We start from the raw sequence: 72,089 nt of genomic DNA, 5'->3' as shown, positions 1-72,089 counted from the left end.
GTACTTCAATGTCTTACATAGAGCACAAAAATTTCTTTAGAAATTTGTATCTCACAGATTTTGTGTCCACATTTTGGGGTTTCGGTTTTTCAATGCTTCACAATGTCTTACATAGAGCACAAAAATTTCTTTAGAAATTTGTGTCTCATAGATTTTGTGGCCACATTTGGGGGTTTCGATTTTACAGTGCTTCAATGTCTTACACAGAGCACAAAAATTTCTTTAGAAATTTGTATCTCACATATTTTGTGGCCACATTTTGGGGTTTCGGTTTTTCAGTGCTTCAATGTCTTAAACGGAGCACAAAATTTCTTTAGAAATTTGTATCTCACAGATTTTGTGGTCACATTTGGGAGTTTCGATTTTTCAGTGCTTCAATGTCTTACACAGAGCAACAAAACAATTGTGGATGCCATTTTACCATGGTCATTTTACTTTTTATTGTTGCTTCTTATGGATGCCAATTTAACATAGTTTCTTATGGACGAGTGATGTCATTTTACTTATGCTTGCTTATACTTGTTTTTTATCTTTACAAATTAATCAAAAACAAAATTTGTGGCCACATTTTGGTGTTTCATTTTTTCAATGGTTGAATGTCTTACACAGAGCAACTAAACAATTGTAGATGTCATTTTACCATAGCCATTTGATTTTTTACTGGTGCTTCTTATGGATGTCAATTTAACATGGTTTCTTATGAATGAGTGATGTCATTTTACTGATGTTTTCTTATGGACGAGTGATGTCATTTTACTGATGCTTTCTTATGGACGAGTGATGTCCTTTTACTTATGCTTGCTTATGATATATACAAATTAATTGCAAACAAAATTTGTGGCCACATATTGGGGTTTCGGTTTTTCAATGGTTGAATGTCTTACACAGAGCAACTAAACAATTATGGATGTCCTTTTACCGTGGCCATTTTACTTTTTACTGGTGCTTCTTATGGATGCCAATTTAACATGGTTTCTTATGGATGAGTGATGACATTTACTGATACTTTCTTATGGACAAGTGATGTCATTTAACATGGGTCTGTGTAACACAATCAATCCGTCAATAATGAGTTTTTTATTTTTTTTGATTGGTTACTTTAGTATTTGATTATGATATACAAAAGAAATTCATTTCCATTGTTTCTTTTTTATGAAATTGGAATGCAGGTCTAGACCTTTGAAGTACATAGCATGTCATCAGTTTCCACAAGTGCTGGAGGATATCCATGGCGAACCTGCCCACAATGCAATTTACAATGCAAATTAAGTACATGAAGCTCCCGATCTAACCATCGAAGAATGTATTATTAGTATACAAATTGTACTTTTTTCAATAGTACAATGAATACTTGGCAGGGATGAATTACAATATAAACTTAAGACGTAGCGATATACACCAAAACAATCAGTCACAAGAATCGCAAGAGCGTACTATGGTCAAGCCAAAACCGATGGTCTTTCAACAACAAATTATTGATACTTTAAGGCGTATGCAACCGTTTTTAGTTTTCTTATGTGTAGCGAATGCGTTTATGTTTGTATTACTTTTATTGAAAAGTGTTTGATATGACTAAATAGTATGTAACAAATTTACTCCCATCAGATTTGAGTATGTAACCAGTTTCAATAATGACTGATATAAAGGTTATTTGCTTTTTGAGTAGTTTTTAATTGTTGTGTATGTTCTTTCAATTTATTTATGCTTGGCCATTGGTGCATGTTAGAAGCCAGTCAAGGTAAACCAAAACCCCTCCCCCCCCCCCCCCCCCCCCCCCCCCCCCTCCCTACCCTCTCTCTCTCTCTCTCTCTCTCTCTCTCTCTCTCCAATTAGAAACGCAATGGTCATTGTAATAGAAAGCTGGGATGTATATCATAACAAAAACATTTCTCCCATAAACCTTGATTGTTGTGAAATCCATATAGTTGCAAAGGGGATGCACATCATAACTAAAAAATTTCCCACGTTCTATAATTGCAGAAACCATTAAAGTCCTTTCTATTAACATTATAAAACAAGTGATGCAGTCGTAAAAATCATTGCGGTGACTGTTTAGCAGCAATTGGTAGCATATTTCAATGTGTGCAAGCACCATGCACCATTAGGCTCCATTCTGCTGTATTGAACAAACCCATGAACCATATAAATCAAAATATTGGAACATTTAGTAAGGAAAGATTTCTATTGCATTGGAAAGAAACATAAACCATGTGTGTCAAATTTGGAACGTGTAGTATACATAGTATATATGACTGGTCTCATATTGGACGCATGATGATAAAGATATGACTGTTTAGTGCTCAATAATCAGACTATGTTCTTTTTTTCTTTGTTTTGACCTTTTCAAAGGATTTCAAATATGTCAATTATTTCAAGTGCAAAAGTTCTTCTTTTGGTATTTCTGTTTCTAAATTGTTTGATAAATTCTCTTTCCTAACCACTTACTGGGGACATATTAAATCGACAGGAGCAAGACCATTGACCACAAATTTTCTGTCTTCGCATGGTATGTGATGGATGCAAGTCTGTACTCGCTAATATGTGAATTAAACCTCTGGAGAACAACACTGAACATATTCAATTTGCAAGAATTCAACCAAACCACACCATATCTTAATTAGATCGCATTGAGATCTACTGTGGGTGATAGGTACAGGCCATGGTTAATTACAAAGGACGTGTGTACAAGGTTACTATGAAAAGTCTTGGATAAAAAACGTACCTATGAGACCGCAAACTTAAACAGATTGTTCCAAGAGACCATACTTTTCAAAGAAATTCCACTGAAGACCTTATATGAATCACTCAAAAATCCACATTTTCCGTAGAAATCAATCAACCCATTCTCCAATGTTTGCTACTAATGAAGGGTGTTACGCTATGCGTAGAATAACGCATTTAGACAATCTTTGTTATTCGCATCCAACACAATCTGTTTGAATATAAATTGAAGAAACTAAGTCATCAATGGTGAGTTCCTCGCATCTGCATTCGAATATCTGGATTCTCTTCTCGAATTCGGCACCTTTTTTCTCCCCAAAAGCTTCTTTTTGAGCTAAATTAACTAGACCACCTGCAATTATAGACCGCCGGCTCCTTTCTTTTCAATTGTCTTGAACAGTTTCTTTGGAGGAGTGTCCAACCCATACCCTAATAAGAGAATAATCTGAAAAAGAAAATTAACTAAACATTATGCCTCAATGAAGTAAAAGTAACAGATTGAAACTAATATATATGCTGGCATGACAAGCATCATTGAATAAACAAATAACTGACCAATCCAAAAGGTTAGAATTAAGGACATGATGATAAACTTCTTCCTGTATTTCTCAACAAGCCAAGGCAATTGATGATAATCTGTTGCGTTCCAGATTGCTCCAATATTAGAAGTGACTGTTCTCAAAATCCTTTTGTGTACATGTTACATTCTTGATCCCTCCAGCTTGTTCTATGAATATGTAGTGCCCTTACGTATACCAAAACCTTTGGCCAATGCATAAGCCTTATAGTACTCAATTGCATCTTCCTCTGAAGAAACTCCATTCTCATACAGGGTACATTTTTTTTAGGAGTTTGGTTGAGGAGTCAGGTTCTCCATCTTGCGTTTATGTGAAATTTTTAGGAGGGGTTGCAAGATAAGGAACCTGCTCTATGAGCTCATTGGTGTCTCCCATTTCGCAAGTGGGAGCTAATACATAATCTGAAACGGTGTGATCCATCTAAGTTTGTCAAGTAACCCTACATAAAAAGCAAACTATATAAATATACATATTCAAACCTTTTTAGAGACATAGTAATATCTCAATATACAAAAGTGGGGGCTAAGCACTATACTTTTTCATAAAACTTACGAAGAGCCAAAGAATATAATCTAAGTTCAAAGAGAAAATAAGATAACAATGACCATAAAAAAGAAATATCTGAAGGGAAGTTGAACATAATTTTATAAATGTCCAAGCAACAGCTCGTCACTTGAGACGTGTTATTCATCAAGTGAAATAACAAATTTAGATTGGATTACATGATCAAAAAGTGATGATGCATCAAAGCAAAAAAATTATGTTCAATCATTGAAAACCAAGACCCCCCAAAAAACATAGAACATGAGCTACAATCATAAGTTCTTTGCTTTTTTACTATTGGAAACAATCGACGAACTCAATAATATTTTTATATTTGTTCAGCCCAGCATTTTTTGTTGGGGAGAGTCAGGTCATAAACATGGATCAACAACATCAGGTCTCATAAATTCTTACAAACCACATGATCATCATCATAGTAAGTAACACTCAAGTCATCATCCAACTGATTCATTTTGTAAAAAAATTTATTTTGACATGATTCATTTTATCAAGACATGATTCATACGTCAAACTTTAAATAAGCAAGACATGATTCATTTCGTAACAAAATTTGACATATTGATTCATTTTGACAAATCAGGTTTGTCAAGGCTCATACCATAAAAAGACCCCAAACAAAATCCTGATTCATTCTATAAAATAGTTTTTAGCTCATAAAATTTTATAGACCATAAGCAAGCTTCAATTATCCAAAAACCCCAAAACCGAAACCCCCAAATGTGGACACAAAATCCATGAGATATAAATTTCTAAAGAAATTTATGTGCTATGTGTAAGACATTGAAGCACTAAAAAACCAAAACCCCAAATGTGGCCACAAAATATGTGAGATACAAATTTCTAAAGAAATTTTTATGCTCTGTGTAAGACATTCAAGCATTGATTCATCTATAGGCAACCATGGTAAAATGGCATCTATACGTGACATCAGTAAAATGTAAAATGGCATCCATTATAAGCATCAGTAAAATGTAGAATGGCACATCAATAAAATGTAAAATGGCATTCATCATAAGCTTCATTAAAATGAAAACTGGCATCCATCAGTAAAATGTATAATGGCCATGGTAAAATGGTGAAGCATCTGCGAAATGGATAGTTGTTACCTGAAAATCACGTGAGGGGCTTGCTTATGCAGATCAAGGGGGCAGCGGGAGAGTGGAACAGGTGCAATGAGAGAGAGGGGTGTGAGGTTTATAGGGCAGCAGCATGAGAGAGGCACAGGGAAAATGGGATTTTGGGAGTTGCAGGGAAAATGGGAAAATGGGGGTGATGAGAGAGAGGGGCGCGAGGTTTACAGAGAGAAGGGAGAGAGAAGCGCCATGGATGGGAAAGTTGCAGAGGGAGGTGGCATAGAGAGAGAGAGACTTTGCAGGGAATAGAGAGAGAGAGAGAGAAAAAGAGAGAGTTCACAGGGATAGTTGCAGGGAAAATGAGATTTTTGAGAGTTTTGATGTGTACCGTAGATGCTTCGATGACTTATCCCAACCGTTGGCGTATTCCACCTATATACATGACATCGTGTATTGAATCTTTTCCCATGAATCTTTTCCCTATAAAGATACTACAAAACGCCAATAGGCAAAAATGAACAGTGATTTCGCCTACCCTCATCACTGTCCAAAGTTCATCGTACTGTTACGATTGTCTAGTAGTATTTTTTTTTATTTTTTTTCTACAAATCAGAATGACCTAAAATTTGAAGCGTGTGTTCATAAAAAATAGGTGAATCTACGAAAAATATCAAAAAAATATTTTACATGAAAACATTAACCAAAATATCCCCAAAATGTTTTCGAGATATTTTGGTCAAATTCTTTTGCAAATTATTTTTTTATATTTTTATTAGGTGCGTCTCACTAAGATGTACATATACTCTAAATTTCAGATCATTTAGATTTGTAGAAAACAAATGAAAAATGAAACACTACTTGACAATCGTGATCATACGATGAACTTTAGACAGTGATGAGGATAGGCAAAATCACTGTTCATTTTTTAATATTGGCGTTGGAAAGACTTTTCCATATATATATATATATATATATATATATATATATATATATATATATATATATATATATAGGGTAAAGATTTCATGCAACGGTTGCATAATAATACGATGCAACAACCTTCAAAAACTATGTTATGGCCATTCGTTTAATCCAAATTTTGAAATATACACTATTTTCATTATAATGAACAATCACAAAAAAAAAAAAAATTGAAAACACAACCTATAAAGTATTTTGTTAGCCCAATTAATATAGGCTGTTCATTTTGGTGAGATGCTTAGATCTAGGTCTTAGAAGGATTTTTTCATTTCCAATTTTTTTGGATGGTTTTATTATCATTAGATAAACAATGTTAAAAAAGAAAAAAATGATATTGAGTTTATAAAGGCCAAGATGTTGAGATTCACCAAATGAATGGTCTAGATTTGTTTTTGGAAGGGACTAATTTTGACCATATCTAGGGTTCAAATTGAACTTATTTTTTGGGGAGATTGATTATTGAGATGAAGAGAGTGTACGTGTAAATTTTGGGTCATACAAATACCACAAACATGATTTTTTAGAAGTGTCGTTGCATTATACTATGATACAACCGTTGCATTAGATCATTGCTCATATATATATATATATATATATATATATATATATATATATATATGTGGGTGCTAGGGTGACCCCAGGGGCTCATGGAACAGTGTAAGTCCAGCGGCTCAGATTTAACCGATCTGACGGTCAGGACTGTATATTGGTAATATAATTTTAATATTTTTATAAAAATCCAAATAACATGAAATTTAGACTATATATTCTTTTCATCAAGGCACACCTAATAAAAATATTAAAAAAAAATCACATAAAATAAATTGACCGAAATACACCTGAAACGTTTCAAGGGTATTTTGGTTAATTTAATTTATACAAATTATTTTTTTGATATTTTTATTAGATTTGAATATTCTTGAATAATAGACGCTCCAAATTTCAAGTAATATTTATAAAAAAAAAAGTTAAAATTCAACTATGAAATACAATTGTGATAATTGGATCTGTCTAGATTCAATATGGGCCATTGGGCTTATAATGTGTCATGAGCCCATAGGCCGAGAGGAGTTTTTTCCACATATATATATATATATATGTGGAAACCAATTATATTCAGTGGTGAATTGAACAAATTTTGTCAATTTAAATCTTGTCAAATCTCTAAAGTCTTTGTGACCTAAGGACCACCAAGCCAGAAGGGCAGTAAGATGTAGGGACTGTTTCCAGTTGACTCAAGGTAATACCAAGATTAAAATGGTAAATTTATTCAAAACATTATCAAATAGAGCTGCTTTTAGTTTTAATAATACTCTATGTGTTAATAATAGAGAGGAAGTTATAATAGATAATATAGAAAAACAGATCCAAAACTGGAATATTCTTAAGGTTCCTACAACTGATGTTTATAAAAAGGGAACTTTCGAATTTAAGAGTAGTTTTTCAATTAAAACTATTGAAGAAACTATCTCTGTAATGGAAAATCAAGATAGTTTCCAGCTTCTTTCATCTAGAATGATTAAAGAACATAAAAAGAAAGATTTTAACAATCTTCATATTTGTCTCGTCCAAATTGCCGTAAAACCTCTAACTAGAACTGGTTTAAATAATTCGGTTTTACGCTGCTTAAGAGACAACGTACATAGGAGATTTAACAACTTTCTTTTAGGGATCGTTGAATCTACTCTCTGCAACGGCCCTATATACTTTAATTTCTTTCCGAATTTCTCGGTAGCATTATCAAATCCAAATTTGTTAAAAGTATTAACACTTAACCTTAAAAGCCAAGGTTTTTATATGAATCCTGGATCTCAAAATCGAGCATCCGTTTTTAGGATCTGCTACAAAGTCATGAATACTTTGTGTCCAAATGCTAGGCAAATGGATACTAAAGTACAAATTATCTTCTTTCAAACTAATACGGATAAATCTAATCTTGCAATACCTAAGTCTGTATCTTGAAAACAGGTAAAATTCCCTGAACGATGGTCTCTCCAGTCTGAAACCCAGATAACAGCTCCTGAAAATAGAGAACCGGAGCAAATTATCGAATATCCCAATGGAGAAATAGAAAGATAGTTTCCATCTTCTAGAAGAACTAGGCTAAATATTTCAAATATAGATCCTAGAATTCCGCCTAGAACTTCAACCTCTTCTATTCCGCAAACTGATTACGAAAAGGGTCATAATGATAGAATTGTTCTTGAAGGACTTAGAAAAAATCCAAACCAAGTCCAACACCCATTCTATAAAGTTGATACTCCTAGTTCTTCCCAAACTAAACCCGAAGAACCAACCCTTTCTGAACTTGATTTTGAAGTTCTTACACTTCAAAAATCAGATGAGTTTACTATAGATAAAGAATGGATTAAAAAGGAATTCCTCTCAAATGAGAACAAACAAATAAGAGATTGGTTTTTTTAAGAATTCAAAGAAGAATTAAGAAATGTTCTCTATATAAAGTTTAATGAGTTCATGATACAAAATAAAACAAATGTAAAGTTCTTTAAATGGCTTAAATATATTCTTAAAAAAGAAAGAATCAAATATCCAGAATTTGATATAAATACAGTTCAAAGTGCCTTTCGAACTTATCATACAGTCAAAGGTGAAACGATTAAAGGTATTCATCCTCCTGAAAAAAGCTTACAATTAAAAGGGGAAAACATAAAGTAAAAGCTTCACCTTTCAAGCTTGGGCCAAAAGAATCTGATAATCATATGGCCAAACTTGAGGCAATACCTCATATAATAGAATAGAATAATTATACAAATCTCTTCCTACAAACTATAGGAAAGCAAACAAATAGACTGGAAATTGTTCTAAATAAAATAAAGCCTCAACAACAAGAGAAAAAGGAAGAAAAGAATAAAGGAGCAGTCTTATTTAAACTACCACCAAGTATAGCGGCAGGAAAATTTAGCCTGTAAAGAATTAAGAAAAACGAGGACAATAAAGAATTGGTGAATGAACTGGTAAAAAGACATGAAAAACTAAACATAGATGGTAAGGGGAAAACGATTGAGAAGTTCAATTTCTCCAGAAATATTATGGTTTTTCAAATCAAAAAAATTCTAAGTTAGATAAAGCTTTTAAGCCATAAGGCTTAGATATTAATCGAATTGATTATGGAAGAAAAACCAGACCTGTAGCTCTTATCAGGATGTATTACCCTAGACCTACTCTTGTAGATCTCCAGATTGGAGAAGACGTGATTGCAAGTTCGATATCCTATTCAAGAAGATCTATAGTAAATTAGAATCTAGATGGTATGTCTGAAAACCAAATCCTTGATCTTATGAAACATATGACCATGTATGTCAGCACTTGTAAAGCAAGTGGAAATAAAGATCATGAGATCGCCAAGGTGTAGTTCTACAGGATGACTTAGAGGCTGGTGGGATTTTCATATGGATGAATAAGCCAAAGGTCAAATTTTGAATGCCACTAAGCAATGGGTAGTTAAAACTGAATTGGACCAGGACAGGTGCAAGAAACCATTGTAGACGAAGGAGACATAGTCAATACTTTAATCTACACTATTATACTTCACTTTATAGGGAGTACGACTCTTTTATCTGCTAAGTCTGAGGACTTACTGTCAAATTTACGTTGTCCAACCCTCTCATATTTTAAATGGTACAAAGATGTGTTTTACTCCAAATTACTTTCTATAGAGGATAGTAAGGCAGACCATTGGAAGGAAAAATTTATTGTTGGACTTCCCCATCTGTTTGTCGAAAAGGTAAAGATACGGCTAAAAAATAAACATGGAGGAATGATTCATTGCTCTCTTTATACCCTTGGAGAACTCTCAGCAGAAATCTGTGCTGAAGGTCTTGAATTATGCACAGACCTAAAACTGAGAAGACAATTAGAAAAGCAAAGAATGACTGGGAAAAAGGAATTAGGAGATTTTTGTAAACAATTCTTCGAAACCTACCCATAAACAAAAATATAAAGACTTACATAAAACAAAGTCTAAATATTCAAAAGGAAAGAAAAATATTTTTCCTAAAATTTTTTTACAAGATCACTCTTTCAAACAAAGGAGAAAAAGAAAAATACCAGTTTGTTATAACTGTGGGAAGGTAGGTCATTATAAAAATAAATACAGAGCAAAAAAGGAAATTAATGCTCTTGAAATTGACCTTGAAAGTAAAAAATAGATATTTAATATTCTGTTAATAAAAGGAGATGACTTTGAAGAATCTTCTAACTCTAATAGTGAAATGCTCATTGGAGAAATAAATGATGAAGAAATAATTTTTACAAGTTCAAACTCTGATGATGTGCCTGATGACAACTGTCATTGTAATTTCTTAGAGACCACTATGAATATGAATGGTTTAAACTTAAACACCCTAACGAAAGAAGAAAATCTAATTATAGAATTAATTGACAAAATAAGTGACCCATAGGCTAAAAATAAAGTCTTAATACAATACATTAATATGGCCAAAGAATGCTCTAGCTCTTCTACCCCTAAAACTTCCTTCATACCGACTAAGGAAGATTATAGTTTTACTGATATTTTGAAAAGAGTTCAAAATAAAACTCAAATTCAAAGGAAACCTTCGATTTCTGAGTTAAAAAATGAGATAAATAAAGTTCGCAGTAAACTCATAACTCTGAAAACAAGAGTTCAAATCTTAAAAATGGCAAACCTTACTTTTAAAGAAAATGGGAATGAAAATATTGAAGAAGAACTTAATAATTTAATGCACGATTATAATCATAATCTGCTACCACCTGATGTTGAAGATACTTCTCCAAAAATACAAGATGACCCTGAAACTTCAACCAAATGTAACATGTTAGAAAACATACAAGACTGTAAATATGTTAACCTCTTAGACAAGGTTATAACTCAAAGATGGTTTACTATTGTAAAAATAGTTGTTTAAAAAGAATATACTTTCCAAACCACAGCTCTTATTGATTCATGAGTAGATTTAAATTGTATAAATGAATGACTAGTCTCAACAAAATATTTTAAAAAAACCACACAAGTTTTAAACACTGCTAACGATAGCAAGATGTTAATAAATTATAAATTGTCAAATGCAGCGGTTTATAAAAATGGTGCATGCTTTAAATTTCCCTTTATAATGGCTAAAGGATTAAGCCAACCAGTTATACTTGGAACTCCCTTCTTAAATATACTTTATCCTATCAAAACTGATAACACTGGAATAAAAGCAGACATTGAAGGCCATGAAGTAAAATTTGACTTTATTGATAAACCTAAAGTCCATGAAATAAGTAATATTAAAAATAAAATATCTACAAAAGAAAAATTTCTCTTCCATCTAAAAGAAGAGGTCAGACATAAAATCATTGATGAAAAACTTGTATCACCTAAACTACAAAATAAAATCAACAATTTTTAAATAATGCTTGAAAAAGAAATATGTTCTGATAGTCCTAACGCCTTTAGGAATAGGAAGCAACATATTATCGAACTTCCTTATGAACCAGGATTTAACGAACAAAAAATTCCTACAAAAGCAAGACCCATCCAAATGAATAGCACACTCTTAGAAATCTACAAAACTGAGATACATGAATTGCTTGATAAAAAACTTATTAGGAAAAGTTTCTCACCATGGAGTTGTGCAGTTTTTATATAGAAAAAGCATAAGAGATTGAAAGACGAGCCCCCCCTCTGGTGATAATTACAAACCTTTAAATAAAACTCTGAGATGGATTCAATATCCTATCCCAAACAAAAAAGATCTTCTAGATAGATTGGTTAATGCTTGTACATTCTCAAAATTTGATTTAAAATCAGGATATTGGTAAATTTAGTTAATAGAGAAAGATAGGTATAATAAAACTGCTTTCAATGTTCCTTTTGGGCATTATGAATAGAATGTTATGCCTTTTGGTTTAAAAAATACCCCTTATGAATTTCAAAACATCATGAACGATATTTTCAATCCCTCTACCAAATTTATCATTGTTTTTATTGATGATGTTCTTGTTTATTCTGAAACTATTGACCAACATTGGAAACATTTAAATACTTTCTTTAAAGCCGTAAAAACTACTGAATTGGTTGTTTCAGCTAAAAAGATAAACCTTTTTAAAACCAAAATAAGGTTCCTAGAACTAATATTTTCCAAGGAAGAATTATCCCAATTGATAGGGTAATCGAGTTTGCATCAAAATTCCTGGATATCATCAAAGATAAAACTGAACTACAAAGGTTCCTCGGTTGTCCAAATTATATTTCTAATTTCTATAAAAATCTGGCTTTAGATGCAAAACCTTTATTTCAGAGATTAAAAAAGAATCCTCTTGATTGGACTAATGAACATACAATCACTGTTAAAAAATTAAAATTGAAAGCTAAAGAAATACATTGTTTAGCACTATCTAACCCTACAGCTTTTAAAATTGTTGAAACTGATGCCTCTGAGCTAGGGTTAGGAGGGATACTCAAACAAAAATTCCAAAAGGATGAGCAATTGGTACGTTTTATTTTTAAAGCTTGGAACCCTGCTCAACCTGTTAAAAAAAAAAATCTTAGCCATAATCTATTGTGTCACAAAATTCCAAAGTGATTTACTCAACAAAAAATTTCCTATTCGAACTGATTGCAAATCAGCCAAAGATATTCTCAAAAAAGATATAAAAAAGCTAGTCGCAAAACAAATATTTGCCCGTTGGCAAGGCATTCTTTCCGCATTTGATTTTGATATTGAACATATTAATGGAAAACATAACTATCTTTCTGACTTTTTGACTCGAGAATTTTTACAGGGAGGGAAGGAGAAGTCAACATTAGCCAATGGATATAGTTATTAGCCAAGGCAAAGCTTTGGCCCAATATAACACCCCGGGAAATACCTTGGCCCCACATAGTTCTAGCTCGAGAAAAAGCCCCATCTTCATCTACTCAGACAGCTTTAATAAGAAATCAGGCTCAGGAGATTGATATATATCTCCAACAATCCCCTTTGAGCACAAAAAATCAAAATACAGATAGAACTTCGTTTCTTGAGACAACTTATATACCGCTGATTATTATTGAAAATGACCACAGAGAAAAAGACCCTGTTGAAATAGCAGCCATATATTTACACAATCATCTGCATCCTAATATGGGAGATAGATGCAAAGAATGGTATGAGACCATACTTATGGAAACTAGGTCGATGTTGATAGTACACCATTATAGAAATAACGACTTGAAAATAACGTATTTCAAGTTCCAAATTCATAAAATCATCTCTTATAGAGATTGGGGTCTAAATCCTTTAAAACCAAGGATGATAAATACTAAAGGATTTAAAAATAAATCCTACTATTATTTTGAATACATCAAGGCATGGGATGAGGTTTTTGCCTACCAAAATACTAAGACCACACATAGCTAGTACGTACAGTTTAAAAGAACTGAATCAATAGAGTTTCCCAACTGGTTTAAAAGTTGGTTCCTGTTATGGGGATCATGCAGCCAGATACTTCCTCAGAATTTACAAATTTTACAAAGAAAATTCTCTGATTATAATAGAAATAGTCTAAAAAGATACTATCATTTATATTTTATGGCCTTATATCAGGTCCCTTGGATATTAAAATGGACATATCAACTCTCTGAGGATGATATGGATCGTTGGGATTATATCCCAGAATTACGACGACAGGTATCAATAAAATGGTGAGACAGTTACAAGAATGACTCTCTGAACCCTGATAAGATTTATATGAAAATAGTACCATCCTTCTCACCAAGATCTGAAATAGGTTTTTCTGAATATATTGTTACAATGCAACAAAAACCCTGCATTATCAAAGCTGAGCTTAGAAAGAAGCTACTATTGGCCCTACAAGAAGAAAAAGTAAAAATTCCTACTCCATCAAAAGACAAAGAAATAGAAAACTATAGTCCGTTGAATGGCGACGATTGTACGGGGATCACCTTTTCCCCACTAAACTAAAAAGAAGAATAAAGGATGGTACGACTCCACAACCCACTCAAGACACGTGTTCCCAAAAACAAACAATCTACAGTAAATAGCTGCCACCAACAAATCAATCACTGTATCCACAGTAAAAAAAAAGATGCCACCGACAAATCAATCACTGTATCCACAGTAACAGAAGATGCCATCAACGAAAGAATCTTATCCTACTTTTGGTGCAGATTTGAAATAAATCTTTTGAAATCCAACCTCCTATGTTATAAAAGGAGGCAAGACCCAAAGGAAAAATCACCTTCGGATCAATCTTCGAAGCTTTAGCTTAAGTTTCTACTTTTGTTTAAGTGTGAGCATTGAGTGCTTTTGATTGCTTGAGTCCTCTGTCCAAGTCTTCTGAAGAAGAGGAACCACTCTGATAGTATATTATCTCTTCGGATCTGTCTATGTAAGTGCCTATCTTTGTTTGTAAGTCTTTGTTTGCAAGTGTCGTAAGTACTTTGTAAGTGTCGTAAGTACCTATATTTGTTTGAAAATATACGTCTTGATTATTATTTCTATCTACTTAAACTTGCTCGTTTTATTGACTTATGCTTTTTCATTAGCCTTCAATGCCTTCTCTTTAGTCCCTTCCGCTATATATATATATATATATATATATATATATATATATATATATATATATATATATATATATATATGAGAAAAGTTCATATAAAGCCAAGCTCTAAACAATCAAATTGGAGCCTACCACAAAATATTTCACTAAAAGAGGTGTTTTTGATGCCCAAGAATCATTAAATTGATCATCTTGAACTCAAGATTTATGGACATGAGAAAAAAATAGATTTCAAGTTTTGAAAATAGTGTATTTTGTAACGTATTTTTGGAACATCAATTTTCAAGATTTCATATTTTTTTAGATCTGTCGATATACACTATTTTTGAAGCTTTAAACTTTATAAATAAAGATGAAAATACAGCTATCGCAAAGATTTCCAATATTGAAAGTTGAAAACACATTTCTCGATACAATTTGAAGGTAGGCTCTAATTTAATTGTTTAGAGCCTAGGCTCAACACAAACCACACCCTATATATATGGGATAATCTAAACTTCACGACCCTTCAAATTACAAAGGTTAAAGACAGAGTTGTAAAAGGTGGATTTACTAATTTTATAGCCTATTTTTTTTAAAAAGTTAGTTTTTGTCTTCATCATTAAGTAAGGGCAATTTTGTAAATATTATTATAGGACAAGGGGTACTTTTGTCATCTCTATAAAGGGTAAAGTTGGACTTTTTACTAAAAGACCAGGGCACTCTACAAAAAAAATTCCGTAACGCTAATTTTCAAAATGCCATTGTTGTATAAAAATTTCAAATTTTTCCTTGCTTAATAGTTAAAGTTATCTATTAAAATAATTTTTAAACAAAAAGTAATCATCTTTTTTATATACATACCTATCACAACCCTTTCTAACCTTTGTATTTTGAAGGGTTGTTAACTCTAGACAAACCTTATATATATATATATATATATATATATATATATATATATATATATATATATATATATATATATATATATATATATATATATATATATATATATATATATATATATATATATATATATATATATATATATATATATATATATATATATATATATATATATATATATATATATATATATATATATATATATATATATATATAAGACTTCCCATCGCTTATAGACGAAAATGAATAGTGATTTCGCCTACTCTTATCACCGTCCAAAGTTCATCGCATGATCATGATTGTCTAGTAGTGTTTCATTTTTTATTTTTTTCTACAAATCGAAATGATCTGAAATTTGAACGTGTGTACATATTAGTGAGACAAACCTAATAAAAATATAAAAAAATAATTCGCAAAAACAAATTGATCAAAATAGCCCCGAAATCTTTTTGGGGTATTTTGGTTACGTTTTTCATGTAAAATATTTCTTTGATATTTTTCGTAGATTCGCCTATTTTTTTATTAACATATGCTCCAAATTTCAGGTCATTCCAATTTGTAGAAAAAAAAAATGAAATAATACTGGACAATCATGTGTGATGAACTTTGAACGGTAATGAGGGCACGCTAAATCACTGTTCATTTTCGCCTATAGGCGTTTTGTAGTATCTTCTTATATATATATATATATATATATATATATATATATATATATATATATATATATATATATATATATTATTAAATATACTAAATGCAACAAAGAATCCAACTCTTTTAAGTATAAAACTACCCCCTTAACTTGCATTGAATAAACCTTCATTTATATTTGGTATTGTCAGCCTTAAATGGTAAGATTTTAACTGGCACACTTAATGATAAGCCATTTGGAGTATGGTAGAATGGTAGAGGAACCTCTGGCACACTTAATGAAAAGTAGATAATAATAAAAGAGAGTAATGTTTGGAGTGGTAGTAGGGATACTTGGGTATAGCCCTAGATCTACCTAGGCGAATGAAGGTAGATAATACCTACATATTTGTTTTTCTCATACTCATATTTTTGCCTAGATATTATCCTAGTATAATGATTTTCGCCTTCATATAATATCTATATTTTTCGCCTAGATATAGATCTAGGTACTATATGAGGCGATAATCTCTATGTAAGGCGAACGGAACCTTGGTACTATATGAGGCGAAAAAACTCCTAATCTCATATGTAAGGCGAATGTAAGATAATATGTAGGCGAACGGTAGTATACTATATGTATAATACCTAGTGAATGAAGGTAGATAATACCTTAATTACGCTCACCTAGGTAGATCTAGGGGTATGTAGGTAGAGAAAACCTCTACTAGTAGATCTACCAGTTTTGGAGGCAAAAACATTTGCCTACCTTAGTTACTGGTGAGGTTTATAGTAGTGATACTTGGGTATACTTGTCTTTTAGTGTACTTGTTAAGACCCCTGACAAGTATACCAAAAGTTGCATACCATAATGTTTGGAGTATGGTAGAGATCTTTCTGACTTTTAGTGGAGGAATGTGCCAGAAGTTCCTCTACTAGTAAATAATGGCGGTCGAATGGTTCCTTTAGAATGGTTCCTTTACTAGTAATACTTTAAGGGTAATAATAAGGAGGAAATTATTATAGATAATATAGAAAAAAAATTACAAAACTGGAATATTTCGAAGGTTCCTACTTATGATATATACCAAAAAAGAACTTTTGAATTTAAGAGTAGTTTTGCAATAAAAACCATTGAAGACACTCTTTCTGTTGTGGAAAACCAATATAGCTTCCAACTCTTATCTGCGAGAATGAATAAATATCATATTAAAAGGGGTTTTAACTATATCCATATTGGTCTTATCCAAAGAGTTGTAAAACTGTTAACCAGAACTGGTTTAAATAATTCGGTTTTACTTTGTTTTAAAGATAGTAGACATAGAAGATTCAATGACTCTCTTCTAGGAATCGTTGAATCAAGTATCTACAATGGACCTATATACTTTAACTGTTTTCCATATTTCTCTGTGTCCTTATTTGATCCAAACTTATTGGAAGTTTTGACTCTTAACCTTAAAACCCAAGGTTTTGATATGGATCCTGGATCCCAGAATTTGGCCTTTGTTTATAGAATTTGCTATAAAGTTATGAATACTCTTTGTCCTAATGCAAGAGAAATGGATAAAAAAAGACAAACAATATTTTTCCAAACTAACATGGAAAAATCCAATTTGGTTATACCAAAATCCATATCTTGGAAACAAGTAAATTTACCTGAAAATTGGTCTCTGCAATCTAAGACCCGTTTACCAACTCCTTAAAATACTGAGCCAGAACAAATTGTTGAATATCCTAATGGAGAGATAGAAATCCAATTTCCATCATTCAGAAGAACAAGGATAAGTATTTCAAATACTGTCTTTTCGAATATGGTTTCGAGAATTCCTTCTAGAATTCCTCCTAGAAGTTTGACTTCTTTTATACCTCAATCTAATTATGAAAGGGCTCATAATGATAGAATTATTCTTAAAAGTTTAAGGAAAACTAAAAACCAGGTTCAACACCTAGTCCATACCGTAAATACTCCCAGCTCTCCCTGATATATACCAGTACACTTCATTTTGTGGGAAGTACAGCCCTTTTATCTGTTAGATTTGAGGATCTACTTTCAAACTTACCTTGCCCAACTCTCTCACATTTTAAATGGTATAAAGATGTACTTTACTCTAGACAGCTATCTAGGGAGGATAATAAAGCCGATCATTGAAAAGAGAAATTAATTGCTAGACTTCCTAATCTTTTTGCTGAAAGGTTAAGAAAAGATTAAAAAATAAACATGGAGGAATTATTCCTTATTCCTTATATACCCTTGGAGAACTCTCAGCAGAAATCTATGCTGAAGGTCTTGCATTATGCACAGACATGAAATTGAAGAGAAAATTAGAAAAGCAAATAATGATAGGGAAAAAGGAATTATGAGACTTTTGTGAGCAATTTGGGTTTAATACTTTACCAATTTCCAAGCCTACTCACAAACAAAAGTATAGAGACTCTAGGAAATCTAAGTCTAATTATAAGAGAGAAAGGAAAAATATTTTTCCTAAAATATTCTTACATGATCATTCTTTTAAACAAAAGGGGAAAAGAAAAATACTAGTTTGTTACAACTGTGGGAAAGTAGGACATTATAAAAATAAATGTAGAGTAAAAAAGAAGATAAATGCTCTTGAAATAGATATTGAGATCAGAAAGCAATTATTTGATATTTTATTAATTAAAAGGGATGAGTCTGATGAATCTTGTAACTCTTATGAAGATTTACTCATCGAAGAAATAACTGATGGAGATTTAATTTTTTCCAGCTCAGACTTTGAAACAGATTCTGAAGAAAAGAATAATATAGATTGCCATTGTGATTTCTTAAAAACACTCACAAAAGAAGAAAATCTTATCATTGATTTAATGGATAAAATAAGTGATCTCGAGGCTAAAGAAGAAGCCTTGATGCATTATATCAATACGACCAAAGAACCCTTTAGTTCTTCTAAACCTTCTCCTATCCCTACTAGAGAAAATTATAGTTTTACAGATATCCTAAAAAAGGTTCAAAATAAAACTCAAGTCAACAAAATATCTACAATTTCTGATCTAAAAAATGAAATAAATGAAGTTCGAAATGAACTTATAACTCTAAAAACCAAAGTACAAATTCTAGAAATAGCAGCCACTAAAGAAGTAAGTGGTAATGAGAATGCTGAAGAAGAATTTAATGATCTAATACATGATTATAATCACAATCTTTTACCACCCGAAATTGAGGATACACTCCCAAAAGTGACAAATGACCCTCAAACATCAAATAATTGTAATATGCTTAGAAAGTTACATGATTATAAATATGTTAACTTTCTGGATAAAGTAATAACTCAAAAATGGTTTACCATTGTTAAAATAGTGCTACAAAAAGAATACACTTTTCAGACCACTGCTCTTATAGATTTACGAGCAGATCTAAATTGCATAAATGCAGGTTTAGTTCCAACTTAATATTTTAGCAAAACAACACAGGTGTTAAATACTGCTGATGGTAGTAAAATGATAATAAATTACAAACTGTCTGATGCTGCAACAATGGTGCATGTTTTAAATTTTCTTTTATAATGGTCAAAGGTTTAAGCCAACATGTTATTCTTGGAACTCCTTTCTTAAACATGCTTTACCCTATCAAAATTGATAATACTAGGATAAAAGCTGATATTGATGGATATGAAGTAAAATTTGACTTCATTGACAAACCTAAAGTCCATGAAATAAATAACATTAAAACAAAATCTCTACTAAAGAGAAATTCCACTTCTATATAAATGAAGAAGTAAAACATAAGATTATTAATGAAAAATTAACTTTACCTCAAATACAAGGTAAAATCAATAATTTCAAAAGGATGTTGGAAAGGGAAGTTTGTACTGACATTCATGATGCCTTTTGGAATAGAAAGCAACATATTGTAGAACTTCCTTATGAACTTGGCTTTAATGAACAAAAAATTCCTACTAAAGCCAGACCTATACAAATAAACTGTAGGCTCCTGGAGATTTGTAAAACTGAGATCTTTTAGACAGACTTGTCAACGACTGTATTTTCTCAAAATTTGATTTGAAATCAGGGTATTGACAAATCCAACTAATAGAGAAAGATAGGTATAAAACAACATTTAATGTCCCTTTCGAACATTATGAATGGAATGTAATGCCTTCTGGATTAAATAATGCACCTTCAGAATTTCAGAATATTATGAATGATATTTTCAGTCTTTATACCAGATTTATTATTGTTTACATTGACGATGTCCTTGTTTATTCTGAAAATATTGATCAGCATTGGAAACATCTGAATATCTTTTATAAAGCCATAAAGAGTACATGTTTAATTGTTTCAGCCAAGAAAATAAACCTTTTTCAAACTAAAATAAGGTTTCTTGGACACAATATTTTTCAAGACAGAATAATCCTTATTGACAGGGAAATCAAATTTGTTTCCAAATTTCCTGATATCATTAAAGATAAACAAGAATTACAAAGATTTCTAAGATGTCTGAATTACATCTCAAATTTTTATAAAGATTTGGCTCTGGATGCTAAACCTTTATTCCAAAGATTAAAAAAGAACTCTCTAGATTGGACACATGAACACACCATGGCAGTTAAAAAATTAAAACTTAAAGGTAAAGAAATACCCTATTTAGCCCTTTTTGATCCTACATCTTTCAAAATAATTGAGACAAATGCCTCTGAACTTGGGTTAGGAAGAATTCTTAAATAAAAAATCCAAGATTATGAGCAACTTATACGCTTTACATTTAAAGCTTGGAACCAAGCTCAACAGAAATATTCTACTGTTAAAAAATAAGTTTTAGCAATAATCCATTGTGTGACAAAATTCCAAAGTGATTTGCTTAATAAAATTTTTTTTATCTGAACTGATTGCAAATCTGCCAAAGATATTTTAGAAAAAGATGTAAAAAATCTAATCGCAAAACAAATTTCTGCCAGATGGCAAGGAATTCTATCTTCTTTTGATTTCGATGTTAAACATATTCAAGGAAAAGATTACATCTTCCTGACTTCTTGACTCGAGAATTTTTACAGGGAGAGAAGGAGAAGCCAACATCAACCAATGGACATAGTCCCTAGCCCAAGAAAATACCTGGCCCCTAGTTCCAGCTCAGGAAAATACTTAGCTTCAAATAGTTCCAGCACAGGAAAATACCTGGCTTCAAATAGTCCCAGCTCAGGAAAAACCATGGCTTCCTCATACACTCCAAATACTTTAATAAGAAAGCAAGCTCAGGAGATTGAAATATCTCCCCAACAATCCCCTTTAAGCACCGATAATCCAAACCAAAATAGAACTTCATTTCTCGAAACAACATATATAGCGATGATCATAATAGAAAATGAGCATAGGGAAAAAGCAGCTTTATACTTATGCTACCATCTACATCCAAATATAGGAGATAGATGTAGAGAATGGTATGAAACAATATTAATGGAAACTGGATCGGTGTCAATAGTACGCCATTATAGAAACAATGACTCGAAAATAACATCTTCAAAATTTCAGATACATAAAATGATTTCTTATAGAGACTGGGGTCTCAACCCTTTAAAGCCAAGGGTATTGAATACCAAAGGATTTAAATTCAAATCCTATCATTATTTCGAATATATTAAGGCATGGGATGAAGTATTTGCCTACCAGAATACTAAACATACACACAGCTGGTACGAACAGTTTAAAATAACTGAAACAACAGAATTCCCAAATTAGTTTAAAATTTGGTTCCTACTATGGGGATTATTAAGCCAAATACTACCTAAGGAATTGCAAGTGTCACAGAAAAAAATTTCTGATTATAATAAGAATAGTCTAAAAAGATGCTATCACATTTATTTTATAGCCTTATATAAGGTCCCATGGATTTTAAAATGGTCCTACCAAATTTCTAAAGATAATCTAGATCGGTGGGATTATATTCCAAAACTATAATGGCATATTTCAATTAAATGATGGGATGCCTACAAAAATGATTCTCTAAAGCTAGAGAAAATTTAAGCCATTCCAACTTTTGCACCACAATCTAACATAGGATTCTCTAAATACATTTCACTAATGCAACAAAAGAATCCAACTCTTTCAAAAGTTGAGATTAGAAAAAAACTACTCTTTGCCCTTGAAGAATATGAAGTTATAACACCCACTTTATCAAAAAATGATATAGAAGACTGTGACCCTCCAAACGAAGACGACTGTGCGGGAATATTTTTTCCAATAAATTGAAGACAAGATCAGGGACGATACGACTCCAGATTATTCAGGACACGTGTCCACATAAAAGCTCTATAGTAAAAACCATTATTGTCAACAAAACACTGTAGAAGAATCTTTTACTTTTCTTTCTTTTAACTTTATGTAAAACGCATCTTTTACTTTTACTTTATCGGTGTGAATCTTATCTTGACCTTGTTAGTGCCGATTTAAAACCATTTGAAGTCCGCCCTTCCTCTTCTATAAAAGGGAGCCCAGAGCAAAGGAGAAGACACCTTCAGATAGAAAAGTTGCAGAGCTTAATGCACTAGTCTTCTTAAGAGTCGTAGGTTGTGTGCTTTGTAAGAGTGTGTTGTGTGTTGTGTGCTTTGTAAGAGTGTGTTGTGTGTTGTGTGCTTTGTAAAAACGTGCTTCTATGTACATCTTCTGGTTATCTACTATCACGACTATTATCCATGTAAGTGCCTTACCCTGGCTCTCTGTTTCTATATATGAATTATATATTTTTTGTCTATTACTCTCTTTTATTATTATCTACCATCTTTGTATCCTCTTCCGCTACTTTTGGTATCAGAGCCATTTATATTCAGTGGTGAACTGAACCTATTTGCACATTTAAATTTGGTCAAAATCCTTACAAGTCGTTGTGATCCAAAGACCACCGTGAGCCAGGAAGGCCGAAAGGTGCAAGGACTATGTCCAGTTGACTCAGGGAAAACCTCAAGATTAAAATGGCAAATCTATTTAGAACATTGTCGAATAGAACCGCCTCTACTAGTAATACTTTAAGTGTAAATCATAGGGAGGAAATTATTACAGATAATATAGAAAAAAAATTATAAAACTAGAATATTCCGAAGGTCCCTACTAATGATATATAAAAAAAAGGAACATTTGAATTTAAGACTAGTTTTTCAATAAAATCATTGAAGAAACTCTTTCTGTTATGGAAAATCAAGGTAGCTTCCAACTCTTATCTACGAGAATGATTAAAGATCATATTAAAAGGGATTTTAACTATCTTCATATTGGTCTTGTCCAAATAGCTGTAAAACCGTTAACCAGAACTAATTTAAATAATTCAGTTTTACTTTGTTTAAGAGATAGTAGACATAGAAGGTTCAATGACTCTCTTCTAGGAATCGTTGAATCAAGTGTCTGCAAGGGACCTATATACTTTAACTGTATTCCAAATTTCTCTATGTCCTTATCTGATCCAAACTTATTGACAGTTTTAACTCTTAACCTTAAAACCTCAGGTTTTGATATGGATCCTGGATCCCAGAATTTAGCCTTTATTTATAGAATTTGCTATAAAATTATGAATACTCTTTGTCTTAATGCAAGACAAATGAATAAAAAAGGACAAATAATATTTTTCCTGACAACCAATATTTTTTCAAACTAACATGGAAAAATCCAATTTGGTTATACCAAAATCCATATCTTAGAAACAGGTAAATTTACCTGAAAATTGGTCTATGCAATCTGAGACTCGTTTACCAACTCCTGAAAATACTGAGCCAGAACAAATTGTTGGGTATCCTAATGGAGAGATAGAAATCCAATTTCCATCCTCTGGAAGAACAAGGATAAGTATTTCAAATACTATCTTTTTTAATATGGTTCCGAGAATTCCTTCTAGAATTCCTCCTATAAGTTCAACTTCTTCTATACCTCAATTTAATTATGAAAGGACTCATAATGATAGGGATTTTTCTCTTGTAATATAACTTTAGCGGCAAAATACATTGATAGGGATTCGCAAAAACTACATTGATCAAAATATCTCAAAATTGATTTAGATGTATTTTGGTCAATTTATTTCTATGAATTATTTTTTAATATTTTATTAAGTGTGTCTTAATGAGAACAGTGGATACTCCAAATTTCATATAATTTGGTGTAATATAGAAAATATTGAAAGTCAAATACGAGATACAGTTGTAACCGTCAAATCAGTCCAGATTCATTCTGGACCGATCTTGTCGGCTTATGGGTTGATGGAATAGTGTGAGCTCAATGGGCCAGATTGAATCTGGATTGATCTAATAGTCAGGACCTCATTTTAATATAATTTTTATTTTTATTTTTAAAATCCAAATCACATAAAATTTGAGGCATCCACTTTTCTCATCAAGGCACACCTAATAAAATAAAAAATAATTTTCAAAACATAAATTGATCAAAATACCCTTTAAAAGTTTTAAAGGTATTTTTGTCAATTTATTTTTTATAAATTATTTTTTGATATTTTTATTAAATTCTCCTTTTTTAAGAAAATAAACACTCTAAATTTTAAGTGATTTGGATTTGTAGAAAAAAACTAAAATTTAAATATGAAACACAGACATGACCATTGGATCAGCCTAGATTCAATCTAGGCCATTGGGTAACAATGTAGCTGTTAGCTAGTAAACTAGCATTAGATTATTTTTCTGTCTCTCTCTCTCTTTATATATATAGGACCCGGTGTCTATGCGACCAAGCCCGCATATGTAGAAATGTGGGTATCTTAACAAATCTATTTTTGAGATGTATTTTAGGACTTAATTTTTAAGGACATGTAACCTCTAACATGGAGATCATGAATATGAAAAATAAATAAATTTTAAACTAGAAATAACATATCTAGTAAGAAAACATTTGGACCATTAGTTTCCATTATTTTTAGATGTATCACCTACTTGGAACCATCTTTAAGATGGATGTTTTACACTTTATGGACTGCATATGTAGAAATACGATCCAGCCCACATGAAACATATATATATATATATATATATATATATATATATATATATATATATATATATATATATATATATATATATATATATATATATATATATATATATAGATATATAGGGATAATTTACACTTCACAACCCTTCAAATTACAAAGGTTCAAGATAGAGAGAGTTGTGAATAGTGGATTTATTAATTTTACAGTCTATTTTTTAAAAACAGTCACTTTTGTGGGGTAATTTTGTAAATATTACTACCAGACACATGGTATTTTTGTCATCTCCGTAAGGGGTAAAAATTTTAACGAAAGGACAAGGGCACTCTACAAATAAATTCCATGCCACTAACTTTCAAAATGCCATTGTATTTTTGTAAAAATTAAAATTTTTCCTTACTTAATGGTAAATTTACCTATTTAAATAATTATTTAATAAAAAAGTAATCATTTTTTTGATAAATAACTTGAACCTTTTGTATTTTGAGGAGTTGTTAACTCTAGACAAACCCACACACACACAAAACACACACACACACACACACACACACACACACACACACACACACATATATATATATATATATATATATATATATATATATATATATATATATATATATATATATATATATATATATATATATATATATATATATATATATATATACATACATATATATATATATACATACATATATATATATATACATACATATATATATATATATATGGAAATATCTTGGGTGAGCCCACTAGCTCATAGAATAGTATAAGCCCAACGGCTCAGATTGAATCTGGGCCGATCTGACGAACACAGATGTTTGGTAGTGTCTGAATTTTAATTTGCTTTTACAAATCAAAATCACTTGAAATTTTAGACGTGTATTTTTCTCGTCAAGCCGCACCTAAAAAAACTATAAAAAAATAATTCGTGAAAAATAAAATTGACCAAAATACTCCTGAATCTTTTCAAAGGTATTTTGGTTAATTTATTTCACATAAAATATTTTTTTGATATTTTTTGAAGATTCATCTATTTTTGATATACTCACAGTCCAAATTTCAAGTGATTCGGCATTATAAAAAAACTTTTAAAATTCAAATACTACCAGACATCCATGATCGTCAAATTGGCCCATGTTCAATCTGGGCCGTTGGGCTCATTTTTTCCTGTAAGCTAGTGGGCTCACCCTAGCATCTTCCGTTTATATATATATATATATATATATATATATATATATATATATATATATATATATATATATATATATATATATATATATATATATATATATATATATGAAAAAGCTTCCAAACACCTATAGGTGAATAAGAACAGTGATTTCGACTACCCCGTGTCCACCGTCCATTTAATTTAAAAGAAATGAAAGGTCGTGATGGCCTCAAAAAGCTTCAAACCTCACATATTTTCAATGAGTAGCCTCCCTCCCTCGCGAAGCTCTGCGAACTCAGTGAACATCCTCTCCTTTGCTCTGCAAAAGGTCGCATCACTCTCGCTTGCCCTCTCTTCTGCTCTACAAAGTTCATATCTCTCTCGCACGCTTTCTCCTCTTTGCACTCTCCTCTCGGTCGCCCTCTTTTATCTCAGCGAAGCTTATGGCAGCAACATATGCCCACCCATACCAGCAAAGTTCTTCGGCATCAATCTGGTGAGTAACCTCTAGATTGTATCCTCATTTGTATGATTTTTTTTGCTTAAATGACGCCACAATATTTGAATAAACCCCAACTCCAAATCAAGAATAAAACACATCTTTTTTAAAAAACCAACTCAAAATTTTTTAGTAGATCCCAAATTGAAAAGTATCAATGAAACCCCACATTGTTTTCCTAATAAGTCACCAAAAACAAGAGAGGAAATCACAATCACATAATTGGAAGAGAAAACTACATATGGGAGAGGAAATTTTTGGTTTGGTTAAAAATAAATTGGGCGATTTCAGATTATCACAATTTAAATCGAACCCTTATCATGAATATACACCATTTTTTTTTTTTGATGTCTAAAATAATGCCAAAGTTTGTTATTAGATCTCAAAATGGAATTTGTGAATGAAGCATTCTGTTTCACAATGCTAGATGCAAAATCAGTGAGTAGAAAAAAAATGTAATGAATAAATCAACATAGGAAATACTTAAAAAGGTACATGTGGGAGAGAGAAATTGTTTTAGGGCATTGTGCGTTCATTTGAATGAGATCATTGTATTCAAGGTTTTGGATTTTGAGAATACAAATAGTAATTTAGTGAGCCTTTTGGTTTTATACCTTATTGTATCTTTTCTCATTTTTGAGAATACGAACAATGGTTCTCATTTTTTTTGTTTTTTGTTTTTTTGGGAGTATTCGCATTTGATCTTATTTGCCCAATTGATTGTGTCATTTACCTCTGCTACTAAATTACCTGCTAATTATCATATTTTGTGACATAGGTTTGCTTCTAGACTCTCACATGGTTAATTGAGATTAAAAGGTTACTTGAATCTTAAACAATCCTACTAGGACATTAGGTTTATTGGACATGATTCATATGTTGTTTGATTATATTTCAGCATGCTACTGTTGAGCAAGAGAGCTTGTTCACGATGTTGAATTGTAAGAGAGCAAGGAAATTTTTTTTTTGGTAAATCATCCATCCATCATGGAGTTGTTGTTAATTAAGCTAAATTTTCTAGGCTAATGTTGTTATTACTATCATCAGTACTATTTTGCTCCTCGTCCAATGGAATTCGGTTTTTATTTTCCTTTAGATTTTTACCTTTTTTTATTTTAGGGGAATAAAATTGTTCATTTTTAGACTTTTTGTTGAAAATCTTCGCCTTTGAACTTGTAATCATGAGTTTAATGTACATTAGAAGGCAATTTTTTGTGGGTATTCCTTATATATATATATATATATATATATATATATTTAAAGTATGATTCTTCTGTCATATTTATATGTTCTCCTACTTGCTTCTCATTGTTGACCATATAAACCAAACAGGTATACTATGTGTGTGTTATGGACGCCTCAACATCAACATGTCCTTCCTCTCCTGTCGACATTACTAGTTCAAAAAATGGGCACAAGTGTGGTGCTCAGGCTATGGTAGATGAAGCTTGCCAAGATTCTCCGATTGATGAGGATATAGTTGCAATACATGGAGAAGGAGATCCTATACTTATAGATGTAGAGGCTGCCATAGCAAGAGGTGTAAGTATTGGACCCATAGTAGGAATGGCATTTATCTACGAAGATGAAGCTTATGATTATTATAGTAAGTACTCAAAATTGGTAGGGTTTGGTATAAGAAAGGGAAGAACCATTTGGAAACATGGTGAAAAAATTGGTTAGATTATAGAATGTTATTGGCAAGGTTTTCATAGTCAAATGTATGGTGGGAGTGAAAATGCTCGGCCCCACACAAAATGTAGATATCAGGCAAAAATCCGCATTAAGAAGAATGAGAAGTAGAGATGGGTTATTGTGAAGTTCGTAAAAAAACATAATCATAATCTCACAACGCCCAGCAAGACTAGATTCATTTGCTCTCATTGAAAAATACCAAACACAGTGAAAAAGGTGATTGACACATTGGAGTCTTCTATGGCTATGTCTAGTGTTATGATGGATAACCTTATCGCAGAGGCCGATGGGGTAGAAAATATCCCTTTTATTGAGAAATACGTTGATAATCATATAACTAGAAAAAGAAAACAACTAAAAGGGAAAGAGGGTACCTTTGTTATGAGTTGGTTGCATGAGAAGAAGGAATTGGACCCTTCCTTCTTTTATAGATTTCGACTTGATGAACTCGGGAGGCTGATTAGTGTTATATGGGTTGATTCAAAGTCTATATTATCATACCATTTTTTTAGTGACGTGATAACCTTTGGCACCACGTACCAAACGAATGAATTCCTTATGCCATTTGGGCCAATCCTTGGAGTTAATCATCATACTAATACAATTTTCCTCGGATGTGCTCTCATCTTCAATGAGACTACAGAAAGCTTTATTTGGTTATTTGAGAATTGGCTAGAGGCAATGGGAGGCCGCCGATCAGGTACAATTATCACTGATTAGGCTTTAGCTATAACAGCTGCAATTAAGATAGTTTTCCCTAATATTAATCATCACTATTGCAAGTGGCATATCATGGGAAAGTTTAAAACACATCTAAGCCATGTTGAGCGTGCACTCCCATTATTCTTAGAGGTATTTAAGAAGTGTATTGCAGCCCACACATTTGAGCAGTATGAGGCTGATTGGTTAACAATGATTCAAAAATATAATCTTCAAGAGGAAAGTTGGCTCAAGTCGTTATATGGTTGTCGCACTCAATGGGTTGATGCATACATAGCTGATCGTTTCACGACCAGCATGAAAACCACACAACGAAGTGAAGGGTTCAATCATCATTTAAAGACATATGTCACTTCTGGAACAGGTTGGACAAAATTCATGAATGCTATTGAAAAGTTGCAAAATAAGAAGCTCATCACAGAAAAAGAGAAAGACAGTAAAGATCTTACATCCACACCTGTTTTAAAGATTGCATTCTTATAGAGGAGCATGCAGCAAAGATATACACTCAGAAAGTTTTTGGAAAGTTCCAAGAAGAGGTGGCAAGGTCCTCTAATTGCCTTAGCAAATTAATAAAAGGCAATGATGAATTTACTAAATATAAGGTGGAAGATATTCGTGGTGTACCTATCCCTCATATGGTTACATTCATTGAATTAGGGATGAAATGTATATGCACATGTCAGTTCTTTGAGCGTGTTGGAATCTCTTGTTCACATATGCTTAAAGTATTCAACATGGAATCCCTTGTTCACGTATGCTTAAAGTCAAATTTGAAAAAAAATCAGTTCTTAGTCCAAATTGCAAGATTTGGCATAGTTACAAAGCAAATCCATATTATGAGTGACAAGCTTGCCAAGTAGAAATGCAACAATTTCACAAGCTAGAAATAAGTAAACATACCTCAATGCAGTGACTGCATTCACAGGTAAAGTTCTGAGGCTTTGGTTGGCAGCCTTCAAGACCATTGTGAATGCAATAGTCACAGGCAAGCTTCATATGAATACCTTTAGTACAGGGTGTCCACAATTTGAACAATGAGAAACTCTTTTCTTGGTTGGGCTAACAGCTGAATTAGACTCCCCTAAGTCTTCCAATAGCTTGGCATCGTATAAATGATGTGATAATGTCAATAACATCCATCAGTGATAGTTTTTTAATACAATTGCTGCCAGGTACTTCAAATCATTTTGATCAAGAGCACATTCCTTCATTTGCTAAGAGGAATGATACAAGAAAATATATAAAAAGGGAAAAAGGTGTCATATGATTACATAGCGGCTTTTTATTTTATATTTTTTCAATCATTGATCCTGGCAAATGATTAAAAATCCCTTAAATAAAAAAAAGTAAACCCGATCCCTGGAATTCCTTGCATATCATGGTCATTCCCAACTAGCAATGCTATGGCTATTATTTCTTTCCTCTTCATTCCCAACTAGCATTGCTATACCCTATGTAGATCAGTGCCATACAACTCAACATTGATATTTGAGTTTGTTTCACTGAAATAGATCAGTGTTGCTACAATTGTTTTTGCCATAGAGATGTAATTTTCACATGTCTACCTAACCTGCATATGCTTGGGGTGAATCCCAGTGCCTAGTGATCTGAATCTATTAGTGTCACATACAAAGATGCTGATAAAAATCACGCATTCAATAGCAATAAGAGAGAAAGAAGATTACAAAGATGCAGATTCAAAGCCAAGCTTATGTCAAAAAGGACAAGGGAAATAAACAATGCCTTTTGTGTTCTTAGTCTACATATGTGGGTGCACACACATGCACAAAATGTTTTACGTCCCAATTACATTGAATAGGAGGACGGTTTCTAGCTCAAGAGAGATACATCTTCGATACACACCAGAATAATGAAATGCACTTTAATGATTGATTTACATAAATTGAATGCTCATACTAAACTCACGCGGATATTATACTGCCTAAGAACTTGATAGCTGAAGCCTAAATGAATATCTATCGCATAGACTTAATCCAAAATGTCGATGTCATTCATGGGAGAGAAAAAGGAGAGCAAGGTAGAAGATAGCTTTCCATTAGCATTGGTTTGGGGAGCAAACACCAACCAAATACTAGTTTATGCAACAAAATTTTGATTGGAGCACCTCCATAAAGGTTAAACACTACTAAGAACAGTAGGACTTTTGATCAAGCTTCTTAACTGCGAAAGGAAAAAGAAAAAATTATTGCTAGACTAGACAGACAATAAGGTGAGCTCTATTCATTTGCTACAGTTGAAACTTGAATTATTTAATGGGACATTAGAAAATAGAGTATAGTTAATCAATCAAAAATAATGAAGGTCAGATGACAACCTTGACCAATTTTCCATACAAACATGAAAATAAACTCTGCACGATAAACGTTTAATTGAAGGTCCCAAACAACTTCAATGGTATAATGTACTAGATGTAACTTCATCGTCATGTTTCGAAAATGAACTCAAATTATTGATTATCAAAAAGGAATCCAAGGAAAAAAAAAAGAAAAACTTACTCCATTTTATTTCTATGAACTCAATGTTTAGATTTTAGAGAATGAGATTATTTTCAGGAAACAATTCTAAGTGTAAAATCTAAGATAGTGACAGCTAAAAAGAATAAGTCATTCTTACTCCATTTCAAATGAATGCACAATGCCCTAAAAAATTTTCTCTCTCCCATATGTATCCTTTTAAGCATTTCCTATGTTGATTTATTGAGTAAAATGTTTTTTCTACTCACTGATTTTCCATCTAGCACTGTGAAACAAATAGCTTCATTTACAAATTCTATTTTGAGATCTAATAACAAACTTTGGCATTATTTTAGTGATTTATTAGGAAAAAAATGTGGGGTTTCATTGATACTCTTCAATTGGAATCTACTAAAAAAAATTGAGTTGGTTTTTTAAAAAAGATGGGTTTTAAACTTGATTTGGGGTTGGAGTTTATTCAAAGATTGTGGCTTCATTCGAACAAAAAAAATCATACAAATGAGGATACAATCTAGAGGTCACTCACCCGATTGATGCCGAAGAACTTTGCTGGTGTGGGTGGCGTATGTTGCTGCCATAAGCTTCACTGAGATAAGAGAGGGCGACCGAGAGGAGACTGCAAAGAGGAGAAAGCGTGCGAGAGAGATGCGAGCTTTGCAGAGCAGAAGAGAGGGCGTGACAGAGAGGCGACCTTTTTGCATAGCAGAAGAGAGGATGTTCACTGAGTTCACAGAGCTTCGCATGGGAGGGAGGGTACTCATTGAAACTATGTGAGGTTTGAAGCTTTTTGAGGCCATCACGGCCTTTCATTTCTTTAAAATTAAATGGACGGTGGAATGGGAGCCGTCAGATCTTCATCATGTGATTCAGAATGCACATCACTATTTTAATTTTACATTTTTTTTATATAAATCTGATTGATATAAAATTTTGGGTGCATATACCTAACACTATTGTACACCATATAAAAATATAAAAAAAATATTTTCAATAATTTAAAATGATCAAAATACCCCCTTCATTTGTCAAGGGTATTTCGATCATTTTATATTCTAAGAAATATTTTTTATATATTTATTTTTTCTGCTCCCTATGATTTAGTACACATGTCCAAAACTTCATTATGATCCAATTTATAGAAAAATAATTAAAATTAAAACAGTGATATACATTTTGAACCTTATGATGAAGATCTGACAATTTCCATTCCACCTATAGCACTATTCATTATAGCTAGTCAGCTATTGTTAGCTTTTTTCATATATATATATATAGGATTGTATAGAATTAGACCATTTACCTTTGGTACAGGGATGTCATAATTACATACAACTATCCAATTTCAATCTAATAGCTTTGATGTGCCATAAAGTTCGAGATAATTTCTTTCGAACTTTGAGCTTGGTCAATGAAATAAATGTAACCACCCAACTTCACATCCAATGGTCAAAATTAATTGTGACCACCTTGTACCAAAGGTAAATGGTCTCATTTATATATATATATATATATATATATATATATATATATATATGGAAAAGTTCATATAGAGCCGAGGCTCTAAACAATCAAATTTAAGCATACCTAAAAAATTTCACTAGACGAAGTTGTTTTGATGCCCAAATATCTTCAAATTGATCATCTCGACATCAAGATGCATGGACATGAGAAAAAAAATGGATTTCAAGTTTTGGAAATAGTGCATTTTAGAATGCATTTTTTGACCATCAATTTTCAAGTTTTCATAGATCTGTCGATCTACACTATTTTTTAAGCTTTAAAATTTATAAGTAAAAATAAAAATAAAAATATATTTTAAGGCTATCACAAAGATTTCCAGAGTTGAAACTACATTTCTGGACACTATTTGAAGATAGGCTCTAATTTAATTGTTTAGAGCCTAGGCTCTATACAAAATGAAGCCTATATATATATATATATATATGGAAAATACTGAGATTAGCCCACTAGCTCATATGAACATATGAGCCCAATCACCCAGATTGAATCTGGGCCGATCTAACGGTCACAACCTCATTTCGTATTTAATTTTAATTTTTTTTATAAATATAGAAATTTTATACATGTATTCTTCTCATCATGACGCACCTAATAAAAATATTTTAAATACAATTCACAAAAAATAAATTGATTAAAATACCCCCGAAACATTTCAGGGGTATTTTGGTCAATTTATTTCTAGAAAATTATTTTTTTGATATTTTGATTAGATTATCTTATTTTTTAAGAAGACAAGTCTAAAATTTCAAATTATTTAGATTTGTAGAAAAAAATAAAATTCAAATACAAAATGAGGTCATGACCGTCAAATCGGTCTCCAGATTCAATCTAGCTGTTGGGTTCATATGAACACATATGTTCATATGAGCTAGTGGGCTAATCTCAGCATTTTCAAAGGTATTTTGGTCAATTTATTTCTTACAAATTATTTTTTTGATAGTTTTATTAGATTATCTTATTTTTTAAGAATACACACCTGAAATTTCAAACTATTTGGATTTGTAGAAAAAAAATTAAAATTCAAATACAAAATGAGGTCGTGACCATTAGATCGGTCCATATTTATTCTGGGCCGTTGAGCTCATATGAACATATATGTTCATATGAGCTAATGGGCTAATCTCAACATTTTCCTATATATATAGGCAGGGGGAAGACATCAGGTCAATCCACTAACAGATGAAATAGTATAAGGCCAACGGCCCAAATTAAATCTCGATTGATCTAATGATGACAAATATATTTCGTATTTGAATTTTAATATATTTTTCTACAAATCTAAATCACTTGAAATTTGTAGTTTTAACTCTTTTCATTAAGGCACACCTAATAAAAATAATTAAAAAATATTTTTTAAAAATAATTTGATCAAAATACCCATGAAAGTTGGAGTATTTTGTTCAATTTAGTTTTTTGAAAATTATTTTTTAATATTTTTATTAGATTCACCTATTTTTCAATAGTAGATGCTCAAAATTTCAAATGAACTGGATTTGTAACAAAAAAAATTAAAATTTAAATATGAATATAATTGTGACCATTGGATCGGCCCAAATTCAATATGGGACGTTGGGCGACTAGTGGGCTGAACTCTAACTCTCTCATATATAATATATTCATAATTGAGTTCTCTATGTACTATAAAATAATAATGTCTCAACAATCAACAGAGACAGTCCAATTTTTGAAATCGGGATCTAAGTGACAAAAAAACTCAAAATTCAAATCTTTTTTTTTTAAAAATTATCATCATATAATTCTTAAGTGGTTCCCAAAATTTCAAACAAAAGGATCCTCCCAAGTAGGTATTTCTACTAAAGTACTAGATGAATAGTACGCTCACCGAGGAGTTCACTAGTAATGCTCTGAATTGGATAATCTGAAGGAAAAAATTTATATGAGGTTGCATTCTGCATAATTAAAGGTGCACCTTAAAAACCCATCATAAAAGGTTGTTTGATGTTGGAAAAGGTTCTAATTGATCATATTGAGATCGAAAAGAAAAAAAGATTTCGAATCCTAAAAATAGTGAATCTTGTAATACATTTTTTTAGACCATCCATTTTCAAGATTTTCAAATGTTTATAGATCTACTTGATTTGAATCATTTTTAGAGTTTAAAATTTTGTAATTAGAGATGAAAATAGATTATCAAGCCATCTTAAAAAAAAATTTACATCAAAACTATATTCACAATAAAATTGGGAAAATTGGGAGGTGCGCTTAATTTGATTGTTTAAGTCTTAATATCTTAACCAATGGTTTAAAAAGCGGATCGGTGACCCTGATCGGGCACCTCAAAAACTGATCCGAATCGACGATCCAGATCGAGAATCGGGTGAATCGATCAGAATAAAGCTTCAAAAAAATCCAAAAAAATTATTAAAAATCATTATAAATATTGTTTTTTAGGAATTCAATAAGAAATGAAAGTACTCCATTAAGAATTTTCATGTTTTTACATGAATATGCGAATATTGATATGTTCTTTCCCTGCATGAACTACTATTCAGCATTTAATTTACATCACGCAAAACCAATGGTTTAAAAATCGAATCGGTGACCCAGATCGAGCACCTCAAAAACAGATCCGGATCACCGATCCGGATCGAGAATCTGGTGAATCGGTCAGAATAAAGCTTCAAAAAAATCCAAAAAAATTATTAAAATTCATTATAAATATTTTTTTTTAGGAATTCAATAAGAAATGATGGTACTTCATTAAGAACTTTCATGTTTTTGCATGAATATGCGAATATTGATATGTTCTTTCCCTGCATGAACTATTATTCAGCATTTAATTTACATCACACAAAAGGATAAACATAGAATTATCATGGATTAAGTATATCAACATACATGGACTACAATAAAGCATACAATTAGTAACATACGATCTAAAAATAAAATGACAGACGACGTTATTGTTCTTCTTGGTCACGCTGGTGCCATTGATTGAATTCGTTTGACAATTCATTGATTCGATCTAAAAACGAATCATCGATATTAGCAGGCGTCTGACTATACCCAAATCCCTGAGTGTTAGTGTTTTGTTGTGTTCCCAATCCAAAATCCCCGAAGCTTGTCCATCCTTCATGCTCACCTACACTGTCGTGCTCATCCCTACACTGTTGCTGTTGGGACTCGATATGTGAATAATATGGCTGGGATAGGGTGGCCTCAGAATCATCGTCTCTCTCATTTTCTCTTAGACCCTCTTCCCACGCTCCCTCACTTGGTGCAATATCACCGTCATCTTCGACAAATTGTGGATACGTTGGCTGGCTGCTTCCTCTTTCATGCTGCTCATCACCTTCTTCAAGATCTTCCTCACCGATATCCTCAAGGAACGCTCTCTTGTGCAATACTGGCTCCTCCTCTTCTACTACCCATTGGTCTGCTGTGTCTGTGAAAAATATTGTGTCTAAGTCTCTCGGCCCATAGTCTTCAAGCTTCCTTCTTATTTGTCGCTCTCGGAGGTTTAAGTTGTAATGAACGTAGACTAGTTTATGAAGCTTCTCCGAAGCGAGTCGATTCCTCCTAATAGTGAGCAACCATTGGAACGTATTTCAGTTGTGCTCAGCCAGTAGCAGAACATGTCTGGGAGAACACCTTGATTGCTATCTTCTTTAGGTGAGATGCATCAGTACCATATATCTCCCACCATTCAACTGGATTAAAATTCAAGAAACATTGTAAGGGCAAGAACAATTCATAAGATTAAATATATAAATGAATAAAATATTAGCAAGGGGATAACCTGGATCCATCATAGTTTGAGAATTCTTGGCAAGTCTAGTTCCGAAGGATCCTATAGCATCCCTATACATAGCAAGCTAAAACAAATATATTACGTTTTAGTGCATTATTCCTCACAAATATAACAACTCAATGAAGTTCTTACCCAAACATTAAATAATACCTCTTGTATTACTACTACTTGGTTTCGATGGCTTCTCTCCAACCTTGCAATAATGTATCGGATATTCAGCATCCACCATTCTTAACACCGTGACCAAAGGGGCAGTGACCTCTACAACACTGGAACATCGATACCAGAACTGTCTATATGAGACTATGTTGTCCACTTTTATACCGGTACTGGACTTCGAGAGGCGATCATTTAACCACTCTTCACAGGTAAACAATCTCTTTAATGCACATTCAGATTCTCGAATGGAGTCCACAGCTAAGTAATCGGTCGCAAAGCGGGTTATGGCAGGCCTGATTATCTCTTTTTCTTAGAGTGTTCTCTAAACAGAAATAAAATTTTAGAGTGGTTGTATATAAATCTCAACACCAACCTTGCTTCCTTTAGAGTCCTTCACAATTTTGATCTCACCGATCTCCTCTAACATAAGATCGATGCTGTGTGCAGCACACGAGGGTCCATACTAGATGCTTCCTCTTATCCATCAACTTGCTGCCCGCAGAAACACATGCACGCGCATTGTCCGTAATAAACTAGACTATATGCTTATCTCCCACCTCCTCCACTATCTGATCATATAGTCGTACGTAGAAGTTTGCATCCTTCTTCGTCCCTGATATTTCTTTGCTAGACAAAAAAGCTGTACCTTTTGGGGAATAGGCCAAGAAGTTTAAAAACTCCTTTTTGCTAACTTTATTCAACCAACCATCACTTATGAGAGTAATGCCTATCCTTGGCCAACTTTGTTTATATTCTTCAATCCACTTTATAACTTCATCCACCTCTTCATCTAATATTGGTCCACTGAGCTCATATGCCGTCGAAGGTTTTACCCCGGGCCCGACTCTCTGGATTGCACTGACCATAGGTGGAAACTATGGGATATTAGCTGCATCAAAGGGAATCCCTTTATCTTAGAACCATTACCAACATATCTCCTCAACATGTTTCTTGTACCATACCTTTTAGGGTCATCTGTTGTGACTTAGGCTTTGAGAGAAATGGGTCTTTACGACCATTACCTGCAATACTGACACTCCTAGGTAACCTAGAAATAATTCCTTCAACATCTGATTCTCCTTGATACATATTGCCACCAACCCCTCCATACATATTTGAGCTGGGCCTGCCATACATGCTCGAGCTAGGCCCGCCATGCATGTTTGAGCTAGGACCACAATGCATGTCTGAGCTAGACCCACCGGGTATTCTAAACCCACGTTCCCTCTAATATTGTTCATGTAAACTCAATCTTGTGGCCATGTCCAACTCATTATTATATTATTCTTCTAAGTCATTATTATATTGCTCTTATGTATTCCTGCTTGATGGTGTATATAAACTAGCTATCTCCTCATTCATCCTATGTTTGGCAATTTTTTACCTTTGTTAGCATTAAGAATTGCCGCCATCTGTTTTTTTACATTACTAGGGATACTAGTGCATGCAGAAACATCTCCCTTAACCCCTGCCAAGTGTTGCTTGAACCTATGTACCCCACTACTTATCACTCTTTGACAGCAATTACAAATAATTTTGTCTTTTTTGTTGGGATCAAGTCTGACCCCATGTTGCCATGCAGGGTCTTCTGCAGATCTTGACATGATTCAACTGTTTTAAGATGTAAAAAGTATAAAATTAACCTGACAGTTCAACAAGAAAAATAATCACCATGTGTAGTGATAATATGTTGGGGTAGTTCATGTAATCATATTTGTTGTTACTTGTTATTGCAAAATACCTCTATTGACAATAATATTTTCGTACATATCAATTACAAACATTCAGGATAATATAATACAAAATAAAGCTCCAAACATGACTACAACTCAAATATCAAGAACATATATTTTTTGCATTAAAAAATTAATAATAAAAACAATTCTTCACAGAGCCAGCTAACATCAATCATTCCAACTAAAAAATGCATTAACAACAGATAAAAAAAGTACAGTTTGGCATTAAAAATATAATAACATGCATTTTTTTACATAAATAATCTATCAACATACAATTTTTTCAATAAAAACTTTAACAATAAAAATTTAAAATACGGTTTAATACCTCATGATAATTAAAACCTTGTCACAATTTTCACATCTTTTTGGAAAAACATCATTTTTCAAAAAATTCGATCATGAAAAAAAAAAAGTACAGCAAACTCAAACAATAAAAATTAAAAATTGGGTTTAATACATCATGATAATCAAAACCTTATCACGATTTTCACATCTTTTCGAAAAATCATCATTTTTCATAAAATTCGATCATGGAAAAAAAAAAAAAAAAAAAAAAGTATGGCAAACTCAAACAATAAAAATAAAAAATTGGGTTTAATACATCATGATAATCAAAACCTTATCACGATTTTCACATCTTTTCGGAAAATCATCATTTTTCAAAAAATTCGATCATTGATAAAAAGAAATTAAAAAAAAAAAGTATAGCAAATTGTCTAAAAATTCGATCAAGGATTACAAAAAAAAATTCGATCATGGATTAAAAAAAAAAATCACAAATTTTCAAAAAATTCAATCATGGATTACAAAAAATTCAATCATGGATTACAAAAAATTCGATCATGGATTACAAAAAATTCGATCATGGATTACATAAAATTCGATCATGGATTACAAAAAACAAAAAAAACAAAAAATTCGATCGTGGATTACAAAAAAAGAAAAAAACAATTCGATCATGGATTACAAAAAATTCGATCATGGATTACAAAAAACTCTATCATGGGTTACAAAAAAAACAAAAAACAAAAAATTCGATCATGGATTACAAAAAAAAAAAATAAACATTTCAATCATGGATTACACAAAAAAAAAAAACAAACATTTCAATCATGGATTACAAAAAATTCAATCATGGATTACAAAAAATTCTATCATGGGTTACACAAAAAAAAAAACAAAAAAATTCGATCATAAATTATAAAAAAAAAAAAAAAGCATTTCGATCATGGATTATAAAAAATTCGATCGTGGATTACAAAAAATTCTATCATGCGTTACAAAAAAAAAAAAAATTCGATCATGGATTACAAAAAAAAAAAAAAAAAAAAGAAAAAAAAAAAAGCATTCGATTATGGATTACAAAAAAATAGATCAAGTATTACAAAAAATTCGATCATGGATTACAAAAAAAAAAAAAAAAAACAAATTCCGTTCTTCACAGGGCCATCTTACATAAGCCATTTTAACTAAAAAACCCACCTCTAAGCGAATAAATTACATCCAATTTAGTATATTTTCTGATAAACAACAATATAAGGAATCAATACCCGAAATTTTGAACACATTATCATCAATAAATCAAATCAAATCGATTTAATTGAGCAAAAAAAAAAACGCAGTTCTCTTCTTCACAAACAGTCATTGAATCTAAAAAATGAAGCTCAAATTGAATAAATCAGATCAAATTGAATACATCTAATTATAATCAACACTATAACGATTAAAAATGCTAGAAATCTAACACATTATTTATAATATATCATGAACAAAAAATCAAAAGGAGGAAAAAAAAAAAAAAAACAGCAGAAATTTGTTTCCACAGACATCTCTGTGTTCATCTAAAAATTCATGCTGTAATTGACCAAATTACATAAAATTGAATATGTTAAATCATAATAGATACAATAAAGATTAAAAACCCTACAAATTGAACTCATTATCTTCAAAATATGCAGTGAAATTAATCATATGCCGGAAAAAAAGAAAAACCCAAACTTCTTACCTGGTTTTGTGAACCGGATCCTTTAATCTCCAAATAACTCTGTTTTTCTCAACGATTATCACAAATTCATAACAGAAGGTTTTGATGAACAACTTTACGATCAAAATGCCTACAAATTTTGACAGATTCATGCCCTATTTAGCATGAAACACAAAGAAAGGCGGAAACTCTAAAAATGCAGGTTTCGTGATCCAAAAACACAAAATTTCTCAACCATTTAATCCGTGTAAAAGCTGAATAAAGTTGTTTAAAGCCTACAAATTAGATCACATGCCAAAAAAAAACAAGAAAAATGATCAAAAAATGATAAATTTCGAAGAATCCCGTGAAGAACACTGTGCAGCCCGTATTCTTCACGGGACTCGCCGATTCCGTACAGTGAATCGGCGAGTCACTGTGTAAAATCGTCTTGTTCTCTCTAGAACCGGACGATTCCCGATTTTTTTAGCAGTTCGAACCGTCATGGTCGATTCTCGAATCAAACCGAACGAGTCCGATTCGACTCGACGTTTTTTTAAACACTTATCTTAACTAACGATTTTGTACGGCTATTTGACAACTCTAAAAGGCGATCTCCGCTTTTCTAAAGGGCGTACCCATTCTTACACACGCAATGTCATCCCCATGGAACAAGTGCAAAACCCTATTTTCTGAAGGGGGTACTCATTCCTACACATGCAATGCAATCCCCATGGAACAAGTGCATTTTAAACCCAAGGAAGTTGTCTCGGGACTCGTTCCTACACCTGCAATGCAATCCCCATGAAAGAAGCACAAAACCGAAGGAAGTTGTTTCGGGAAGATAAAGTGAAGGACAGAGTTTTGCATAGCTTGTAGCCTTGGTTTTAAGTCACGAAGGAGGGGGAGGGTATTTCTAGGGTTGATATTATCATTGAATTTGAAAAACATTTTTGGGCAGTCTTCAATTTCTGTGAGAATAGAGAACAAGAGCTAGATGGATGGAATCCACCACTGTTGGGTAGTGTTAAATTAAACTTGAATGGGAGCTCAATAAGCAATCATGGCCCGGCAAGTATCTGGGGTGTGGGGAACGATCGCTGTGGGACAATTACGTTCTGCTATTATGGGCCATGTGGTAATGTCACAGCATGGTGGATATTTGTGCTCGAACTGAAATTGGTGAAGGAGAAATATATAAGTAGTTTCATGGAAGGTGATTCCTTGAATGTTATAAATTATAAATTGGTATAACATGAGGAAACCTCCATGGTCAACAAGAGGTAAATGGCTAGATGTCTTGGATACTACTAATGGTATGGAAGTTGCGTTTCAGCATGACCGGTTGGCTAAAGAGTTATCTTCTAGTGAATTTGTAATTTCTGATTCCTTACCTATGTAATTTGCATGTCTTTGAGATTCATTAATAAAAACCAGTACCCATCTCAAAACTATCATCCTTAGCTAGTTGGAATCATGAGAATTTAACCCAAGGGGCTAGGAGAACCCCATAAAGATTTTTTGAGTGCCATCACGATCTCAAAGTCGTTAAAGCTGCAGAGTTGAGTCGATTCTCAACGTTGGTGAAAGCTACAGAGTTGAGTCGATACGTGAGCGCATAACTGATTCTGTGATGGAAAAATTAAAAGAAATAAACCAAGAACTTCGGATAGAGTTAATCTAATGTGGGAAGCAAATTTATATTAGAACTCCATGAAAGAAATGCCCCAAAGTTCAGTACAATTTGCCCATATTTGTCTCTCTACCCACGAAACATGTTAGACTATCAAACAACAAACCTTCATGTGTTAGCCACGGCCTATAAAGTGCCTCAACTGACATATTCAAATACAAACCCTGGATTGTATCTTCAAAGAACTTACATGTTGGAACTCCTTAGGAAAACAAAGCAACGGGGGAGAATGACCTACCAATGATACAATTCTCTCTCAACAAAAAAAAATGCAAACAGGGTGGCAAATTAAAGAAAAAGTAAAATACAATGCAAAATCAGTGACCTGGTTATTTTCCGAAAGGCGACATGGCAGTCATAGGCAGCTGGTTCCCCTGCTCATGTAATGGAAATGCACCTGCCCCATTATTAGGAGCCATTGCCCCGTACCCTTGAGGTGGGGGCACTTGCACTTGACCTGGCATCCCAAACACTTGATTTGAAACTTGACCAGGCAACCCAAACAATTGATTAGACAGAAGTTGAACCTGACCAGGCAATGGAGCCACTTGATTGGGCAACATTTGAACTTGACCAGGCAAAGAAGCCACCTGATTAGACATCAATTGCACCTGAGAGGGCAAAGACGCCACTTGATTTGGTATCACTTGCACTTGAGGGGGCAAGGATCCCACTTGATTGGGCAACACTTGATCAGGCAAAGTAGCCAATACACCTGCATTACAGCCTTCCCAACCCCCCACAGGGCGAGGACCCATGATACCATGAGCAACAACTGGCGAGAAGGGGCCTGCAGAGATCTGAGAAGGGGTAGGGGCAAGCATTGGGTGTGGCTGCTGCCCAAGAATTGAAGGTTGGTTTTGCAGCATCACAGAATCTGGGGTTGTGTAATCCCGACTACGATCATTGTTTACCTGAAAGTAAATTGTCTCCTTTACAAGCAACGAGAAAAAGTAGAAAAAGAAAGGCCAGTTTTTGTTTTCATTTCCAAGCAACGAGAAAAAGTAGAGAAAGAAAAGGCCAGTTTTTGTCTTCATTTCCAGAAGGAGGTTACCTTGACATTGAGGTCCGTGTGCCGAGAATAGGCCAGATGAAGCTTGCAAAAACCTCCCTCGTATATGCAGTGGCCTTCTAGATTTTCTTTTGCAGCGACAGCAGTCTGGACATCTGCAATGAAATTTAAGACCAACAAAGAATCAACACAGAAATTTTCAAAGCCTAATCGTAAAAGCAATAAAACCTGGAATCTTCTTGTTCATATGCTATAAAGCTATGAGGGAGGGAGAGAGGGAGGGAGGGGGGGAGGGAGGGAGGGAGGGAGATCTTTCAAAACAAGAAACATGGATCTATGATTGTACTGAACAGTGTCACCAAATGCAGACGCATAACAGATTATGTAGTGGCATAATGCATTATGTGGCCTAGAGCACATCGTTACACCCGCATACGCGGGATTTGGTGATGTGTCAGCATATGCAGCGCATCACCTACATATGTGTGCGCATTGCATAGGGCACGATGAACCCAAATATGCAGTTCACTGCTCGTGGCAGCACATCACCTGCATATGCAGATGCATTGCATAGCGCAGGATGCACCCAAATATGCAGTTCACTGCTCGTCGGAGGAAAATGCCCACAAGGAGGAACATTTTGTGTTATTTTACCCCATGAAAAGGAGGGAAAAGGGTATTGCTTGTGGGGCCCCCAAAATACCCTTGAAATCATTTTTTAGATGGTTTTGAGTAATTAAAAACAAGAAAGTTTGACATCGAGATTTTTTTCATTGAAGCCAAAATTTTCAAAAACAAAAAAAAAAGGGCAAAAAAAATCTGGGGGATGCTTAGACAATCACTAGAGAGATTGTTTTTGAGGTTTTTGGACGAGGATTCACCAAGTAATTGAGGGTTTCAAGGGCCATGTAGAAATTCAATTTTTTTAAAAAAAAAAACACTTTTGGTAAGTGTCCATTTCCTAGTAACTTTCTTTCAAGTAACAAGAAAATGATATGGAAATATTAGAAATTCAACAAACTAAGGAATGTTAGAGCCTGCTCTCAATCAACCAATGAGATTATAAAAGAGATTAGGGCAAGTGTAAAGATAGCCAAAGAAAATAGAAGAAAACAAAGCAAAAGAAACAAAAAGAATTGTTCGATGAAAATCAAACATTTGCTGAAGAAGAGCTTTTGAAGTTGGAAGTAGGTGTACGGTTTATAAGGGATTGGTGCTAATGTTGGGTAAAATAAATCTCTCACTAAGGTGCTAATAGATATGTTTTGCAACCCAACCCCAAGGTAGTCGTAGATGCTAGGGAAGGAAATAAAAAAAACAACCATGCTTGAAAATCATCATCATCAAAGTATTTTCCCAACTAATGGGGTCAGCTACACAAATCCCGATCCGTTATTCTGCTCTATTAAGGTTATACATTCAATGAGGCCATAAGCCCTCATATTTTCTCACTGCTTCCAACCATGCCCTTTTGAGCCTACCCCTTGCCTTTTTTTAGCCTTCAAATTTGAACTAACTCACATCTCCTAAAAAGTGTTGTACTGGGTCTGTGCTGCACATGGGCAACCCACCTAAGTCTATTTTCTCTCATCTTATCGCCTATTGGTTTCACACCTAAATTTTGCCTAATGAATTCATTTTGAATTCAATCCCTTCTTGTCTTGCCACTCATCCATCTCAAAACTATCATCTCAGCTATACTCATTCTGTGGTAATGTTGTTTCTTGACTGCCCAGCATTCCGCCCTATAAAGCAAAGTTGGTCTCACAGTTGTCCAATAGAACTTACCCTTTAGATTCATTGTTATGCGGCAATCACATAAACTTCAGTTGGGCATCTCCACTTCACCCACCCAGCTCTAATTCTATGTGTAATATCTTCCTCAATCTCTCCCACTTTTCTAGATTATCGACCCAAGATATCGAAAATGCACTCTTTTTGGTATCTCTTGGCCGTCAATCTTAACTACTTCCTTCTCTATACTCTTATTATTACCAAACTTGCATTCCATATACTTTATCTTAGTCCGGCTAATTTTAAAACCTTTAGATTCTAAAATATACCTCCAAAGTTCTAACTTTGCGTTGACACCATTTCAGGTCTAATCGATCAAAACTATGTCGTTTGCGAACAACATACACTACAGTATCTCATCTTGTAGGTGCCCAATTAGGTTTTCTATAATTAAAACAAAGAGGTATGGGCTCAATGCTGACCCATGACCATGCTTGAAAATCAATACAAGAGAATAGAGAAGAATAACGTTTATAATACATTGCTAAGTGGACTTTCCAAGCTCGTACTCCTTTCAATAAGTGTGCCCCCAATAGCTTCAAGTTAAAGATCGAGGCAAATGGGCAATTTTGGCCAAGGCTCAAACTCCATTCGTTTCATGAGCTTAGAAGGCCCTTTCGAAGGATGCAATGAAAGATGTGAAAAAAAAGTTAAGCTCTCAAAGAGAGAGATGGAGAAGAATAGGATGACCATCATGTCACATGGATTATCTTATGGAACATCTCAAACGTTTATTAATTTTTTGGTCAATGGTCCCTTAGGGACTTATCTTAGGAAGTCTATTGATGCATCAAACAACTCATATTATGCAACTGATGAGATTTTAAAGGTCATTAGGTAAGAGCATGTTGTACAAATTAATGACGATCGTACCGCTTATTCAGCATCTGGGCATCTCTTGACTTTAAAGAGAAGGCATGTACTTAGGACTCCTAGCACAGCTCATTGTCTTTGATCTAATGCTTGAGGACATAGTGTAGACATCCAAGGTTAAATAGCATTTACAAAAACCTAAGTCTATCATTGGTTTCATCCCTAGACCTAAGCATGATGAGGGAGCTTACAAAGAAGAGAGAGAGTAAGAGAGCAAGAGCCACTAAATCTGCCTTGACATTTCTCACTCTACAAAGCATATGCATGAAAGGCGTCCTAAGGAACATGTTCACTTCAAAAAAGTGGACTAGAAGTGGTCAAGGCATCAAGATAAGAAAAAATCGTAGCAAATTGTGCTTAAGCATCTTTTGTGGCCAAACCTACTATTTGTCCTATGTTTCTCACCCTTTTGTTGAAGCACTTATATCGGATGATGGTGATCCAAAGCCTGCCATCGGATACATGAGGTGATGATTGCGGCATAAGAATAGATCAAAATGGTATTCAACAATGATGAAGCCCACATACAAGCCTATACTTGAGATTTTGCGATAGGAAATGACATATCCAACTTTACCAGCCCCTACATGCAGCTGTTTACTCCTTTAATCCATCTCTTCGCTATAAGAACCTATCCATTGAATCAAATGGAAAGGAGAAGAGGAGGGTTTAGATGTACTTGGAAGGTTGGACCTTGACCTGGCTATACAAGATGAGATCCAACATAATTAGCCGCTCATGCGGAACAGTGTTATTAGACAACAAGGTAACCAAAACCATGCGAACTTTGAACTTGAAGTTTGAATTTTTACTCAGAAAGTGTTAACTGTAGTGTTTCTTCTTTACTTTGTTCTACTTGTATAGTTGTAATAAACAAATATCCACAGCTGAGTGATGGAAATATGGGAACAAGATACCAAATATTCAACATCTCGCCATTCGAGTGTTGAGCCTCACATCGATTTCATCTGGTTGCAGCACAATTGGAGCTCATTTGAGCATGTAACTCTTTATTTGCTTGATTTTGACTTTCTAGAATCTAGATTGCAGACAAATAGAAATCTATCAGGCATTGGTTAGGTTAATTAATGTTTTTTATCCTTTGTTTGTTTCCTTGCTTACTATCACAACTCCACACCAAGAAAAAAGGAATAGGCTAGAGCAGAAAAAGTTGAATAGTTTCGCCTTTGTGGAAGTATGAGCACCTTAAGGAGAAGTACTTGAAAAGCATGGATGTCGACCCAATTGTATTGGATGAAGCCGATGCCGAGGGCACAAGTGTGTGGACAATAAATCTACAATTACAATGGGTGCTCAAGGTTGAGGACCTTACTTGGTTGGATGTCTAGAAAGCTGTAGGGCGGCTGGAGAAGTAAGCCCTAACACTAGGAAGAAGTATATGTGGAATAAGCAAATGATAGTGATGATGCCTCTAAAACCTCAACTTCAGCTGTGGGGAATGCGAATGCACATGCACATAAGGGATCAGCATATGACTTGTCTGATTGAGAGTTGAGAATTGAGAAACTTGAGACATTTGAGTGCAGTGCATTGATTAAATTTTCATCTTATGTCATAAACTTTTGGTCTTTGGAGCTTGGATATAATGTAATATGTACATATGACTCTGAAGTACTTTTGATCTTGGATGTTATGTCAAGACCATTTGGCATTTTGGGTTTTAATTTCATTTATTTAATTTAATAAATGAAATAGGATGGATTATTTTAGTTTAAATGATAATTGTATCAGACTGTTGGAGAATAGAAACAACAAACTCCGTTGCTCTTTATCAGGCTAGGTATCCAGGGATTATATATAAGTACTAAAATAAAATGCTTGATTTCACATAAATCACACATTTACATTTTCCCAAGCATTTTTACCTTTTTATAGATTTTGAAAAGTTTTAAATTTATTGACCACATCAGAGATGAAGCACCCTCATCAAGACCGAATCAAGTGTCCAACCTACAAATTTACCATGATCGGAATAGCCCTACCCATGGTTCTGAAACTCACAAAAAGGAGAAAAATTCGCAGATAATCACGATTCCAATTGAAGATATAGGCCCACAGAAGATCCAAGACATTCCTGTGATGTATGTCACCACAAAGGTAGAGGGCCGAGTCAATCCTATATTCCAAATAAGTGCAAAAGAAGACCTGCAAGATGTCCAAGCCATCAATGAGCCCAACCAAGATTCCAGGGCGAGGTATCCCCAAGACCATAGAAATGGGAAATGCCTTAGGTTCGAGACAACAAATCAAGAAGAAACTCCAAATTTTGAAGAAGTAAACGATCAAGTAGATGTGAAGTATGTCAGAAGAAATTGATAGGAGAAAACCAAGAGATAGAATATTCAAGTTCAAAAGAAAACTTAAACCCTCAATCTTTGGAGATCCTAAGAGGCCTACCTAGGCCACCCTCATCAGATTTCCTGGATGATCCAACTATTTGGGACGAAGAGCTGAGCCTAGAGCAGTCAATCACACCATCTTCTAAGGCGGATAATATTGAAAATGTAGAAGGCCCAAATTTGACCCAAATTTGATCATTCTTGAAAATCCAACATCTACTCAAGAGTTAAGAGAAATTGAACCCCTTCGAAATTCTAAGGGGACAAGGAAATTAAGGTTTTTGAAAATTTCCTTTGTATACAAGCGTTAGGACAAATACATTTTAGCCCGAAACTCTGTATTTGTTTCATAATCCTACCTATCTTCAAAATCTTCTAAAATGTTTCAAAAAACGAAGGAATTACACGGAGGCTTGGACATGATGTTTCCGCCGCCACCATATCCTGGATGTCATGCCTGCAAAACCCTTATGAAAATCAAACCAACCAATATATTCTCAAAATCAAGCTCGAACCTGTGAATCCCAAGAATTAGAATCAAAGGCGAACAAGAAGTTCAACTAGCCAGGAATTCATCACACCGGCATTTCTTTTAAATCATAATCTCATTCGATTGGAAGAACCAAAACCCAAGAAAAGGTCTAAAGTTGAATATGACCACATTGACGTCCCAAGTAATATTAGGATGACTATAGCAAGGAATGTCACCGGCTCAAAGATAACACAGTTTTGGTTGACTGTCACTTCACATCCTGATTGACAGAGACCTATCAACACTACTGTTTGATAGTGCAGTTTCGGTTTGACGTCTTATGGATCAAAAGCATTCAGAAGCATACTGCATCCCCAAAGAATACTAGTCATTCAAAAGAATTACTCAAAAAAATTTCCTTTCTATCGTGTCCCAGGTGTCTACTTCTTTGTCATTCACCCGGTACCCCCAAGTGAATGCCAAAGAGGGACAACTGTAGACATTCCCCTCGAAATTCTGGCTACGAGTTCAAAAAACATTGGTTCTAAGTCCAAAGGACCATACAAACCCTAGTAGACCATAGGTGACCTAAAACCCAATAGAACTATCCCAAAACTTATCACCGGACCCTCACTTCACCTTAGACACCCACAAGCCTTGTGAAACCAGAAAACTGAGCCGAGCACCAATTGGACATCCAAAAACCTAAAACCAAAAGTCTTAGCCTTGTAAACCCCTCATAAGTATATCAAATTTGGCCAAATTTGGTTTCAAATTATAAAGGATGTTGCAAGTTTTTCAACGTTCCAAGAATCGCCTAAATCCGACTTACAGTTAGAAAGTTAAAGCCCGGGGGAATTTTTTGGAAGAAAGGACAATTTACTACTCCCTACCCGGGTTGGACATGTCACAGCACGGGACACGCCGAGTGGTCTGACAAGCCAATCCACTTTTTAAGCCAGTTTTGACCTATTTTAGTTCGATTTTTTACCAGAAAAATCTGAATAAATTAAGAAAAATACCGAAACCTATTTCTAATTGAACTAGGAGATTACAACGACTAATTTCAACCCTAGCCCTAGTTCAAACCCATAAATACCCCCTCTCAAAAACCATGAAAAAATCTTAGAAAATAGGAGAAAATCTTGAAATCAGGAAAAATAACCCAAAAACTACCCAAAAATAGGAAAAAAACCTTAGAAAATTTGGAAAAATCCCGAAATTCGGATTTTACACTAGCAAATCCTCAAAACCTTAGACAACTAAGGAAATACTCCTCCAAACCCAAGAAAAGCTTATGTAAACTCTACCTAAAATTCCCGAGCTTTTTTTTAGCCATAGGAACCCTAGATCTAAGTGAAAGAACCTTAGATCTACCAACAAGCAAAAGCATCCAAAAAAGAGATGGTGGTACAAATCAGAAGAGCGATCTGATCCAAGCCCGAAACTTCGAGTTCCGAGTTCTCTGATGGTAAGTATTTCTTTTTCTTTTTAATTTAGTTTATTATATGCATTGATTCTCTATTTTATTTTATTTTTCTAGAAATTTATTTATTATTAGATTTAGTTAAATTTTAAGAAGTTTTTTAAAAGGTCAAAATACGGATTTAGAGATGGCGTTGCTAGTGGACTTAGAAAAAGGGCAGATCTGTATAGATCTACGATGTTTCTAAGCCCATAATTGAACAACCCCACCTCTACTTTTTCATTTAATTCTCTATTTTTATTTTAGTATTCTAAAAATTTATTTATTATTAGATTTAGTTAAATTTTAAGGAGTTTTTTTAAAAGTCAAAATACAGATTTGGAACTAGCGTTGCCAGTGGACTCAAAAAAAGACTAGATTTGTATAGCTTTACACTCTGATCTGCGCCGATCTCGAGGTGGAACAATTCAAATCATTACAAAAATGAGTTAGTGTAATGAGAAAGTAAATAAAGTAAGGTCGCTCACATTATGGGCTCAAAAAATGGCAAATCTATACAAATCTAGTCTTTTCTGAGTCCATTGGCAATGCCAGCTCTAAATTTGTATTTGACCTTGAAAAAAACTTTCGAAAATTTAATTAAATCTAATAATAAATAAAGAGTAATGATCTTATGAATCCCTCACACACACGGATGTTATAGAACCCCAGTTATCTACCGTTTGATCAATAGCCATTCTCGATATACAAAATGAGTTAACCCGTTAAATAAGTCAACCGATAAACCATTACCCATGCAGCAAAAAGCCCCACAATCCTCCAATCACCATTATCCCACCCCCCTTTCTTTTGACCCAAGCCTCAACTCTCATCGAAAACTTTTATCTCTCGACAACAAGTGAGAAAAAGAGAGAGAAAGAGCTTGAAACTTTGAACCATCGGAGCAAACCTATCTGAGTATCGCCCTCTCCTTTTTCCTCTCTTTTCACCCCTTGATGTCATATTATAAAAGAATCTCACCATATCTATCATTTATCTTTCATTATCATTAACCCCTATAATATGCACCAATCTATGGAAGAGAAGCATTACATAAGGGAGAAATTGAGACTCCGAACTCGTTAAGCATTTGCCAGAACAATTGAAAATTACATCTCAAACCTTCAAATACGTGAGCTCTCAAAAACTTCGAACAATAGTTTCATCATTTTAGCTTCTTAATATCCAAATCAAGGGAAAATACGAAACCCAAAAAAGCAAGTTTCAGGCTTTAAAAAACCCACTCAGTATAGAAAATTATACTCAGCTAGAGAAAGAGAGAATTGAAATCTAAATTTCAATTTTTACCGAAGGTAATGCCAACAATGCACAATAATATTTATTTCGAGATACAATCCGAGATAGAATATTAAGATAAGTACAAAATATCCAAAAATCCAAAGACTCCAATTCTTAAAAGTCTACAACAAGGAGAGAGAGAGAGAGAGAGAGAGAGGGAGAGAGAGAGAGAGAGAGAAAGAGAGAGAGAGGAGTATCACAATGAATTCCTATAAGAAATGAAAAATCGAAAACCCATCAGGTCCGATTTTTAAAAGATTCCCACAAGAGAAAGACTAATGTAGTTGAATTTCCTATTAATTTAAGAAAAACCCAAAAGTATCAACCACTATATCTACTCAACCATGAGATAGAGAGAGAGAGAATATACTCACTGTAACGATTAGCCCCAACCCCACCAAACCCTCAAAAGTGATATCCAACAAGAAGGTAGCGAGGTGATAAAGTTCCAATGAGAGAGAGAGAGAGAGAGGGTGGGGGGAGGTGAATAGATTTGCATTGTGAGAGCCCTAATCATGTTATAGTCAAAACTCCAAGGACATCATTTCCAAAACCACCATGACTCACTTCTTTCAATCCTTATATCTTCTTCCTTCTTTCTAGTGGGTTTACCGGTTCATATCTTCATGCCCTCTCTCCTTCCTTCCTCTCTTTCTCTTCACACCCTCTCTCCTTCCTCTCTCTGCGTTTAATGGTTCATATCTTCACACCCTCACTCCCTCTCTCTCTCTCTCTCTCTCTCTCTCTCTCTCTCACACACACACAATTAGGTTGCCATTGGAAATGGAGAGAAACGATAGGTTACCATTAGAAATGGAGAGAGTAACGATGTCGTAAACGTTAAGCTACTGGTTTATTATGAGTTTTCCTTGTGCAAATCTCAAGAAACTCAATCCAACGACTAATAGGGTGGGTCCCATACAGCCATCCATGTGTGAGGGACCTATACGATCCTTTCCTCCAAAAAAATAAAATAAATAGAGAATTAAATGAAGAAAATAAACAAAACTGAGCATAGAAAGAAATACTTACGTTCAGGGACCCGAAACCAGGCGTTTCGGGCTAAGATCAGTTCGCTCTTCTGATTTGAGCCACTATCTCCTTTTTGGATCTCTTTTGCATGCTAGAATTGGTAAATCTAAGGTTCTTTTCACATATATCTAGGGTTCCTAAGGCTACGGAAAAAGTTCAAGATTTTAAGTACGATCTACCTAGGCATTTTTTTGGGTTTGAAGGAAGACTTTCTTAATTTTCTAAGGTTTTTGGTATCTTCTAAGGTAAAATCCAAATTTTAAAAATTTCGGTGTTTTTTTGGGATTTTTCAAGATTTTTCCTAATTTTTTATGAATTTTCTAAGGCTTTTATCTAATTTCTGATATTTTGGGGGTATTTTTCCTAATTTTGAGATTTTTTCCTATTTTCTAAGTATTTTTGCATGGTTTTTTAGAGGTTTGAGAGGGGGTATTTATAGGTTTGAACTAGGGCTACGGTTGAAATTAGTTGTTGTAATCTCATAGTTCAATTAGGATTAGGCTTGGGTATTTTTCTTGATTTTTTCGGATATACAAAAATAAATCAAAACAAGCTTAAAACACATACTGGTCCATCAGACCGCGTAGCGCGTCACACATTGACATGTGTCCAGCCATGGCAGGGACTAAATTGTCATTTCCTTGAACAAATTCCCCCAAGCCATAACTTTCTAACGATAAGTCTAATTCAGACGATTCTTGGACAGTTGGAAAGCTCGCGACCTTCTTTATAATTTGAAACCAAATTTGGTCAAATTTGAGATACTTTTGAGTCAACAAGGCTAGGACTTTAGGGTCTCGCTTTCAGGTTTTCTGGATGTCCAATTGGTGTTCGGGTCAGTTTTACGGGTTCACAAGGCTTGTGGGTGTCTAAGGTGACTATGTGAGAGTACCAGTATAGGCTTTAGGTAGTACAATTGTACTGGGTTTAGGTTGCATATAGTTTACTAGGGTTTCTGTGGTCCTTTGAACTTAGAATCAAGGTTTTCAAGAATTCCCTTAAACAGAATTTTGAGAGGGGTGTCTACAGGTGCCCCTCTTTGGCCTTCACCTGGGGTATCAAGTGAATGGCAAAAAGTAGACACCTGGGATACAATGGAAAGGAAACTTTTTCTAAGGAGTCAATCCTTTGAATGACTTGTACCGTTTGGGTAGACGGTACGCCGATGCATGTTTTTCATCCGTAAAACATCGAACTGGCACTACTATCTTTGAGTCAGTGGCGTTGAGAAGTCTCCTGACAATCGGGATCCGAAATGACAATCAACTGGAATCGTGCTATCTTTGAGTCGGTGACACGCCTTGTAGTCACCCCAATGCTACATGGGACGTCAGTGCAGTCATCTTCAACTTTAGACCTTTTTCTTGAGGTCTAGTTTTTCAATTGAATGGGATTTGGATTTAAAAGAAATGATGAATTATTGAATAGTTGAACTTTTTGTTCGCCTTTGATTCTAACTCTTGGGATCCACATGTTCAAGTTTGTGTTTTGGGAACCTATGGGTTGGTTTTTCTTTCCTAAAGGTTTGCAAGCATGGCAATCCAGGATTTGGTGGCGATAGAAACATCATGTCCAAGCCTCTTTGAAACTCCTTTGTTTTCTAAAAAAGTTTAGAAAAGTTTTGAAGATAAGTAGGATTTTGAAACAGATACAGAGTTCCAAGCTACTTTTTAACCAAAGAAATTACAATTTTTGAAAACTTCACAAGAACATGTAGGGGAAGTTTTGAAGAGAGGAATAATTTCAAAAAATATGTTTGGTAAGCAGTTTAGGCTCATATTACCATGGAGCTTTTTTCTCTCTTCTTTTTTTCTTTTTTTTTTCTTTGCAAGTATGAGCTTGTCAAGCCTCTGCTTAGGACCTTCAGGACAAGGAATCATTGGGTACTTCCTCATGTTCTAATCTTCGGCTCTTATGCTACAACTCAAGGGAGAGTTTTTCTTTGAAGTTTTTGAGCCAGCAGGTGTCTTAAATAATGTGGAATACTGCCTCTGAGTGCTCAGAATCTCCTTGGACTTCCAATTTTGTTCCTCCCTCCATTACCGACCCTTTGAAGTTCAAATAGTCGCGGATCTTCAAATTTATTCAGCCCGATGCCTCCATATTTCTTTGCTTTCTAACACCATTCTGACTTAGGAAGAGAAGAATTTATATAGATTTTTGGAGAAGAGACAAAAAGGTAGAAGCTCTTTCTTTTTTTTTTCTTTTGTCACCTCAAGGTCCCTTTCAATTGTTCAACCCAGTGGCCATTTTCCCGACGCTCGGGGTACCTTTCGGATTTTTAACCCAACGGACTTATTCTTATTTTCTTTTTACTTTTCGAAGAAGATGAAGGAGGAAGATAAGAAGAAGAGTTAGTGGTGTTATTCCTTCTTAGCACTTTGTCCCAAAAACAGACAAGAACTCGATAATCCTTCCTTCTTCCAAGTGGCAGGGAGGTTCTAGTCTTGGTTATCTTCGGATTTTCCTTGCCCCAAGTTGGTATCCAACACTTCTTTGACTATGGTTGTTGAATTTTTGTTGAGTCTTTCTTCCTTGAATTGCTTCACTCGACCTTGTCTTCAAACTTAGGGTCACTCTCAACTTCCTAGTCCTTCTATCTCTTGCTTGGTTGGTTAAGCTCATTTTCTTCTTTTCTTTTCTTTTTTTTTCTCTTTATTACTGACTCCTCAAGCTACTAATGCCACAGAGTAGAATGCCTAAGCAGAGCATGAATGCCCCACTTGGCTTATTTTGAAAGGTAGGAGCAGGCGATCACCTTACTCCTTTTCAATAATCGTTTTCTTTTGCAACTTCATGTTGCTCTTAGGGAGTTGATGGCCTTGAGGTATGTTGGGAGTCATCGGATAAGATGTGGGCCTCACCAATTGCCCCTGCTATACTCATTATTGGATAGAGGTGCCCTTATCAAGTAGTTTGGTGGGGTTACCCTTGTAGGGTCTTCTCCATCGAATGAGATCGTCCCTACGATATGTTGAATGGGACAATCTCTACAGAGTTTTCATCATTAGGGGGATTCCTATCAAGCTGGTGATGGGATTGTCTCGGCTAGATCTTCTTTTTCCTCTTGAATATGGGGTGCCTCAAGTAGTGGAGTCGTGCCCCTGCCCCCTGCCCCTATCTTCTTCTTGGGGTTCTGCATCGCAGAAAGGTGGGTTATCCAAGAAATTTAGTGAGAGCGGCCCAGGTGATCCCCTTAGAACTTCTAGGGGTTCTAACTCTCGCAGAGGTGATGAATATTTAAGAATGATCAAATCTGGGCTCAACTCTTCATCCCAAATCAGTGGATCATTGAAGAAATCTGGTGAAGGTGGTCCAAGTGAACCTCTACGAATCTCCAAAAGGTTGAGGGGTTAAGTGTTCTTTCGAACTTGAATATTTTTTCCCTTGGTCTTCTCCAGTTGATGTATTCTGACTGGCATCACGTGGGACTACATGCTCATTTACTTCTTCAAAGATTGGAGTTTCTTCTGTAGTCTCAAGTCTAAGGCATTCCCCATTTCTACGGCCTTGGGAATACCTAGCCATGGAAATTCAGGTGGACTCGTTGATGGCTTAGACATCTTGCAGGTCTTCTTTTGCACTTATTTGGAATATGGGATTGACTAGATTCTCTACATTTGTGGTGATATGCATCACACGGATGTCTTGATCCTCTTCGGTCTTCCGTAGGACAATATCTTCAATTGGAATCGTGATTCTCTGTGAAAGCATGCACAGCTCTCCAATAGAGAACAACTACATACTAAGTTAATGATCAGTGCTTGCCAGTTTAAGTTTGCTCTAGAAGTATCCTAGAAAAGGGCCATGAACATAAAGCAGTAAACAAAACATCGTGACCATTGCCATGACCAAAAGACTCCCGAAATGCAATGAACACTTTGAAATTCTTCTCCAATTGCTTTTGTTACAAAGAAACCACTTTGAATTCCAGAAAAGAATATGGAAGTCTAGAAGTTACCCGGAAACTGTATTAATGCTTGAATAGCCGCATTCTTCTCAAAAATAGCAACCTTTTGAACAAGACCAAAGGCTGAAAACACCTGTCCCCATACACATACACACACACACACACACACAGAGTCAATTATGATGCAATAATAGTTTGTTAAATTACTGGCTAAAACTGTCTCAGATTAGACATCACAATACCGCACGTAAGACATCCGCTGTAACTGCATATTGCATGTTCTCAATGGATGCAAGAAGAACATTACTTTCCATCTCTCTTTTTTTACCATCAGGTCCTATGGTATACTGCACACATTAAATCTAACAATTATAAGTACTGCCCAATAATAAGATGCAGCTATGCAGAACTAGCAGGTTGAACCGCTATGTCTGACACAAGGAGTTCCAAAATTAAAACTCACCTGACCAGTAGCATCAATGGCCGAGGGAGCAACAGGCAGGTAAGGATTTGTGTAGTCCCTGACATTTAAAGCATAAAGAGTTACCATACATTGCAAAACCATACAAAGAGTATTCCAAAGTGATTTTTATGAGACATCCTTTCAGATGTAATAAAAACCAGAACAAAAGAGAAAAGCAGAATGACAAGCAGAAAGACAAATTCGCAAATTTAGCAAAACAACCCTAAGACACCACTGATTGAGAGTCTAACAACTGTAAGAGGGGATATAAATATATAAATAAATAAAACATTTTTTTTTTGAAACGCAATAAATAAATAAAACGAAAGAGTCTTTTCTATTTACAAGCCATAAAGCATTGATGAGAAAGGATGACCAATATAATTAATCAACAGAAACATCAGCAAAAAATACAATGAAGTTGATCAACTGGTAATCTGTTGGTTCTACCAGTAATCAGTTGGTTCTACCAGAGAGATTCAAAACCCATGGTTAACATTGTTGTCAGTTGCCATTTTGTTCAGTTGATGTACTGTTGGTTAACAAAAAGAGGAGGGTTCAAAACCCGAAGCTAAGATCTTCATCAAGATGCTTTCATCACGAAAGAGAATGCCAAGCATAAATAAAATCCCATGGAGCCCCTAACACATGCAGGACATTAGAGAAAGAAGAGCCATGTACTGCAAAAGACATTAAGGACCCATCAAGCTAAAAGCATAATTATCGTAAAAGCTCAATTGAGTAGGAATCTTCTCGGACCAGTCAGAATCCTCCCAGGAAATATTGGAAACCAGTATTAGTGTCATCAAGCCCCTCAAAAGAACTCTTCCCGGGCCATTAAGTTTATGCATACAACTACTTCAGTTCAGACATGGAAAGGCAAGAGAAACTTCCTGACCATAAAAAGAGATATTGTTTAATTCTAACCAGTGCTCCAAAAGGTAGATTCGGGCACATAGGAAGGCACGTGACGGGGGTGGGGGGGAGGAGAGAGAGAGAGCAGGTTTTCATGCGAGTGTAAATGTGAGGCCTCACATCGAACACTAGGAGTCCATATTCTTCTTTTTCTTCTTCTTATATGTAGACTGGGAGAGGGCTCGCATCAAACACTTGAAGATCGTCTTCTTCTTTATCTTCTTCTTATATATATAGAGAGACAGATAGAGCATTCAGGTCCATATGTGTGTGAGAGAGAGATGCCTCACATTAAACACTTGGAGGATGTCTTCTTATTTCTCTTCTTACATGTAAAGAGAGAGAGAAAGGGCATGTGGGTCTGCGAGAGAGAGAGAGAGGGGGAACTCACATCCAGCACTTCGAAGCCATCGATTTTTGCTCTTCATGTAGGTAATGAGAGAGAGAGTCTGACTGCCTAGGCAGGTGCCCTAATACCGAGCCCCTATTCGGTTCGGAAAGCCGTCTAAGGCAAGCCTAGTCAGTGCCTAGAAGCCTAGGCAGGCTAATTTTTGTTTACTGCTTGCAACTCAGCGCACGACAACATCAGCTAACAATGGTGCCAACCATGTAGTTTTACTGGCAACTGGATACCAGATCTTCATTGAGATGCCACCTTGGCATTCTCTCAGTCATCACCTACTTTTGAGGTACTTCCAAATATTCTGACTAGAAGTTATTTAGCAAAATAACAAAAATCAGCCACCTGACAAGGAGACTCATTCCAAAAGTATTCATGCTTTTTATAAGATCCACATATGAAGCTAGTCTGAAGTAGCTCAACTGACGGCTTCCTATGTGCATGTAGGGTGAGGATCCAAACATGAGATTGCAATCCTTCAAGGAGACCATATTTTTTATTTTCCTCTACATGATATTAATGTGGTAATTGCTAATTAACACGAAGTTCAAAAGGCTAAACTCATTTCACAGGCAAAAATGACACTCATAGAAAGATTGAACTGAACATAATATTGGATTCAGGACGAGTATGAATTCTACAGATGATCTGGGAGAAGATCAAAGAGAATGATGTTAGCATGTTCAGCTAGAAGTGTAATGGGTACATAATAAGATGTGCAACACTTCTTACTTAGGTGATTCAATTCTTTCATGTTGAAATTAGTTAATTTATGAAAGAATGACACGACCCATTGCTTTGAACTTGAAATGCAAGTGACAAAAGAAAAGGAAATGAAAAAGGGGAAACAAATGGAAATCAACTGGAAACTCATGGACATAGATCAAGTATGGTATATGGCACTATACCCTTGATGGCAAAGTAGATGCATATAAAAATTTTCTACTTTCTCTTCTTTTGAGAATGTTGACGTCCGAAGTTTCTGGCTTTATTGGTTTATGTACTATAATATTCTTCATTTCTTTCTCTCAAACGAAGACAACATTAAAAAATATAAATTTAACAATATACAAATATCTTTCTAAACAAACCAAAACCAAGCGAGAAGTTCAATGCACCACATAATCATCCACATGAAAAACTTCTTATAAACCAAATGCAGCAGACGAATGGAGGACAAAAAGTTTTATCTACTAAGTAGAAAGTAAATATCACAATGCAGCGTATACAGATTAGCATTTAAAAACGTAAAATAGCTTTAGATTCTTTGCATTTTGTGGTACTACAAGAAAAAGGCCTCAAAGCATCAAAGAATAAGCTTTTCTGGTAACAAAATAAATATGAGGACAAGCAGGCAATGCAGAGACCAGCAGACACCATGAATTATAAGAGTAACTAGCTGAGATCATACATGAAACTAGCATAGAGACATTATGAAAATTCGCAGCTTTCTCAAGATGGTGATACTTTTGAGAATACTCTGAGGAAATTAGCGAAGCAGATGGATTGAAAATAGAAGGGGTGATGCGGTGGCATTGTAATAAGAGAGTCCTTGAACCTGGGATGAGCACTACGATATTCCTTCTACCATACCTTGTGTTGTTTTTCACTTTTTCTCTTCTCCATTTAGAGCATCCCTTTCAGTTTCCTATTAAGTATGCATCTCCATTGCCTTAACTTTCAGTGTGACTAGATGGATGCAGCTTTCTTCCAATGCATCATAAATAATTAGAAAGTAATTATAAGAATTTACTTCTTTTTTATAACATAATTATGGAAGTCATACGGGATTAATAGGGATGATCATTGTCAAACTCATATTAAAGCAGAATTCAAATGGAAGTATAGGCACTAAACTTATCCAACGAATAAAAGAAACAAGGGGCCAACTGTACATTATCCAAAGTACCTGCTTCGATGACTCTGAAATTTCACATTAAGGTCCGTATGTGCAGAGAAAGTTATTCTTAGGGTACATGGTCCAACATGCTCCTGAAGTAAGTATCTGCAATTTTTGGCAAAATGGGTACTACTTAAGAAAAAATATTGGTTCACACAGACATTATACAATAGGGACAAGCAACCTACACATCACCTGGGAATGCTTCTCCCATCCAATGCATTTTTTGCAGCAGCTGCAGTTTCTGAATCGGAGAACTGCACCAATGCCTGAAATGAAATCATGTTAAGAGTATTATTAAAGGAACAACTAAATTTGTGAGCTGCCTTTGTAAAACCTCCCAAATCAATGACCTGGAAACCAGCAGTCTTCTCAAAGGTAGCTATTTTATGTACAAAACCAAAAGCTGAAAATACCTGCATCACCATAAAAATAAATTAAGAGTTAAATTTTGCCAAATACCAAACTTTGCTTTCACATATACAAAATAGAAAAGCTAAGATTCTCGTCCTTTGATAGGTTACTGGAAAATTGTCCATAAAGAAAGTACCATCCACCCAGGCTAAAAAACAATGACTTTACCAACACAAGGACATGGCTGACAGCAATTATAAACTTCATAATGTAGTAATTGTTTTAATAAATTCAATGATTTCACTGGGTTTTGAAGAGAATGTAATAAAATGTAACAATCCTTAAATAATAAAAGGGGAAATACAATGCCGAAATAATACATAGGGAAATTTCAAAAAAAAAACCCATGTGTCGCTCATTTGGAGAACGCAGCAAACAGCAGATCACAATAAATGAACAATGATGCAACCATTAACGGAATACAACAACCGACAACAGTATCTGTTAAAATTCTTGATAGGCACAGCAATATCTAGATAACTGAATGACATCAGCTTGGCCAGGCTTCAAATATTGATAAGAAATGGCAGTTTGTGAAGCTGTGCCTCAAAGAATAAAGTGAACATGTTTTGGGATTATGGCGAAGAAGGAACCCTGCTTTGGAAGGAATAGTTGACTAGGGTATCAAGGAGTGTTCGGGACTCTCTGAGGTGTGGCCTAGGTGCTGGGAGGTTTATGAATAGTACAGCTCATTGTCCAAACAAGAAAATATCAGTTGGTAGCAGACGTCCAGATACAATTCTCAAGGAAAGGGACCATAACACCTCCCATGAAATCACCTGAGGCCCCAAGAGGGGTCATTCAACAGCCTCCATCCATGTGGACGAAAGGAGTTACCAGAAGCCATCCATGGTTGAAGAAGCAATTGTGGAGTCTTTGGGCACCTCATCTCAGTAGGTAAGTGGAGGTAGAAGCTTGGTCACTAGCAATAGGACTAGGAGGCATTTTAAACTGCGTTTTTCTCTAGAGGTGTCAGGAAAATGGGGACTTCACCCCATTGCCTTCTTCAGTTGTGTAAGGAGTTAAGTCATATTTGATTGAGGATAGGGTGTAATTCTCCCCAAGGAAAAGGATTAACTGAGAGATGAACTCAGCTTTGATAAATCTCTAATAATGCTGCAATAATACAATAAAATATCCCATCTATAATACATGATAATGATATTTGTGACTACGCCAGGATGATCTAGTTAAGATTTTAAACTCTTCTAAGACTAAATTCTTGTGATTGCTATTTGTACCCATGTTTTTGCTTTCTGTGCCATGTAAAGATGGAAATTCTAGACACTGGGTCTGGATAATCCCACCCATATTTTGGTGCAATAGAAAAACAACAGATACGGAGATCAAATAACATAGGCCGCTTTCCCCATTTTTATCTTTTTGCTTCTCCTCAGCCAGTAGGTTATGTAGGGAAAACATCCGAAATACTTTTAGACGGATAAGAAAACATAGATAAAAGAATCGCCATTCAAGACTGCAACTGTCAGAAACAATAAGAGAAACAATGATCTAGAGGTTATAAGTCACCTATAACTAATCAAGCATTCAAATTACGGGGTGTTAGTACAAGCCACCTATAACCAATCAAGCATTCAAATTACGGGGTGTCAGTACAAATCTTGTGGACTAGGCATCCACAGATATAGGCAACATGTTGCCAGAGAGAATTTGGAGAAAATAACACACTCAATCTGTCAGCCAGCAAATGCTTAAATTTGTAACCGTAGCAAGAACAGAAATGGGAGCATTAGGGGCAAATTTTTAGAAAAGAGAAGCAAAGGGACAAACATTGATCTAGAGATCTGAAACCACCAATAACTAATCAAATCAGAGAGAAAAAACAGTGCCAAGAAATAAAGGATTCAAATTGCAGGTGTCTGCACATTCTTGCAGACTAGGCTTTTAGGTTATAGGCAACTTGTCACCTGAGAGAATTTAGAGAAAATAGTACCCTCGACCTGTTAGCTAGCCAATGCTGAAATTTACAGATGTAGCAAGAACAGAAATGGAAGCATTAGGAAAAAATTATAGAAATGAGAGTATTATGGGATAGTTAACAAGCCAATGCATTTATGTTGAGAGAAGGCCTCAACTCTTATTTAAGCATTTTCTCCTCATTTTTCATCAATGTTGACACTTTAGATGTCATTTTGTATGTTAAAGTGATGGATTTTTGTCGCATATTGCTAGTTTCTCTTTGAATATTATGCATAAAAAATGAATTAAGATGCAAAACACCTTTCATAAATGAAGATTTAACAATAGGATAGACAACAAGATCGATTTAAGTCTACCATCAGAACACATGACAATGTGAAATCATTAGATGAAAATTATATTAATTTTGTTAAGGAATGCATGTGTCAGTTCACATAGGATAACATACACAAGCTCAATCATTAAGCGAATGTCATAAAGAAAACCATGATCAATGATGAGTAAAGAATTTAGCGAACACAGACATGAAAGATTTAAACTCTGATTATTAAAGAATTTAGAGAACACAACCTATAATCTTATGATCAAAGATGGTACGTGCAAAAAAGCATGTACCATCCATTTATTTTTTCTTAGACAAGCATGCTTAGAAAAACACCTAGAAAAAAGTTAAGTCTCCAGTCACATGTAGTTAAAAAACCGGAGCAGTGGACAAGGGAAAGAGAGATAGAGACAGGAAGAAGAAAAGAAGACGAAACTAATGCAATCCTAACTCTTTAGAAGGAAGGATGGGAGTAGGAGTAGGATCAAGAGGAGGCAGGGTTAAGAAAGGGGGAGGAGACAAACACACATGCGCTTTCTCCCGATGAAGTAGGCTGCCAATGAAGATGTTTCCGTGACATGGACCTGCTGATTCATTTAGATTCATGTCAAAGAAAATCCTACAACAGTCAAATCCATGTTTTGAAAACTCAAATCATTTCATAACATTGTTGATAAAACACATCTCCAGGTGGCAAGTATACCTCTCTCTCCTCCATGAATGAGAATGCCAGTCAATGACTTACCAGGTGTAGAACATCAATGCTGACATCCCCTGCTTCAACACCCTCTATTGTTACTAACAATACATTGCTCGGAGTGTCCCCCGTGGTTTTGTTGTTGACAATTTCTTGTCTGTTGGAGTATTGAAGATAGACAGTTTTCCCTCGTACCTGAGCAGGTTCTGACGATGAGGAATAATACGAGATCATTGCAATAGCTTGATTAAGATCTGCCTGTTAAAACATCAAACAGACAAATATAAGTTGTTCTTTCACGAGATTGAACCCAAATCTGAGACTAAATTATTGGCATCAACAGTGAAATTAATGTTTTATGCTTACAAATTCAACAAAGGCTTGGTTCCGATTAGCCCCAACATTACATTTTGTGTTGACAATTTTACCGAACGGCTTTCCAAGTTCAATCAACTCTTCCACTGTACATTCCCATGGCAAATTTCGCAAATGCAGCACCTTAGAAGGCGGTTGTGTGTAACGAAATTGAGGCTGACCCGAGACAGAAGCCATGGTGCTCCCCAATCTACGCAAGGAAATGAAACTAATCAAAGTCAGATATACCAACCTCTCAAATGAAGTTGAAAGAGTGAAATATCATCAAATTTGAAATCTTATATCCTTATAAACTAAAAAACAAAAAAAAAAACTAAAACTTCTGAGAAGTTGGAAAAGAACAGACACACGCCTTACAAAATCTTTTAACAAACTTTAATGATATGAATGCACTTCTTCCTTCAAGGAAAAAGAAAATCTAGCTGATTGATACTCATCAGCAGCATAGTGCTGCATAAATGGAGTCAATATTATATTCGGTGTTCAAAAACTTGACTTGGAGGCAGAACTCAGCCCCAGCCAATCTGAGCAACTGGGGCGAGTTTGAGTCGACTCGCCCAAGTTTCTCCCCCAGTAGCCCAAGAACCCGGAAAAATCCCGAAAGTTCAAGAAATTCATGAAAAGTACGAACAAAACCCAAAAACATAGAATATCATAAAAGCATATACAACAAGGAAAATAATATAAATTATATTGAATCAGTCAAAAATACATCAGATATACAAATTTAAATTAAGAATTTGATACTTACACAAAATTTCAAGGCCGATTCTCCAATATTTCTGTTTGGTTCCAGTCGATGCCTCCAGTCTTTGTCAAAGCTTCCTCAAAACCCAGAATCAAGACCTCAACCAGATTTGGGATTTGAATTCAGATCTAGTTGATTCAAGCCTGTGAAATTTTCAGGTGAGGGGAATCCAAAATAGAAATCTCACCAATACAAGATTTTCCATTTTTTATCTCATTTTCCCTTTTTTATCTTATTTTCCCCCTTTTTCGGTAAGAAACAAGGCTAGGATTAGATCAAGAATCCAGAATTAGGCATATTGAACAAATTTCAACAAAGCTCAATCAACCATTGCGAAGAAATCAGAATATTTTGAAATCGGGCAATGCATAGGTCAAACTTTTCTATCCCTTAAATCTACAAATCCGAAATTTTTGCTCAATCTGATCAATCATGGAAAACAACTCTAAGGCCAAAATTTGGAATCAAATCAATGTTCCAAGGGAGAGAGATGAAGAAAAAGGGGGGGTGATTTTGGCCCACCCTTATATTTCAGTTTCAGTGTCAGACTCAGTCACTTTTGATGGACTCGCCAAGCTCGCCCAAGTTTTACAGTTTTCATGCCAATCACTGCTGCAGCAACATGCTGAAGTGATGTAGCAATATGTGAATGTGTGTGTGTATGCCCCCCAAGTTGGGGGGTTATGGGCCCGCGTGTGCCAAACTCACTCAGCCTCACCCAAGTTTGCAAAGACTGCATACATCCTTGTTACGTATATCATAGAAGACTTGAAAGTCAAATTTTACCAACAACAAGCATATTATTCATCATGCACAGCCATTAATATCACTAAGAAATCTACCATTTTAAAAACAATGATACACATGGAGAGTAACAATAAAAAATGTGACAAATCCATTCAGCTATGTATACTTTCTCATCCAAAAAAAAACTGTTTACATGGTACAATAAATCTATTGATGAGAAAGTATAATAGCTGAATACCTTGAATTGATGAGAAAGCATACATTTGTACAAAAAATGTGACAAGTCCATTCAGCTAGAGATCCATATTTCTCATTAGTGGTTACTTTCTTATCATGGTATTTAAATCATAGATCCACACACACGCATGCGCATGAACACTAGCACGTACAGGTGCACAGGCAGGCACACACATGCACATGCACAAACAGATGCGCACAAACACACAGAGTAATGTGCCTTTTAAAATATGATATTATCCTGTTCTGCAAGTATTAATTTATTCTATAGCAGAAGATGTAAAATAGATCTTTCATTCCATTTTATTCATTTGTGTCATGTTTCATTTTTCTCGAGTTTCAATGCAGTATTTTCCTATCGTTTTTGGGCGCATCTGCATGCCACCAAACATGTTTTGGCACTATTGGCGAGGCATTTTAGGAAGTGCTGAGTATGTGGTTGAGTGGCTTATTTGAATGCCACTTTAGAACCCCATTTTGGCGTAGGCACACAAAAAACACAGATATTTTATGAGAGATGAGAACTAACAATATTAGCTTTCATTCCACTTGCTAAATGCCACATTTTGTTGTAACTGAAACAAGCATCCACCAAAACAAATCTGTAAAGGGCTAATGGCAATTCATCAGTAAATCAAAAAGTCAGTATTGATTCAGTTTTGGGAAAAAGACTGATCCAGGAAAAGGTTTGCGATAAGACAAAGTGCTAGAAAACTCGTTAAAGTGGATAAAAGCTTATTGGTCCGGATTTGACACAAAAATCGACGATTTAAAAAGATGGGCATATATATGTGTGCCCAAGGGTACAGCAGGTAACTATATTAATTTCAAAGTAAACAAAATGAAAATTTCAGTTCATTCTGTAATTGCAAATAATGAATCAAATATTAAATTTAATGAGTATAGAATAAGACTATTTATGTTTAGTACAAGGAGGTCACAACTACCGTTGTTTGTTACATTTAAAATCAGACAGTTGGAGACGTGCCATGGATCAAGCTCAAAGTTCAAAAGATAATTATTCGTTCCTTACAACATATCCAAACCTTTAGGATTTGACATCTCACGATTTAAATTGATTTTAACCTCATTATAACTAAAACAAATGGTCTCATAGTATAGAATCCCCATTAAGAATGCCTGGACAGTGCTCAAAGGGTGTTGTATTGAATGACCCACAATTAAATTCATACAATATAGAGCCGAGGCTCTAACCGATCAAAGTAGAGTGCACCTTCAAATAGTATCAAGAAATGTGGTTTCAGGAAATCTTTTTGATAGCCTTAATTATAAAATTTAAAGCTTTAAAAATAGTGTACATCGAGTAGATATATGAAAACTTGAAAATCTTGAAAATTGACGGTCCAAAAATGCGTTACAAGATGCAATATTTCCAAAACTTAAAATCCATTTTTTTCTCATGTCCATGCATGTTGATGTCGAGATGATCAATTTGAAGATATTAGGGCATCAAAACAACCTCTTCAAAATTTTTGATGTGGTCTCTAATTTGATTGTTTACAGCCTCGGCTCTATATAAACTTTTTCCACAACTAAAAAGAACAAATATAAGACAATTTTGAATATTTTTGAAATTTTTTATTTAAAATGACGTAATGCTTCCCTATTATGGTTTGTTCAAAAAACCGAGTTTTCTTAAGTTATTTTGTGAATCACACCTTTTAAAATGCTTTCTTTCTAAAACATCAGGGTAATTTCGAAAGAGTCTCAGGAGGAGTTTCGCTCGCGAAGCTAGGGGTTACTAGCAAATCTGCTTGTTTATGTCATTCAAAGCTTAGGCCAGCAAAGCCCTAAACATAAGTGCTTCAAAGCTTCTCCAAAGCCTTCCAAACTTCAATTTCAAACTTTAATTCGATTAGGCTCTATAGTAACATGAAAATACATCTTCTTGAGGAGTCAAAAACAAGTCATTAACTTTTATGATTATATATTGCCACATCGCACTATATTTTATGGAACAGTTACAAAATAAGATATACCGATTACAGGCCACTAGAATCAAAATATAAGACTAAAATGAAGAACCATAACTGCAAAAAGGAACAAACTCTTCCGCATCCAAAACCGAGAAAAAACACGTTATCAAAATTTCTTATAATAAAAAGACCAGCAAACATACAATCACTCACCAACTACCAAAAGAAATATCATAAGAAGAATGGACAATTTATTCCACATCGACCTTGCAGCAAATTTCAGGTTTTCATCACATTTCAGGAGAAACCAACAGGACAGATACAATGAATGAAAGACAGATGAGGAAAAAGAATAAGGGGCGCACCTGATTTCTGAAAATTGAGATTGAATGTTTTAGGGCTCGCGCTCTTCTCATATCCTTGGTAGAAAGTTAATTTGATAGATATAAAAGATAAGGAGAAAGGCGCGATTAATATCCACAAGTGACGGTGAAATTCTCATTCTTTTCTCAAAATCCAAGTCACCCAAATTTAGCATGTGATACACACATGGCTAATCGGAAGGTACACGACACACCACTGGTGTATAATAGTTATATGCTCCACCTGGCATACTAAAATTCAAGATATAAACCCCTCTTTAAAACTGGTGTGGATCGGTGGTCGAGAATCCGTCCGAGTGAACTGGCCAATAAAAATTTAAAAATTTTAAAAAAAATTGAAAATTTTAAAATTCATGTTGGATTCTCTGATAGAACTACTCGATCCTATTAGATAACTATTTTAATTCTCGATATTTAGGCAAAATTGGAAATAGGGTCGACCGATTCTCGATCCGAACTGGTCAGTTTCAGTCTAATTTGCAAATTTTTAAAACGTAGTTATAATTTATAGGAAAAATTAGGCTTGTACTATAAAACTTTTATGGTATTATCCAATGGTGCATAGTTTGCAAATTTTAAGGTACATCGTTTTTTTCCTTTCTTTTTTAATTCCAATTTTACCTCCAATTTTTTATTTTGTGTTCTAAAATTTTGTTGAACTCTACGGTTGGAGAGCCCTAATTCTAGGGTGGTCTAATGTTTCAAACATTAAACTCGACAAAGGTTGGGCATTTCAACATTTGAAACATCAGACAGACCTTTTTTTTATTTCATTTCAATGGGATCTAATATTTTTGACATCAAATTTATTTTTTTTTATCTTTTTTTTTTATATAAACAATCTATCTGCTATTTGAAACATCAAACTGGCACCTATGATCTTTATCTTCTTCTTTTGTTTAGCTGCAAGATCGAATTAGGGTTTGAAATCCTAGCTAACATTGCGCTAGGACTCCATATCAAATACAATGCTCTAACCTTCCCAAGCTAACATTGCGCCAGGACTCCATGTCAAATACAATTCTTGTTTGTATTGTATTATTTTCTTGGTGGCTCTTTTGATTAAAAAGAGGGATGTGGCTTTTGTAGTGTTGGTTTACTCGCGCTCCATTTACTCCATGATGAGCTCAATAAATGAAGCATCTAGTGACATAAAAGAGTTTTATATGTAGTAGTGTTATTAGTATTGGATTGGTTTCCAAACTGGTAAGGCTTTTGGTCCTGTCAACATTGATTCGAACAGCAGTTGATATATGTTTTCAAAAAACAAGAAAAAAAGGAATTATAGTTTAAAATTTTAAAATACCTTACAAACAAAATCATGTTTAATCCATCTGACTAGTTCAAACCGTTACAATTGGCCCAATATTAGTTTTGACCTATTTTCAACTTCTCCTAACTTTTTCTTTGACTGAACCAATCAAAGCGTCAGTTGGCAGTCCGACCAGACAAACGAGACGATCCAATCCAATCTTAGTAACTACTATATATAAAGCATTTCTATGTTAATAACTATGATACATGGGGCCTGCTTGATAACGGGAAGTACATAAATGGGAAGTTCCTCTGAAAGAAGTTACTGCAAGAAGTTCTGGGTTTCTGTGTTTGATAATCTGCTGAAATGTTAAAGAAGTTCTGGGTTTTTGTATTTGATAACTTCCTGGTATGTTAAGTAAGTTCTAAGTATATGTGTTTGATAACATGTTAAAAGACTAGGAAGTTCTAAGTATTTGTGTCGCATTAGTTGTAGAAGTAATAGACAAGACGTGAAATGTTAAGATTGAGACCTAGATATTAGTTATTTATTTTTAGATTTTTATTTGTTTGGGATAAAATGTTAATTGAAAGTAAGTATGTTGGATTGAGAGAGACAGAGAGAGAGATAAATACTTTTATTGATGAGTGAGAGAATCGTCCTAGAGAGAGATATATATTTGTACAACAATTGAAGCAGATGCTGCATGATAACTTCATTGCACCTTAAAATTCAAGCAGTCTCTTGACAATCTCAAGCATAATCTCAATTAAAATATTGTGTACCAAATCATTAGTTTTCTAATCCATTGTCTTAAAATATAAATCAATATATTTTCTTAACTATTGTGGGTATACAATTTGTTGAGTCTTTTTACAATTATGAAGTGGAATAGGTTTTTAAATCTCATAAGCATGTAGTCGATGCCTTCTTCTTAAACCGAATACAAACTCTCTCTCTCTCTCTCTCTCACACACACACACACACACACATGCAAACTTATGTCAAGGCAATTATGGATTTTGTTTTCTGTATTCTATTGGACTGTGCTATAATAGCTTGAGCAGAACATACAAACACACATGCACAATTCATGCATCTATATACAAGCAGTAAGAAACCAACCCATTCAACAATAACCTGTAATAGCTTGAACACAACTTAGACATACATTCACCACTCATGCATCCATATCCCAACCTCCAAAACAAATATCATTCAACGATAAAACAACAATGGTGTTTATCCCACAATGTTCCCAACATTAAAAATAAAAATAAAATAAAATAAGAGACAACAATTAGAACTATAATAAAAACAAAGACTGGATGCTTAGGAAGACAATCTTGAGATGCTGACATGCCTTTAGGAAGACGTCAATACCTATTTCTTCCCCCTTTCACGTGGCTTCAATCCGAACAATCCGTGCCAAATATCTTCTCCAATTCATTGAAGTATATAGGCAATGACTTACCTCTATATTTTCTCACAAAAGTAAACTCATGTAAATAAAACACATTTATGTATTGAATTTGTGTAAACATTGCACTTCAACTTGCAAAACCACAAAGAAATATACAACAAATGTGTTTCAACTCACCGATACACTGAGTCCATATAGCATTCGACAATCACCATTCGATTAGCCTCATCCCAGCCAAAACCTAGTTGTCTCATAATTTGTTTTTACTTCTACGTACATTGATCCAAACTACTTGAACTTACTCTTCAGCCATTCCAAGTCATAAAAGTTTCCATAATTCTTTGCCATATACTCTTTCATCAGGTTCTATGCGCCTTTCTTGAAGCCCCGCACCCCCTTTCTTGACCTCTTTCAACAAGATATCAATGAATTGAGCCTCCTCTACATGGTTCCGCTAGCTCATATTGTTATAATAATCTTTGGCAGTTATAATAAAGCCTCGTTCATTTCTTTAGTAGGACAACTGCTATTAAGCTGATGCATGTCAACCAACATTTACATTCATGCATCCATATATAAGCATGTACAAAACCAGCCCATTCAGCAAAAACTTGTAAGAGCTTAAACATACATAATTGAAAATGCAATAGAATGAACACAACTTAATGACAGACTGTCACGACCTCGCCTCTTGACCCTACCGTACAAGCCGGAGGGCAACAAAGTGCGAGATCACGAGCAAATATAGCGAATTCCACTCAGGTGGGAGTGAGCTCAACCCATTGGAAAAGAAAGAAATCAGAGTAAACCATAAAAGAAAGCAAAAACTCCCACTAGAACCATAACAAAAGCTGGATAAATTAAAACCAAAAGCCATATAAAATATTCAGAATATTACAATTTGCCCAAGGCATCAAAGGCCCACCCACAAAAATACATAACTTCACAACAAAAACAATTATATGGCCAACGACCATCTAACACCTACAATCACAAGGAAGCTTTCTCTTCTAGCGCAGACCTTCAGTTCGCCGGTCACGATCACCACCCACCCATCCTTGATCTGCGGCTGTCAATCTATAAGGATGAGAGTAAACGGAATGAGCTATAAAGCCCAGTAAGTAGATCCAGTATCATGTGTTCCTGCCTATACACGATGGCTCATGGCTATACTCAAGATTCATATAAGTATCAATATAGAGTCATATATCACAATTATGTCACAATTATATTAGCCGTGTGTTGTGAGTGAATTCCTTTTATGGTGGAGCAATCCCAATTAGCTATCAAATCTCATATGAACTAATAATTAATTACATTCCTTCATCATAACATAGCATCATAATT

At 34.4% G+C, this 72,089-nt stretch overlaps 1 protein-coding gene and 2 long non-coding RNA genes across 10 annotated transcripts in view; 1 reads left to right on the top strand and 2 right to left on the bottom strand.

The window, feature by feature from the left end:
- Positions 1 to 1,659, top strand: part of LOC148783780 (uncharacterized) — a 2,503-nt gene extending 844 nt beyond the window's left edge. Inside the window, exon 2 of the long non-coding RNA XR_016044533.1 lies at positions 1,170 to 1,659. This is a non-coding gene — a long non-coding RNA (uncharacterized LOC148783780). The remainder of the gene's footprint in view (positions 1 to 1,169) is intronic.
- A 34,184-nt stretch (positions 1,660 to 35,843) lies between these two features.
- LOC148783779 (uncharacterized) lies at positions 35,844 to 39,803 on the bottom strand. Its single transcript, XR_016046507.1, has 2 exons — positions 36,803 to 39,803; positions 35,844 to 36,713 (listed from the first exon to the last, which is right to left on the bottom strand). It is a non-coding gene; the product is annotated as an uncharacterized LOC148783779 (long non-coding RNA).
- A 2,553-nt stretch (positions 39,804 to 42,356) lies between these two features.
- LOC18428364 (polypyrimidine tract-binding protein homolog 1) lies at positions 42,357 to 68,124 on the bottom strand. Of its 8 annotated transcripts, XM_088854607.1 has the most exons (14): positions 68,047 to 68,124; positions 66,274 to 66,319; positions 64,764 to 64,903; positions 64,004 to 64,202; positions 63,686 to 63,895; positions 63,469 to 63,527; positions 60,617 to 60,679; positions 60,459 to 60,532; positions 60,273 to 60,368; positions 57,049 to 57,106; positions 56,828 to 56,932; positions 56,637 to 56,718; positions 43,423 to 43,535; positions 42,357 to 43,282 (listed from the first exon to the last, which is right to left on the bottom strand). In XM_088854607.1, the coding sequence occupies exons 11-14, from the start codon at positions 56,897 to 56,899 to the stop codon at positions 42,698 to 42,700; spliced, it is 852 nt and encodes a 283-aa protein (XP_088710733.1). In that variant the 5' UTR covers positions 56,900 to 56,932; positions 57,049 to 57,106; positions 60,273 to 60,368; positions 60,459 to 60,532; positions 60,617 to 60,679; positions 63,469 to 63,527; positions 63,686 to 63,895; positions 64,004 to 64,202; positions 64,764 to 64,903; positions 66,274 to 66,319; positions 68,047 to 68,124; the 3' UTR covers positions 42,357 to 42,697. The 8 variants fall into 8 exon arrangements, with proteins under 8 accessions (XP_088710733.1, XP_088710727.1, XP_088710697.1 ...); XM_088854601.1 differs by lacking the exon at positions 66,274 to 66,319 and having other exon boundaries at positions 63,469 to 63,524; positions 67,895 to 68,124; XM_088854571.1 differs by lacking the exon at positions 63,469 to 63,527.
- Positions 68,125 to 72,089: the final 3,965 nt, after the last annotated feature.

Source organism: Amborella trichopoda, chromosome 1 (assembly GCF_054954075.1).
Source record: "Amborella trichopoda isolate Santa Cruz 75 chromosome 1, AtrichopodaSantaCruz75HAP2 v2.0, whole genome shotgun sequence".
Lineage (NCBI taxonomy): Eukaryota > Viridiplantae > Streptophyta > Magnoliopsida > Amborellales > Amborellaceae > Amborella > Amborella trichopoda.
Note: the sequence above shows the minus strand (reverse complement) of the source record. Positions and strands in the feature narration are given on the sequence as shown.

Bases quoted from the DNA above. Each gene is read 5' to 3' on its own strand.
- LOC18428364 (XM_088854564.1), bottom strand. From the start codon at position 64,189: ATGGCTTCTGTCTCGGGTCAGCCTCAATTTCGTTACACACAACCGCCT. The intron at 60,680-63,685 runs GTAAGTCATTGA...ATGGTGATGCAG, and splicing joins GCATTGATGTTCTACACCTG to GTATTTTCAGCTTTTGGTTT. The intron at 60,533-60,616 runs GTCATTGATTTG...ATTTCATTTCAG, and splicing joins AGAAGACTGCTGGTTTCCAG to GCATTGGTGCAGTTCTCCGA.